The sequence below is a fragment of the Arvicola amphibius genome, chromosome 5 (genome assembly GCF_903992535.2).
Source record: "Arvicola amphibius chromosome 5, mArvAmp1.2, whole genome shotgun sequence".
NCBI classification, from domain to species: Eukaryota; Metazoa; Chordata; class Mammalia; order Rodentia; family Cricetidae; genus Arvicola; species Arvicola amphibius.
In genome coordinates, this window is record NC_052051.1 from 159,343,341 (window position 1) to 159,415,429 (window position 72,089).

Genomic DNA, 72,089 nt, shown 5'->3' on the forward strand with positions numbered 1-72,089 from the left:
AATAATAAAGGGGCTGGGGAGAACCCTTGTGCTTAAAGTACTTTTCCACAGCTGGGAGAGAAGGAGTTCTGATCCCTACAACACTTGACTTGCCACATAGGTGAAGTAACACATCTGTAATTCCTGTAAGACCACCACCCCAAACAGGGATGCCTCTAGATAGCAATATGGGATGTCCACATATATACAAACATGCATGTGTGCCCACAGACATGTAAAAATATGCAAACAAATATGCAAACCACACATACATAAAAATGGAAAAATACACAACAAAATAATTGTTCTGATAAAACTTTCAGATGATACCAAGAATGTGAAAGTTTCTCTTTAACCTTCATCTATCTATTTTTTCATTACAGATATAGAATCTATTAATGCACTTTTTGCTTTACATAGGTAAAGATTTGGTAAAACAGTTATTTTATATGTTCCATGAAATGCCATATATCTAGGCTGTAAATTTGTCCACTCTGTTGCTCATTCCTTATGCTACTAAATATGGGGAAATTAAAGCAGCAGAGAAAAGAACGTAACATGAGACAAACTGGTGCTTACTAACACAAAAGTCTCTCTGACACACTGCCATGTTAGAGCGGAAGTCTCAGAACAATGTTCAGAGGAGACTATCTATGCTGAATTTATGCAGGCAAGTGAAACAAAATCTACACAACGTTGTGCATGCGTGTGTGACGTGAGCGAGAAAAGAACCATGACAGAATATCGCCAAAGTGGTAAATAAGATTAAGAACAAAGCTCATTTTAGTAGTATTGTTTAAATATTTTACAGTGATATTTCAAAGTTTTGTATGTGGGGGGCTAAGGAAGCCCTGAGTCTGGTGAAGTTCACAGTGAATGTGTGTTGTTGACATGAGCTGTCCAGGTGAAGGACCCATGAGATGGCAAAGCACTCCCCTCTAGCTGTGTGTGGGTGTTGATAGGCCATGCTGAATATCCTACCATAGCTTTCAAACACCACCTACCATCCTACCAAGTATGTACAGCCTGAAGATTGCTCTCCTATAGAGACTGTGCCACGAAGATTAACTAAGCCTATGTCCTTGATCAAGTAGAACCCTGTAAACCTTCCTCTCTGCTTGTCTGTGTGTATCAACTCCACCTCCTTGTCAGCTGTATGCATTAACCCTTTGTCTCCTCAACCGTGTATAACAAATGTTCTGAGTTCCCAGGGTGCTATGGTTTCTCTGTCTGATCCTAGTGTTTGTATATTTGTGTCCCGTCCCACCCCCTGTCTGTCTTTTCTTCATTCTTTCACATCCCCCGTCAACTCTGTCACTGGATCCATGTTAGACACAACATTGTGTATGTATAATAATATGCCAAATAAAATGTTGGATAAGCTACATTCAATAGAATGAGATGCTTCATGTTTAGAAGTACTTGTGGTATAAGTGTTCAAAGTGAATGTTTGAGTAATTCATGTGTAAGTGTTAGTCGAGCATCAGAAGGGCAAATGATGAACAGTCCTGCCCTGTGTCTCATGCTTCCCAGACCTCACCACCCCAGCACCATTCACCTGAGACAAATTCTTCCCGACTTTTACTATTTAGTATTTTCTTTTTTTAACTCTTTTGATAAACTAATACTTTTAATTCATGGTGTTCGTTTCTTTTACCTTAATAACCCTTTTTGTTCCCCCTCTCATTCCAGTTAACCCTTTCTTTGACCCCAGCACATCCACTTCCTAATTTCATGCCTTTTGAGATTTTCCTTTTTTTCTCTCTCTCTTTTTTTTTTTTGTTTTTTGTTTTTTTTTGTTTTTCGAGACAGGGTTTCTCTGTAGCTTTGGAGCCTGTTCTGGAACTAGCTCTTGTAGACCAGGCTGGTCTCGAACTCACAGAGATCTGCCTGCTTCTGCCTCCTGAGTGCTAGGATTAAAGATGTGAGTCACCGCCACCCAACTCCACTTTTTAAATTATTATTATTGTTTCTTCGTAATCCACTAAAATTAATAAGGAACATATTTCTGAACTTTGCTCAAATATTTGATATTTTATTACGAAATGAAAGAAGATATTTATTGTATTGGCTTGATTGCCTTTCTCTTAAAAGAAATAGAGTTAAAACTCAGTAAATATTTTAATATTCTCATAAGCAGTTTTGACATCATGTCTAAATCATTCCCAGAAGATCCAAGCTGTGCACGTCACCAGCCAACCTTCTGTTTCTAATGTGAAAACATGGGCTCCCTCCCCTACTTAGGCTGTCCCACATCTCACCTACATTACTTTTCTGCAGATATTTCATATTTTCTACAGGAAACTAACAGACATTTTGTGCCACCACAACTGCGTCCTCCAAGCTTTGTTTAGATGTAAATTTTTTAAAGTTTAAATAGACCCTTATTATAATGACTATAGAATTATTCACTTTAGTACATTAGTGTCCTTTAGTGTATTAAAGGGCTCTAAAGTGTATCATTTCATTTTCCTTTTCCCTTTCCAATTGTCATGAGTGTGAGACATCAAAAGACCAAGTTTCCAGTTAAAATGATGAATTAAGTCTTTCAGATTCTGCACCACTAACTTCTGAAAAATACTGTGCTTTGCACTTGAGTTTGGCTTTTGGTTTGCTATTTGTTTGTCTCTAAAGGTGTACGTTTTGTTTTTAGTTTACTTCCTCTTCATTTCATCTGTAGTCCTGTCTCCTCCCTCACTTATGTATCTATTTGCAGACAGACATCTGAATTCTGACACTAAAATGGGTAACCACTCTCGACCGATTCACCGGGATTCCATCTCTTCTAGATACTGGAAACTGGTTTCTAATTTTGCTGGAAGGAAAAACCTAAAAGAACATAACATTTTTTGTGTGTGTTTGCAGGTTTCTGAAACCTTCTCTCTGGTTTTACATTTGACTGAAGCTTGGTACATTGGAAGTCTGCAGCCTAAATAAATTCTCCTTAGAATTTTGCAGACATCCCTGTATGGTCTTCTAGTATTGAACTTAGGTAATTAAAACATCTGTTGGAACTGGCAAAATGGCTTAGTGGGTAAAACATTCATGTGCAAACACAGTGGTGGGAGGTCTGATCCCCAGAACACATGAAGCTATGCTGACTTCAGTTTGTAATCTCATGGTTCCTGAGGTGAGATAAGAATTAGAGGCTAAAGAATGTCCACAAGCTCGTTGGTCAGCACAAACTAGCTTGATTTTTAGAGCATCAAGAAATGAGAATATTTAAAAGAGGAAGTCAAACTAATATGGTGAGGGTGTGCACTGACCAAAATAGATAGTCCTCATTCTCTCTCTCTCTCTCTCTCTCTCTCTCTCTCTCTCTCTCTCTCTCTCACACACACACACACACACACACACACACCCCTCACACACACACACCTCTCTCTCTCTTTCACACACACACACACATACACACACACACAGAGGAAGGAGGTTAAGGAATCTGCTATTCTTTTCTCTTTGCAGATAACATGGTTATTTTGTGTTTGATTTGTTTCTTTGTGTTCTTCCTAAGATTTTCTAAGTTTCTCTTATTCTTGACATTCTAAATATTCTGAAAAACACCTATTACATAACACTAGGCTAAGGAATTCCTCAATGTTATGATTTGAATGTCCCCCCCGCCACAGTGTACATATGTGGGAAATTTAATTGTAAATGTAACAGTTGAGCTGTGATTGGGTCATGAGGAATTTTCTTGCTAGTGTAGATCACTGTCATTTTCTCCCTCTCCCTCTCTCTCCTCTCCCTCTCAACTAACCCCCATATTATACTCAATTCTTTTTTTCTCTTTTTTTTGATTTTTTTTATTTAAAAAGTTTCCATCTCGTCCCCTCTTCCTCCCCCTTCCATCCCCTCCCCTCCCCTCCCCCCATACCCTCCCTCCCTCCCTTTTCAGGCCAAGGAGCCATCAGGGTTCCCTACTCTATGTTAAGACCAAGGTCCTCCCAACTCCCCCTATACTCAATTCTGTCATAGAACAATGCAGTAAGAACATCAAATAAACTATAATTAATCACCCAGCCTCCAGCTTTCTGTGACAGTAACTTGAAGCTTACTAAGTGCCAAGCTCTTTTTCATGATCTTTCCTTCTTTAGGGATCTTTGAAGATGCAGACTTTGGTCTTTTACCAGAACTAGGGCATTACTATCATATTTAGTTTCTGTGAAGATGATATCTTGTTCATTTTCTCTTCTCTAATTTGGAGTTCTTAGTCATCAGAAGCTGCCTCACTGATTCATCAGTGTGGCTGAGTAAATGTGATCTGGAGGCTCCTAGAGGCTCTCTGACCCCTGCATTCTGTAGCACAAAAAATAAAAACCCAGAGACAGATATTGAAGTTCAATCTGAAGATAAGAAAAGCAAAGCCACCAAGCCACTAGAGAGCCTTACCTCAATGAAATCTTCAGACTGAAAGAGTGAGTTCCTGTCTCATCCTGCCTTATATTCCTCTAGTGGTAGGATTAAAGGTGTGTACCACCACTGCCTGGCCTGTATGGCTGACTAGTGTGGCTGTTTTGCATTCTGATCCTCAGGTAAGCTTTATTTATTAAAATACAAATGAAATATCACCACAGCATTCAATAACTAAGCAGAGAGCAAGTATAAAGCATCACTTCAACAGGGGCAATGAACAACCCCAGCCAAGGACTCCTCAGTAACCTCTCTCACCAAGCCTACTTACATAATCGGGAAGATTACACTGCTAATAAGGCCATACCGGAGCTCCCTGGACACACTCACTGGTACATTATTTTAACAGTACAAGCCTTCCTATTTGTAGCATGGCTATCACTACAAGATCAGCTATGCCAAGGATGGGACAATACGACATGGGAAATGGATACAGGTAATTATCTTGGGGTAAACTCTTCCACCTTAAAAACTATGAACTGTTTTACGTATTCGTTGTATAATGGTTTAGTATTTTCATTCTTACCACACTGTTTAACATTCAAAAGAGTTACACACATCTTTTTCTTTTATTTTCATGGACCCCTTTTGTGATTAGGAGATATTCATTGTTTCAAACTGTTTTGGTCCTTGAACCTTGATTGTAATATCATCTTAAACCTCTGTAAGTATGACAGGATTGTTCCCTCTGCTCTGCTTCACTTAGGTCTCTGCGTTATGTTCTGCTTAACACCAGCTTTGTGCAGCTTATCTTCACATATGTCAGCCATTCACAAGCTCTGGCATGTCTTCTCTACTGATTCATAAGAAGTTCTCTTTTTTATCTTTCCTCAGAGCAGATTCTTCAGGAAGCTCTGAGAGTCCATACTTATAGGTTGCTGTCTGGCTACAGATATGGCATGCTTTTGCTTGGGAATAAACAAGTTGAAGACAACGTATGAGAACAGTCCTACAGGTAATACAACCAACATGCAAACTCATAGCACAAAGGCACGCATGATAGCCATGCTGACCACAAAAAGGGGGTTGGTGGTGAGCAGGGCTGAAGCATGCTTCCATTAAAGCCAAACTTTCCTGCCAGGATGCTTCCTCATCAAGTTTCCATGTCCCCATAGCATGGTCAGAGCCATCATATAAAGTGTCCTCTAAGTTATAGACAGATACTTTATAGACAAGTTGTCGTTATGCAGGCTTGCTATCACCTTACTGGAATCAGTGACAGAGATGGGTTAATTCTTATATCAGTGGAATTTCCACAAAATTGACATCTATGATTCCAACCACATTTTGACAACCACATTTCAAAGAAGGGTATTTATGTATTGTGAAGCGACCACTTCCTCAGATCTTCTCCCCCCTAAATTATAGAAGAAAACTGTTAGACATTGCGCTCAGTGGGAGGCCTCCCGTGTCAGGTACTCACTCACGTAGAGCCCAAACAACTCCTCACAATCATGCTTTAGCATGACAAACCAGATAAAGTACTAAGTTGAAAACTAAGACAGTGATATGTGTGTACAGCCATCTAGAGTGTGGGCTTTCAGTTGGTTTAGTCATGAGCAATTAAATGAAAAAGAATTGACTTTTTAAAAGCATAATGTGCTTTCTCTGTGACTTATATTCAGAGTTTTAAAAGAACCAGTCAGCGATCAATACATTTCAAAGGAATAAGTTCAGTCATTTGTTTTAAGAGGCAAAGTCCTGAACACAGCCGTTAGTAAAAGGATACTCTTTTTCCCTCCTGTGTCTGGACTCACAGATTGGCTACCTACATGTGCACACATTCAGAGAGCTTTCTTAGCATTCTGCACTACCGAAGATAAAGACATTAAGTCACCTTCACATCAGGAAAAGATGTTCTGTGTTTGAAAGGTGTGCATCCAGTTTATAGCGGAAGAGAAATACATTAAGGCATCAAGGAAATGTAAAAGCGTTGTCCGTAAGTGTGAGGGTTAGTGACTTAAAAAAATAGCAGCCAATTTGAGAAAGAGCGAGAAGAGGAAGAAAAGGCAATTGCTGGGCTCAGAATACCAAGCAAAACTGCAGACTGTGAGAAGCATTGAAAAATCAATGCAGAAAAATAAACAAAATATAGGTATTAAGAAAAATCAATCACTTTGAAAAGCTTCTAAATAAATAATAACAATAAAAGTACTATTTCTTTTTTGTAAAAACAATACAGGTCTCTCCTTCTGTGTAATTTTGTTTCCTATGGGGAAGTAAAGCCTGTGTGGAAAGTGGACCACTGCTGCTACCCACACACAGTTCTTTTGAAACATTAAAGACCAACAATTCCCAGAAGAGGCCCTCATTTATTCTGACCTGTTGTTGATCAATATAAGAATCTTGTTCTGACATTACCCAAAATAAGCTTTGAAATTTCACATTAAAATTAGTGGTACAGTTTAGATCATTTAAATAATATTGATAACATAATATGAAATTATCATTGGAACCTTGGGAGACATGGGATCATTACTTTGAATTGGATGCTATTCAGGATTCCTGGGGCCATCTGAATTCCTACCTTAGAAGACATGGAACATAACTCTGATTGACAGTTTGAAGCTTATTTTTGTGACATTGTTTCATTGGCTGTGCTGTGAAAATCCAAAATCAAATAATCTCCCTCTCTTAAGGTCATGAATTTTAACTACATATGCTACATAACAGAGTATAGTCAATTCATAGATCCAAGAGTATGGTTTGGAAATCTAGGAGGCAATTATGTCTACTACAGAAATAGGTATGAATGATAAAAATGGTAAATAGGATACATCATAGGGGGAAAAGTGCCTTAGTTTTCTGGCTTCCGTAATAAAAGTGTTCTAAACTGGGTGAATTATACAACGGTATTATGTCATGTTTTTACAGCTCACCTGTCTGAAATCAGGCTTGAGAGTACAGTTAATGATAGGACACTTGCTAGCAAGCACAGACCCTGGAGTGGATCTCCAAACACACACTGTTGCACAATCCCTTTCTTTTCTTATTGCTAAGAAATCTGCATTATTGTGCTAGGGTCAGTTCTTGCTGAGAGCTAAGAGATGCAGATCTGTCCCAGTCTTTTCACTTGGCTTAGAAGAGATGCTGACATTCCCGCAGGACATTTTGGGTGTTTGCCTGTCTTTAAATAGTCCTTTCAGATAAACATACCCATCATTTGGACTTTTCTTACCCCAATAAAACCATCTTTCCACAACTAACTCTGTATTTGTGATAATGTTGTTTACTAATGAAGTCACATGATGCAGTAATTATGAGGAAAAGGACTGGAGCTAAGGGAGAAACATAGTATTTGGTTGGGAAGATAATGTGTGAGACTTCTTTTCCTGGGGAGATGAAAGCAACTTTCTATTTGACCCAGATAGGGAAGTAGATCTGTCAAAGGACTGATTCTATCAAAGTCCAAAGCAGGGAATCAATAGTTTATTGGGATTATTTACAGGCATGTGGCTGAGGGACTGTTTACAGAGCATGCATGCCTAAGAGGCAGCTAACTGCTTTACATCAAGTTAAACACAACCTGGGTAGAATCACAAAAGCTAAGTCTCCAGAGCTTCTTACAGGACTTGCAGACAACCTGACGTGTGTGCATTTGGGGTGTGTCTTGTGAAGTCAGCTTCTTTAATCAGAGAGTTCCCTTTCCCTAATAAGTATTTACTGCTCTTGTGACCTTCAGGAGGAGATTTGTGAATCTCCTAAATTTCTGCTCTCCTCGCCTTCTTAAGTTTGCTTTCTCTCCAGGTTTTATGAGCTTCCCACCTCCCTCCCAGAGGGAATACTTCAATTCAGAGAAAATTGTTGCATGACAGAAGAAACACAATGTATCAGCTGATGACTTTTTCAAATATAAAACTTAAACATAAAATAAGTGTGATATGAGTCTCTTCGGTTATATATTCTCAATTTCTCTTGGTTATAAGGGGGAAAACTGTTTTCCTCTGTAAAAAAATAATACACATTTCTACTTCTGTGTAATTTGATTTCCTGTTGGGAAGTAAAGAACATAGAAATAAAGAAGCAACACAGATTATAGGGGAATATCTATACAGGTATATCATTGATATATTTATTTTTTGTGTGTGCTGTAGATCAAGCACAGGGCTGCATGAAAGCTAAGCAAGAGTTGCACCACTGAGATAAACTGTTAGTCCTTGTTTTTATGAGGCAGGTCTTACTATTAAAAAAAAAAAACACACCACATTACCATCAAATTCATGATTCTCCCACCACAACTTGCAAAATATTGTAATTACAGGCACGAATTACTACTATGCATAGCCCCCATAATATTTCTATAGCCATACAAAGTAGCCATCCAGCTGATAAAATTAGGAAGTGAAATTCCATAGTAACATTCCTCAAATATCAAAGATCTACTTTCAGAATTCATCAAAATAATAGTTTTCCTAATATTGGAAAACTGTGATGTGGTGGATATAAATAAACACATGATTGTATGGAAGTATCCACTGATTTGGTGCTAATAGCAGAATTCTTAAGCTTAGTGACACTCCGGTCTTCTCCTGGGTAGAGCAAAGATTGAGAAATTCTTTAAGCACAAGCCCAGTGTAACCCTTTCAGAGAAAGTGCCTCAGAGTGAAACAGTCTCCTGTTTGGGAGATTTAAGATGCCCAGAACAAGCCCGATCCTTCAGCTCAGGGTGTCATTCTGTCTTTCGTAGAAAATGATGAGGAAGTGTTTTCTATAAGAAGCAGAGACAGCACTCTTCTGTTATGTGCAGACAGAGCACCACTAGGAAAAGCTTTTCACAGCATTCAGGCTTCACCACCTGGTGGCACAGATCCCCTTCGACACCACAGGCAAGGCAACTAACAAGAGAAACTGTTTATTGAGCTTACAGCTTTCAGAGCAGGTGAGTCCTTGACCGTCATGTCAGGGAGTATGGCAGCAAGCAGGCAGGCATGGATCTAAAGCAGTTACTGAGAACTTACATCCTGATCTACATTCAGAAGACAAAGAGCGGGCTAATTAGAAGGGCATGGGCTTTTGAAACCACGAAGTCCACTCTCCAACACAGCATCCCCAGCAAGTCTATACTTTCTATTCCTTCCTAAACAGTCCCACCAACTGGGACCCATGTGTTCAAATATATAAGCCTATGGGAAGTCATTCTCATTCAGGACACCACAGTCCCTATACTTGCAATAAATAGTGGCTCCTGTCACATTCCTTCATTCTCAAAGTATTATGGAACACTAAGAACACACGAGGAACCAAATGAAAGCTATAATCCACGGATAATGTACCTTGGTCTTAGCTGTGCTGTTCTTCAGCCCTGGGACACTGTAGGAGTAGACTGTAGAAGCAGGCATAGGAATCCTGCTCCTCTTTGCAGCTCCATTTTAAATTCCAGGTCCAATTCAGAAAAAAAAAAAAATCTTTTTTTTTTTTTTTTTTGTCAACGGCTTGCGTCTTTTTATACTTCTACTGAACATAGTGTGGAAGGGCAAAATCTGTGGCTGAGATAATCAGGATGAAAGACTCTGTGGCAAGTGCTAAGTGAGCAGAAGCACCACGGTGTTACCTACGACTTCCAATTTTCCAGGGAGGGTTTTTCTAGCTGGTTAGGCAAGAAAGTACAGGCAAAGGATGGGAAGTCATGTTCAGACAAGTTTAAAATCGTCTCAGGATGTACTTAAAAATTTGCAGCATAGCTCAAACATTTCAGCACCTAATATGTTTTTCTTCTTGGAAATTGCAGTATTTTGTAGGCCACAGAAGGTAGGCAGGTTAACATGTAAATAGGCGTGCTCCATTAGATATTTTATAAAGTAAGAAGTCACATATTAAATCTTCATTTAGGGCTTGGGATAGAGCTCAGTTGGTAGGGTGATTTCTAGCATTTACAAAGTCATGTGTTCCATGCCCAACACTGCCCAAACTGCATCTAGTTGTGCATGTTTGCAACCCTAGTAAAGCTGTAGGATGTTGAAGCAGGATGATCAGAAGTTCAACACTGTTCTTAGCTATGTAATGAATTTGAGGCTAGCATGGGATACCTGAGACCCTATATCAAAAACAGTAAATGAAATAAATAAGTAAATTCTATTTAAATTGGCATTTTAAAATTCTATATATTGACAGGGATCTAAGTATTCTCTCTGTATGTATGTACAATGTAATGGCAGATAAAGATCACCATGTTTCTAAAAGTTTGCCATTTCTTCATAGTGAAAACATTCAAGCTTTATCTATTATTATTTTTTGTCATGGTCTGTTTGTGTTTTGCATTTTCTTAAGACAAGATAAAATTGTCATAATAGGGCCCAGTGGTGGTGGCACATACCTTTAATCCCAGAACTTGGGAGACAGAGGCAGGCAGATCTCTGTGAATTTGAAGCCAGACTGGTCTATAAGAAGTAGTTCCAGGACAGGCTCCAAAGCTACAGAGAAACCCTGTCTTGAAAACTCCACCAAAAATAAATTGTCATAATAGTTATTATTTAAAAGTAAAAGTTGTCATTTATATTTGAATAATATGTATAAATGTTGTTACAACTTTCTATACCTCTTACATTTTCCCCAATCTTCTCTTTTCTATTTTATTTTCTTTCACTTATTTAAAGTTAATTCTTCATTTTCTCCCCATTGATTTACTGTTTTTACATTTATCACCAAAATAATATTTAACTTCATAAAACAACTTCACTTTTAGTGGTAATTTTCTGTTTCTTTCCTTTTTTATATGTCAGTAGGATTTTATGCATGTAAGAGTATTTTCTATGTTTTTCATGGTTTAGAAATATTGCTGGTACTATAGCTCATTTTTTGTTCTCTAAGTGATTCTAGGGATTGAGTCCCAACCCCATGCTGCCCCCGAGAAGATTTACAAATAAAAATGGAAATTATAGAGAAACAAAAGATGCAAAAATATGAGATAAGAATACAAGAAACATTAAAGAAGGGGAAGGCAATATGATTCCTGCAAAAGATAAAGAGTCTTCAGCAACAGACTTCACAGATATACTTACAATCACACTGAAATCTCCAGTGACCCCAAAGTTGACCCCAGAGGCAAATGGGGAAATTAATCCAGGATATATAGTGGGATAAACTAGCAACACAGAAGAAAGTAACCAAACTGAGTGGACCAATCCGAACAAGGGTGGGAAAAGTCAACAAAATGGAACAGCCTTGTGCCTAAAGAGACACAATCAAAGAGGAATTTGCCCACACTGTATTATAGTCAGGATGACGTAAACGTCTCTTAAACTGTGAAAGGATGATGCTCTTGTCTATGTGAGTGTGTACGTTTGTGTTTGTGTATGTGGTGTTTATAAGAAGTGCATGGGTGATCTTGGGCGGGCTTTGAAGTATATCCATGTTTACTTTTAAATTTTAGTGTTCTCGGCTTCTTAAATAGAAAACTCACTTGATGCAATATGATAAACTTTAAGTTTCTTAGTGTACCTGTTTTTGTAAGTTAAATATTTCAAAGAAAATGGCTCAAGACTAAATGTAAACATAAATCTTACTGTGACATTCCACAATTTTGTTGAATAGTGATATCTTATTTGAAACCAAATATGAGAGAGAAAAACATTGATAAGTGGTAATTTTCAAACTTGACAAATTAATGATATTTTCATATATATTTTTCAAATAATTTTTTTTATTCTAGACCATGCAAAGACAAACATAAAAAGTAAAATCAACAACTTTACTTTCAGAGGAAATGTGAGCTTACAACAAAACTTAAAATAAAATACTACTCTTCTGCCTTCGTGTCAGCTATTTCTGTCCACTGAAGGACACAGATGGTTCCCTCACCTTACTTTGAAACAGAGTTCAAGTGATTCTTCGGTTGTCACTGTTCAATGTGCCCTGTGTCCGATCCCTCTGGCAGACTGATCAACATGAAAGTTGATCTAATCATGTTTTTCATGGGAATCTAGAATAAAATCTGTTAGGAACAATGCAATATGGCTTCTACTAATGAAAACTCGTCTAGAAGAAAGCAATGGGTGTGTGACATGGTTTCACTCTGAATATTGAGAGCTTATTCATGGAATAGAATTGATGGGGGACTAGAGAGATTGGCCACTTGGGTAAATATGCCTACTGTCTGATATGACAACCTGAGTTTCATCCCTAGGCCCCATGATAGAAGAATTAATTTCTTCAGAATTTTTGTTGAATATATGTATATGGTACATGCCAACTTTCTCTCTCTCTCTCTCTCTCTCTCTCTCTCTCTCTCTCTCTCTCACACACACACACACACACACACACACACACACACACACATCTAACACAGACACACACAATAAATGTTAGATAAAGAGAGAGTATCTGTCTTGATATACCCCAGCCCTCAGGGTTAGCATGACATGCTGTTATGGAAGGTTCCATTTCCAAATCTTTTAAACTCCTAGAATGATGTAAAAAGTAATATTGACAATGTTCCACACTGTTAGTAAATGTGGTATTGGCAGTACATTACTAGAACACCTCAGTTACAAATGTGAGCCTCTTCGTGTTGTTCTAGCCCTAAAATAAGTTCTAACATATTTGCATATTGTCAGAAATTCATTAACCTTTTCTGATTTCCGATAGAGCTGCATGAAGTATGCCTACCTATTAGGAACCATAGGAAGAAATATAAATTGGATCACTTGGATATTTAGGTCTCTAGTTTCTTGTCATATTGAAAAATAAGTTGCACTGTAGGAATTCCAATATCCATGTCTCACCACTTGATGCAGAAGGCATTTTGATCCATAATTAAATCTGTGCTCTTTCTTGCTAAGAGAATTGAAATATCCTACGGTGTTTTATAAGAAGTTTTGACATTATCTTTCCATTTAGAATCATGTTATGACAGTTTACAATTTTCCTTCTAAAAGGGCACAAAAAAAAAAAAACACATCACACACTAATTGAGGAGCTGCCAGTTCAGGCATTAATCAGATCTCTTTTGGCCAAACATAGCTTATGGTTATACTAGATGCATATGTGAAATAAGTCAGTTACTTCCAGCAATAATATAATAATAAAGTAGCCATTGTGCTGTCATACATGTTTCTAACAATGAAAGCTGTTTTTTTTTTCTCTCTCCTCCTTCTGTAACAAAATAACCTGAACTCTCAGATCAACTGTCTGACTGTCTACTTAGATACATTGACATCTAAAACAACAGAATGTTTGAGTGTAAGGGGAAAAATGTAACGTCCGGTAATTTCTACTAGCTTTAAACCCAACTCAGCATCACAACTGACCAGAGAGGAAACAGAAATCCTGCCCCATGTATGTGGATCCTGTTTTTACAGATGCAATCATTTCCACCTATTGCTACAAACGAACTAAGTCAAATCACTTTCTCTTCTTGTTTTTCTTTTTTTAAACTTCTCAATAAATACTCTACTTGAAGTTACCATGTGTTAACCATTGCAAGAAGTGAGTTGGGGTTAAAATTTAAGCAAATCAACTTTGGTGATTAGCTTTCTGGGGTATATATAGTTCACTGAGGGGGTATCAAATAGTTTTTCTAGATAAGAATTATAAATTAGTGCATGCCTTATAAGGAAAAGAACAAAGAGGCTTTTTCTAGAGATGTGAGCTTTTGAGAACCTAAGGTTTTATGTGTGAGATTTTGCTCCCTAGGCAAACGATCACAGAGAAAAATGAGGTCGCATTCTGGGTAGACACTGAGGTGTGTATATATACATGCATACATCTCAATATTCGAAGAGCAGGAGGGGAGGGAGAATGGAAAGGGGGAAACACTGTAAAACGTTATAAAGAGGAAACCACTGATTTCAGGAATGCTTCATGGAGGTGGATCTTGGAAGAAGGAATGCTTCTTCTTGTTTCATAAGTCAGCTGTGTCAACATGAGCTAACATAAGGACAAGAAAAGAGAGAATGATGACAGCTATCATACCACGGTCAGTGTGCAAACTTCGACATGACTCAGTTCCTCCTACTTCTGAGTTCCACTAGTTGGCTACACTGCTGTGCTGATTTTTGGAACCACGATCTGTATACTCTGCCCTTCACCATCAGCTTCTGCTCCATCCTTGAATGTCCTCACCGTATCAGCATCTTCTTTACTCGGGCATGCCAATCATTTTTTCACTGAGTAGCTGCATATTTAAACCTCTCAAGAAAAATAACAAAACAAAGTGGAGACAAAAATTAACAGGAGGTATCCAGAAAGCCTTTCCAGTCCTTCTGAACAAGATCTAGTAAAAAACAATACTCCCTGGAACAGAACCCAGCCCCACCCAACTAGTGAAAGGGAGATTTGGAGGGGCTGGTGCACTACCCACTTACACAAGGCAGCATACGTAATAATACAGCAGAACTGAGAAAACCTTCAAGAATCTTACCTTCACTATCAACATTATTAAACAAAGAGTGAAGGAAAATAATAGCTAAAAATGAGCCTGAAGACACAGTAACAGTTAATTCCTGCAGATATAAATAGACTTTGTTCCGAAGGTCTGGAAGTAAAGAAAATGTTTCATTTTTGGTTTTATTTGCTTCTGGAGAATTCTGAGTTAGTGCTGTCTCCTGCATAGATGTCAGGGAGGTAGATGCTTCTCTCTCTTTAGTAGCAAACAGAAGCCCCAGGAGTTTCACTGCAGGGTTTCTTGCTCAGCATTGTGACTGTCCTCCAATTGGTCTCCTTTCTATTAGAGTACTTGGATTATGCTTCTTGTGATTGATTTATCTGGGGAAAAGTTTATATGATAGGACTTTAACATGGGGTTTCTGTGGAGGTTCTATATTTAGTCTATTTATCCTGTGCCTGTAAAGGATAGGAGTAACATCCTTATATACATAAGCATTCAATGGCCAGCTCATATGGTCATAGCCTATATTTCCTGTTACAGGGTCCTAATAGTTAACAATAAAGAATAACATATTAGGTGCAGAAATTGGAGTTATTCAGAGAGCTTTGAAAGTTTCCATTTGATTTGATATTCTTGGGTCTTAACTTTCCTGAGGACTGGCTGTGGTAGAAGATGATAAGCGGTGCTTCACGGAGTTTCTTAATTACCGCCGCAGGGACTGTCTTCCTCAAACTGTGGTGACTGAAGTCAGATACAGTCTAAGGGTTGCTTCGTGACTGTTAGAACAGCTGCTTTATCTGAAACAGACTTAGACCCAACACATGGATTAGTCAGGGGTGTGTATCAGTGGTAGGCAACGGTTTTGCGTGAACGAACCCTTAGGTTCAACTCGCTGTAAAACACACACACATACTGTAAACACACAAGGAATAACACTATTTTCAGATATTGCAATTACTCTAAATTACTTAAAATTGGGCTCATGCCCATGTGCTTTATTTGCTGTTCTCACGGTTTTGGATTTGATCACATTCAATTGTTGAGTAATTTGATTTGGCTGTTGTGCTTCATCAATCTACCTTTGGAAATCTCCTGAGCCTTTTCCCTTCCATGTATAGTAATAACTTCTCTATTGAGAGAACCTACCTTAGTATAACAATAAAGACCAAACTACATGCAAGAACTACAAAGGTCAATTGGGTGAGATGGAGTTTTATGTTTTCCATGTATTCTTTTAGAAACTGGAGATTTATAGGAATTATTCAATGGGAATGATCCAAGACCCACAGCCAATACCCAGGAATTAATTGTCTGTACTGGACTTTGGATATCTTGGAAAATAAGGATGTGTTTTAATATATTTTAACATTTCTGTAATTTTGAGAGTATTACATATTGTATTTTGAGAATATTCTTATCTTCCTCAATCTCATCAATAGGCCATCCTATTCCATACCCATTTAACTTTGTATTTTTATTAATTGATCAAGTACCATTAGTACTGACTATATAGTCTTAGATGGGAAGCCATCCACTGGATTGTGTTAAACCTGCAAGGAATCACATCCTTAAAGGGAGTTACAACTTTTTATCTTGGCAGTAGTCAATTACCAATAGCCCCTTAGCTAGGGTTAGCACTTCATACTGTGATCCTGTTTGGCTTGAACTTGTACATTTCTTGCATATGCTGTTATCATCACTGTGTATTCATATGGACAACTTTCCTAATGTGTCTGAAAAACACTGCTTCCTTGTAGTTACCCACCAACTCCGGCTCCTACACTGTTTCTATCTGCTCTCTGCAATACCTACAGAGCCCTTTGGGAGATGGGGTATAATATAGATATTCTGTTTAGGGCTGAGTACTACATAATCACTCAGCCTTACTCATTATTTTCTGTACCTTGGCCTGTTGTGAATTTCTGTATTAATCGCAAACTACTGCAAAAAGAAACTTCTATAATTATGGTTGTATCATTACCATCAATAAGGAAATGCCATAATCTAAGGGTATAATGAGTAGTCGGTGGGAATTAGTTTACTATTATGTCCCGTTAGCATATTAGTAGGAGTAGGATCTCCCCTAGGGTCTATTACATATCTAGTCAGGTTCTTCATTTACACAACTACGTTAGGCCCTAAATCCCATCAGAAAGTAGTTGTTTGCTGCCATAATATTTGGACCAACGTTGAAACAGTGGATCTGTCTTGCTAGGGAGGTCATTATCATAGTTCGCTGAGAACACAAGTAGATAAGATTGATGGTTGCTTTTCTTCTCCAGTAGTGTGCACAGAACTTCCTATCACTGTGACAGCTAGCAAGTAGGGATGATGTTACTAAGTAAAAACCAGCAGATTTTTCCATAGTCTATGATTTCAACTATGTGGTATTTTCAGCAAGATGGTCTTACTTTCGAATTCAGAAGAATAACCAAGAACTGTGACAATAGTGGGTAATACCTGGTAGTCTGTGGGACCTTTATCAGACAAACCCTCTAATAGAGGAACACATTCCTAATATTGGTTTCTTTATCTGTCTGTGTTATCTAGTAGTATTGCTGCCCCGTTGTCATGTAACTCCAGCAAATCCAACAATAATCTCCTTTTATGTGTTTATATTTTAAGAAGATTCTGTAGTAGCAGCTCTTCATACAACCTTTTTAGAACCTTTAGCATGAGTTACCCCTCCCTATGTTTCTCTGCCCCCACCCCCATCCATTTAATCTTTCCTGTTCCATTATTCTCCTTTATGAGATTATAACTCTTTGAAAATTAGAAGTTTTGCTTCATGAAGTTGCTTTATATGGTTTCCCTGTTTAATTAGAATGTATCAGTTCTAATAAAGAAATAATGTCCCTTCAAAGCTCATCAAAATTCCTGCACCTCCACAAAAGTATCTCAGTGTAGATACTGCTCTCTTTAGCTAATCAGCCAGTGTTTGTAATGGTTACAATAGTAGCAACCTGCACATAATTAGCAGTTTGAAATGATTTGGACTTGAGTATTAGTAGAACCTAACTGTAGATCCACCTTTACAGCCTCCTTGTCCAGTTCTTAGATAGAAAATACTCATTAACAAATCACAATTTTGTCTGTCTACAGAGGTCAGCTAAAAATGAGGACAGCTCCCAAATCAGATACAACAGCCAAGGGGCTCTCATATGGGAAAAGAAGAACAGTAACAAAATTCAAAAATTTCAGCAATAAATAGGAATATGTGCAGTAAGATGAAGGATTTCTTTCTTTTACAGCTTTATTGTGGAAAAAATAAAATACAAAAATATGTTTAGTGTAGAAAATTTGAGGATACTGGGCACGTGAGTTTACACGCATGGTGTCATCACCGCAATGAAAGCAATACTTGCCTGTGCATGAGAAGGTACTTCAAAGGAAATAAGACTACAAACAGCAAAAGGCAAGAGTCTTTCAATCCAAACAAAGGACTGAATAATTTCAGGGATCGTGAGGTTAAGTAGAAATCCCAGGACTAAGTCCACAGAGCTTCATTTGACCTTGAACTTCTGTCACTGTGTGCAAAGATAATGAGAGTCTTTTTGTCAGGAAGTCAATGGGAATATATAACAGGCGCTGAATTTCTGCTGTCTGTGTCTTGGGAAAGTTAGGACCCACAACACTTATCTCAATACACGAATACAAATATTTATGATCATTGGCAAGTTCTTCAGGTTGTAAAAGATGTTCTCCAGAGAGCCTGTCTAATGTAAGGCTTCAGTAGTGTCAGTTTTCATTAGCTGGTAGAATGGAAAATTGGTCCAGAAAAAAAGAATCCAATGTCTGTGATATCCTGTGGGAACAAGAGGCCTTTTAAGTTGTCGCTTGGTAATTGGACAGGAAAGTCATGAATAGCATACATTCTTTGTGAAGAAAGGGGTTCTTAATTTTTGTTTCATGCCATGGCCAAGAAAACACGTTCGGGTCTGATAAAATTGGAATTTATCTTCAGAACTTTGTGGTCCCTGTGCACTAACACTGCCAGCAAGAGGAAGAAATCAATTCTGCAAGACTCTCAATCTGAAGAACAAACAGAACAGAACGGCATCCACAGAAGGAACATGAGTGAAGTACTTAGGAAACTGGATGTGGCTGATGGCTCTGATATAGCTGAGCAGTTTGAAGAGTTAAAGGATACTTCTGTAAATCCTTTGTCATAACTGTCTGCATGTATTGTTGATTTTCCCAAGAGTATGCCCGGAGATCTGCAGAGTATGGGAGTAAGGATGTATTAGATAATATTGGGCATGGATCTATCTCTGAAAATAGGCAATGATCTTGGAGAGTGAAAATAAAATATCAATACTGGTATACCAAGAAAGAAAGAAAGGTCTTGTTAATGGGCTTTAAGTCTGTATAAAGTAGTTACCACACCAATTTGTCTTCATGACAGACAGAATAGGGAAACAACAATGGCTGGTACAGAGATAATAGGCACTGTCTGGATATTTGGGTATAATGGCTCATCCTGCTATGACCTCTCCTCTTCAGTAAGTACTGGAAAGTTGCAGCAAGAACATTGCCAGTTTTATTCATAGAGATGAAGATTTGTCTTTTATGTATTGTACATCTGAGTCCTCTTTGGTCAAGAGGCTCTCAAGGCTGATTTTAAAGTCAGGAATGTCTATAAAAAGAGATAGCATGAAGAAGAAATAAAATTGGGATGTTATTAGGTTGTAAGCTAGGAATTCTTCTACTCTGAGCGTTTCAGAAATATTTCTTCTGAACCACATTAAATAACAGCACTCATTAACCAAATAAATCTTTTCACCACATGCTTACCACCTAGAGAAATTTAGTCCATCCTGGACCCCACGCTCCATTGTTATGGATACCACTTTTGATAGGTATAGTTTGCAGAGGACAAACACTGCTGAACTTTATCATCAAGGTGATAGCCCTAATGCCACAGACTCTCAAAGAAACTAGTACACGTGGTTAAGGCAGACACTAAAGGAGTCAGTAGGGGCAACTCCCAAGGTAGAAACTTGTTGCTTCATAGAGAAAATGCCTCATCATTATCTCCAACTAAGATTCAACATGGAGGGTTAGACATTTATGCAAACTCAGTGTTTTAGTGTTTGTACAGACAATATATTCAAAGACATTCATCCAGTTAGCTCTTCTTCCTGTTACAGGGTTTCTTATTTTCCTAAACCTAGTCTTGATCTTAGCCTTACACAACTGATCTAAGTGATCCTTCAGATGTCTGAAAATCTGATACATTGACAACAAAGTCTTGAATCTACTGTTGTACTGACTGCCTTTCAACTGAAGGAGGAAAGGAGGCTCTGTAAACCACAGCAGAGGCTCTTTGCTTTTTGCAATCAGTTATTACCTACTTATCAGTGAGTCACAGTTCTTCAATATACTTCAACATAATATATAATTACCATGAGTCAGAGTCTGCTGATTCTGCCTGTGTTTGTGAGTATGAGCCATGCCTCTACACCTTCCACATGACAGTGTTATTTTGTCGGTAAGATGGGACTATGCTATGAAAAGGTGTCAATTACCTCATGCAATGCTAAGCTCTCCATCAGCTCATTATAGAGTGACTTGGTGCCAAAACTCCAAGTTTCTTCTGGGTTTCTAGCTGACTCTTGGTACGATTTATATCCATTGGCTCTGTTCGAAATCTTAAAGGTGTTGGTCTTGGATGTTCTAGAGTTGTACTGAAGAAAAGAGCATGAGACAGCAAGAAGAGCTTTTAGGCCATGGATTCAAATCTGATAGAAGGACAAAGAAAAGAGGGATAATGGTGTGTTAAGAATGATGGACTGCAGAAATGTCCAAAACAGTGCTGTAAATGTAAAGAGGCCTTCATAGAATCAGAATAGTTTTCTGTGAGAAGATAGTTCTTACATTTTCCACCAAAGTTGGATGTTGGCTTATAATATCCTAGGCAGGGGCACATGGCTTTGGCATGGCATCAAAACGAGTGTAAGCCTGAAAAGAAATCATCTGAGGTTAGTATTATTATGCCCCACTTGTGTGTTTTCATGGATGCCTTAGGGCCTACTCTATACAAGACAGACAGACAGACAGATAGATATGATTCATGAAATATGCCTAACAAATGTAAAAATATAAAATTCATTGGGAGGTTTTAGTCTTACTGTAACTTGATATACCATGTTTTTGATACTCATGGGCGACCTCTCCTTTCCTAAACAGAAACAGAGGAGGAGTAGATTTGGGGTGCAAACAAATGGGTGAGTTGGGAGGGACTGAGTCAACCTTGGATGCAATTGTAAAGTATTACAAATCAAAACTTAAGACTTCACATCAAATTTACCTCAGGGAAAGTAAAACTGTAAATATTCCTGGAATTATTCAGCAGATACTCAATGAAACTGACTACAATTAAACTCTACTTCTAATAGAGTCACGCTGAAAATGAAAGATTGTAGTTATAGCACTAGTTTTACATATGTGCAAGCTAGCTATTTTGACATTAAATGAAAAGAACATTATATTGGCTAAAGTTCACATTTCGGAGACTGCCAGTGCACTTACTAAATGTTCACTCAAGAATTCCTTTCTGATGTCTTTTTTTTTTAACCCACATTTCCAACCCCTGGGAAAACCAAGATAGCTTCATCTAGATCTAATATAATAGGAGGCAAGACACAATGAGCCAAACAAGACTTTAGGAAGACAGAAGTCTTAGATTTGAATTCAACCCATGGCTTTTACCTTACAGTATTTGATGTTCCCTGGGAAACCTCAGGTTCTTACAGTATATAAACAACTGTGGTAGTTGATCCCATCAGACACAAATGTTTTCAATCTGGGTGACAGCTGCCACTGCTTGATTGAATTCCCTTAAGATAGACCATAAATAGAATGTAATCTCAGTGGCTATGGGGAGAAGATCTCAAAGGTCATTCTAAAAGGAAATGGTAAATATCTCGTGGTATAGATATGCTAATTAGGTTGACTTGACCACTACTATGATATACATGTATACTGGAACATTACCTCATACTCTACACATATCCACGCTTAATATATGCCAGTCAAGTCTAAAATAAAAAATTTTGAAAAAGAAGTTAGATGACAGTTCAGAAATGTGACAAAAGTAACAAAACTTAAATATAGGAAATTACTAATTAGCAAAATAATAGACCAATTAACATGAAGTGAGCAATTTCAAGGAGTTTTAAATATGTTTTAACTGAAATATAATTATATCACTCAACCCCTCCCTCCCCACCTTGGTCCTTTCCTTCTACACTCCTTCAAACCCCTTCTCAGCCCCTACTTCCAAGTTGATAGCCTTTTCCTTTTATTACTTTTGTTACATAAATGTGTGTATATACAGTCATGTATATACACACACAAGCATTTTCACTCTTACAATAAGGTATTGTAATTTTCAACATAGGTAGTTTTAAAATTTGGTGAGTGTACTGGCTGGTTTTGTGTCTCAACTTGATGCAAGCTAGAGTCATCAGAGGAAGGAGCCTCAGTTGAGATGACTCCATGAGATCCAGCTGTAAAGTGGGTGCTTCTGATAAGGAAATATGGGCAAATAATTTTTAAAAATCTTTGAAACAATACTGAGACGGGTACTATTACTATGCTTTGTTTTCTATGGTTTCATTGAAAACATGTCTGTGCTATGATTTCAGTTTTGCGATTTTGACTTTATATAATAACAAGAGATTTGTAAGGCTTTGCTGGATGAGCTGTCTACAAATACTAATAAAATTTGGTGTCTGTCAACAATATACATGCATGAACATTAGTGCCTAACTGTTCTGTGAGAACTGAAAAAACTACTATATTTCATTCCATATGGTCAAGGTCAAATGGATAAAGAAAGCCAAACCAAATGAAAAAAATAATGTTTCCAAAATCCATATGCACCAAGAACCTCTAAAAGTCCCTGAGATACAAAGAGTACTTTCTAGTTGGTCCTTTGTATTTTCTCTGTTCCTGGCTGTTCAGACGCATACCCAAGCAATTCAATATCATCACAGGCTACTCACCTCCTCATTTCAACCTTTCAAATAGTTTGTACCAGGAAATCACAAGGGCCCTGATCATCACTCTCAACAGAGGGAATCATTCTGCTACCACATCAAAAGCATTTGAATAGTTCTGCTAGTTACGGAGAAGGTGAAAGCTAAAATGTTGAAACTGGTGCATTATTATTTTCGAGTGAAATGGCAGGCTCGTCAGCTCACTCGGCATAGAACGGTACATGCCCAGAAAACCAAAATCCCAGCCTCACACAGCACTTTGTATCTCTTACACTTGATTAATGTTTATTTCCACGTGCTAATCTCCATGTGCCCCCATTCTTCATTAAGAAAAAATAGAGGAGTCTTCTGGAGCTAGTTTTAACACCTGTGAACTCCCACAGGCTGCAGCTAGAGATGGCAATCTTTTTGATTAAGTGACTGCCTTAAACATCAGAGGTTTGAAGTTCAACTTCTGCACTGAGACTTGATTTCCATGAGAAACTCTGTTTTAGTTTTAGTGATTATATGCAATGGACAGAATCGCAGTGGCTAACAGGTGTACGAATTTAATTTTCTGACAATGGAAGTATAAAATGGTTCTCACCTTTGACATCAGTGGAACTTTAAAATCTTCCCAGTACCACACATGCAGAATAGCAAGCCCTCTCTCAGTTAAATAAAGAGGGATCGTGTATCATGTGCCAGAAGGTCCTCCATATCTTGTATACCGTTGTTACATGGAACGTTTAGCATTTCCTTCACTGAGTGTATCTCCCAGGTGAGCATGGTTTGTCTTTCTTCCCCTCAATGCTTGACTTCTAACCCCAAGGATCTAGAGTAAATGCTCAAGCACTGTAGGCCGTGAGTGTCTCTTCCTGAAGGTATGACTGGCTTTATGTACGTGCAAACACATTGATTTCTCTGCAGCTGTTAAAGTCTCAGACCCACTACGTTTGCTTTTTCAGTAATGCCCCCTTTAAAGAATCCATACAACTGTAATACACAGTAATAGTCTTATTCATTCTCTTAAAACTTTTAATTTAAAAAATAAAACAAATGACATTATTTCCTTTCATTTTGTTGCAGCCCTAACTACTCTTTTTCTCTTGTTATCTATGCTTTTGTTATCATGAACCAGGTTCCCATTCCCTTTTAGCTTAATATATTTATCATTCTTTCTTCCTTATTAACACTTATAATTCACTTTGGATCCTTTACATATCATATAAGCATTTTAAATATTTTCTACCTTGTATGAATACTAGTTTTCTATTTCCAATTGGTCATATTTAGTATATAGATAATTAATTGAATTTTACATACTGGTCATACATTCTACAGCCATATTGAACTTCTTGTTACTCAAAAAGCTTTAAGTAGATTTTTTAAGATTACCTATTAACAAAAGTATGGCTAATTTGAATAGAGATACATAGCAGTTCTTTTTTAAAAAAATATTGCCTTAGGTTATTTTTTAATGTTTATAATTGAAATAGAAAACATCCCTTCTCCCCACTCCCATTCTGTGCTCCATGCAGTCCTCCTAGATACCTTTCCTTGAGCCTTTTCCATGCCTGCCCCACTCAAGTTGATAGCTATAGTTTATTGAGTCTGTATTGTTGTTCTTTGTGTATATATGGATTATCTTATATACAACCTCTACTTTAGTGGAATATAGAAATGCCACTATCAGTGACTTTTCTGTGTTTTGTCTGACATGTGGATAAACTTAGTTCAGAATAAATAGGTGGCCTACAGAGCTTTAAAAAATATGAGTACCTTTTATAAGTTAATGAGGCTTCATTCAAAAAAACAATGAAATGATTCCTATGATGTTCTTCTATACTTATAGATGGGTGCCTTAAACAGTCATCAGAGAGGCTACCTTCAGCATCAGCTGAGAGCCCCACAGCCAGACATCTTGCAGGGAGAGAATCTAAATTGCAGGTCTCCATAGTGATATTTTCCAAGACTACAATATTTTCAAAGAGAGTGTTCATTGATTTAAAATTTTGTCACAAAGAAAAACTCAGCTGATGATTAGGTATCTATCAAAAGGTCTACAAAAATGCTTCTTACCTTATTAGTTTATTCTTCTTCAAATAATCAACCCAGAGATTCCTTTGTGATGAATTACAACTTGGAACCAAATTAAACACCTTGTAATGTAAGAATAAAGAAATTATTCTTGGATATTGTGTTGCGTTAGTGCCCAGGACTCTCCTACCTTCCTTTGTGAATGACCTCCCCAATCCCAAAAAAAGGAAATTCTAAATATTGTCAAGGCTAAAAAGGAACTCAAAAGCTGCAGTCATGTAAGTAGTTTATTACCAATCCAAGCTGATATTAACATAAACTTGAAAAAAATTCTGAGGATATATTAAAGGATATCAGGATAGTGCATGGGTGGGAATCCATAGGAATCATTCAAGGACATCTGTCTGTTGCTTAGTTCTGACAAGACATTTCTGTTTCTAATGCAAGTAGGCCCTAATTTTAATGTCATGTTTCACAGAGATCTGATCAGAAGACTCTCGAATGCAGCTCCGCCCCCATCCAAGTCACTCCTGATGCCCAAGCTTCTCCTGATTCCTACCTTAATTTCTACCTTAATTCACATTACATATTTATCTGATTTCTGTTTATTGTATTGTTCTGAAAAACCTGATCCTTTCTCTTCATCTCTATTTCTGAGGACATGGATCACAGGTAGTGTATAAGTATTCATTCAATGATAAAGATGCTTCTTAGCTTAAGATCCTGATACACTAATGAAAAACATCCTGGTATAAAATGCATGATACACCTAACCTACTAATTACTATAACTCCACAATCCGTTACACTAGGAAGCCCCAGACAGTTACTCTGATGCTTTTGAGATTGACAGAACTGCAACCCATCAGCATTGGGACAGGCAACTGTATAGTCTTCCGAGATAGAAGATTGAAATTCAAAATCCAACGAACAGTTTCTACTGTGTGTATATTCATTGTGTACCATCATTAAGTTGAAAAACTCACATGATCATGACATAGGGACTGTTTTATAGGACATGAAAGAAAATATGAAACTTTATTTCCAGCTATATGATTAGGAAATCAGAAGATAGAGAAATAATCAGGTCTAGCCTAATAGTTCTACAACAAAAAATATTATTGTGAGGATTACACCTAGAAACCCAAATGAATAAACAAAATCATATCTTGAAGTTCTTAAAACATACACAAATACACAATTTCATATTTTTCAACCAAGGAGAAATGGAAAACCAATTTTGAAAACTACCATTTTATATAACATAACTATTGCAGAAACTATATTTCAGATATGCTAGGCACAAAAATTTAGCACCTAAGAACTTGAGTTTTTACCTAAATATATGCATCTCAGTCTGTTTTATCACACTGATTATTGTACTAATCTTAAGCTTCCAAAGGAAAAAGCTGTGAGTCTGGGAATAAGACCTACCTTGGCCAAGGAACAATCTTTAAAATTCCACCTGTTCTTTGAGAAGAAAGGGATATAATCCAATCTCTATAGCAAACTTTCTACAGTTCTCTAGCTTAGAATCTTGAATACCAATAATTACTAATCACGACCACAGTATATAAGGCCTCTTAGTGCATAGCCATGTCAGACCCCTGAGAAAGAGATCTTCAAGCAAGATAGTTCCATCACCCTTCCTAATTTCTTGCTTTCTTGTGGACTATTGGTATAGACATGGGTTGAAGCCTTTGCCTCTTCTGCTTACTATGTTCTGCAAAAAATAGAGTATTCCAAACTGCATTTTCCTTTTACACTTTTCCTACCTTTCTCCATTCCTTTCCTCTTTCCCCCTTCACTCCATTTTTTTGGGACAGGCCTCAAACTCATAGTCTGAGCACCTTAGCTTAGAATTCATGGGTTGTAAATACATGTCATCATATTCAACTCCTTTTACATTGCTTAATGTTACATAAAATCTCAGTATTACTGACTCCATAATCATTAGTTTCAGTTACAAATTTGATGTATCATAAAATATTTTCATAGAGTATTTAAAATATCTTTAGAAGTTGCTTCTTAATACAATTATATGAAAGATTTTCTTTCCTCTAATTGATCCCTGCAACCAAACTCTCAGTGTAAGAAGGACAGTATCCACACACTCCCTTGAGGTTATTGCCATCCTAATTACTCTTCATCAGTTGGTCAGGCTATCCTTTGCTAAGAGTAATATCTTGCCTGGATTGCTCTTCCATCATTCTCATGCTTTCTTCTCTACTATTTTTCCATTTTTATAGCCTAATTTTATTATCTGCTATTAAATATAAACCACCTGCCAATACACGGTGAATCATCACTTTGATAAGAGTCTCCCACAGATGAGAACAATTGTAGACTCCACTTCCAGTAGTCTCATGCTCCATGGGGATCCTGACATTTGACATTTAAACCCTGCAGTAGAAAATACACCCTTTCAGAACCAAGTGTGAGAATTAACAGAATGGGGCACTTGAATCCTTAGCCCCCACACACTTAGAAAAATTTCCCCACTTCTCAAAGGAAACTCTTGAGTAAATTAGTCACAGGTTAATTCTTTTTTAATAAAAGATCGAATGACAATGAGATTAATATAATTTATATAATACAAGTGGAGGAAATTTCATCTTGAAATAACCTGTTTCCGTTGTTTAATTAAAAATATACATTTCTACAAGGTTTTAATAAATGATATGGCTGTATAGGAACAGCAGATTTTTTTTAGTGAAAAGGTTCTAATTATAATGCAGAATTACATGGAATTTCTACAACCAAAATGAACTAATTCTTCTCTTTTCAATGCTATAGAGACAAGAATGGCTGTTTGCTTTATAATATCCATGCATGTTCATTGTTAGTGGTAAACATCCAGACTGGCCTGCTGTATGAACATAAATCCTTGTTTCTAAGTCTCTTGTTTTGCGTAGAGACAAGCATCATTAATGAAACAAAGTGTCCCACCTGTTCACAGGGTGCAGGTGAAGAAAAGGTGAGCATGTAGCAATGATTCCTGACAAGTAGACAAATAATTGACTGCCGACTACTAACAAAGTACAATTGTCCAGAGCAGTGTAATGATTATCAGTCATTCTAGTCAGAGGGTTTTTTTTTAATTGACCCCTGAGCAAGTATACAAAAGCATGGAAGAAAAAGAACTTGACAAGAATTTCTCCCACCTGCCCATCACTGCATTGCCTATTGTCACACCTTGTTGGTACTCAGGGGAAGAGCTCACAGCAGCTCTGTGAGGTTTCTAAATAATACATCAAACCTGGGATCATCATTTACCTTCATCATTATTTTTCTATGTCACCAAGTTGAAGCCCTATTTTCGTGCTCATTTTGAATTTCTGTGGTTATTCTGGGTTGCAGGGTTGGGGGAGGAAATAAAGAGTGTTATGAAAGAGAGAGAATGTCATGCAGAAGGAATCGTTTGGGATCAATAGGCAAACAAAGAAGTGCTGTGGAAATTGCAGAAAGAAAGATGCTCATTACTTCTGACACAGAAATGTAGGTCTTTCTTCTCTGCTCCCAAGTCCGTAGGGACCCAGGGACAATCAGTGGAGTGTGGCATTCTGTTCTGTCATAGCTGTACAGAAAAGACTATGATATGGAAACTACATAGGGAATGGCACCTGAGAGATGGAAATAAACATCCTACAGAATTAACCACTGCAAAACCAAATCCCATCAGAGGTAGATTTGAATGTGATATGCATTTAAACCATGCATCACTCAGTATTTTCTGGTAGCTTTTTTGGTTAACTACTCTATAAATTATTTACAGAGCAAATAATTTATTTCACGATCTTCAGAACAAAGGTCCTGATAAATTTTTGAAATCATAATGTTCTTCTTACACAGAATATTCTCTCAAGAACAGTGACATTGTCGGGAAATTGAGAGAGTAATAACATTTATTCATTTTAATATATTGAATATTTTCAAGTAATTGTGTTCCCATCAGGAATTCCAAATTATAATCAAAACAATGATTTGTTTTACAAAAATAAAAAGTTTTACTTTGGCAATACTATTTTCTACTAAATGAATTTAAATAACGTGTTTATCAATATTATTCTTCATAAGCCTTGCAGGGAAAAATACTGTTACTGTCTGATAGCCAGTTTTGTCATATCTAAATCAGAGCATCATCTTAGAAAACTTTTGAAAAGAATTAGAAGACTTTTTATAGTTTAAGTAAAGATCCACTTGGGGAATCTTATCCTCACATCCTCACAGATGCTTGATGACCCAGCTACCTAGTGTCCTCTGGAGCAAAAGTAAATGACTATCCAAACCTCCCAATTCTTTTACTACAGTCAACCAAAGAATTGATTTTAAAGATTTATTTATTCATGTTGTGTGTGTGTGTTAGTGTTTGGCCTGCACGTAGGCCAGAAGAGAGTAAACCACCGTGTGGGTGCTGGGATTTGAACCTGAGTCCTCTGGATGAGTAACCAGTGCTCTTAACTATGGAGCCATATCTCTAGCCATACCCCACCTCCCAGCAAAAGAGTTTTGATCCTTCTTTTATTTATAACTTAACTGATACACTAAACAAGGTTTTCAGAGGGCCCACCACCAAACTCCCAAATAAATCACACATGGAAGCTTATTCTTAATTATAAATGCTCTGCCTTAGTTTGACCTGTTTCTTGCCAGCTTTTCTTGAATTACCCCATCTATCTTCGGCCTCTAAGCATTTATCTTTCTCTATTCCTGTATACCTTTAATTTCTTCTTACTCTGTGTATGGCTGTGTAGATGGGCAGCTGGATGGTTGGCCCCTGAAGTCCTCCTCCTTCTTCTCTTGTTCCCAGATACTCTTTCTCCCAGATTTCTCCTCATACTTATCTTCTCTGCCTGTCCCACCTCTTTCTCTATTTCTCTAAATATTTCTCTATTTCTATTGGCCATTCAGCTTTTGGTGTTTCAGATAAGCACAGTAACACAACTTCACAGAGTTAAACAAATGCAGCATAAACAGAAGTCACACACCTTAAAATGATATTCCCTAGCAGACCACAGCATGCACATGGAGGTAGGCAGCGGTCTCAAGTGTCAGTCTAGGACTTCTGTCTTGTGTGAAATGAGGCTTTTGTTATTTTTCCACTGGGTCCATCAGGACAGTTGGTCAATGAGCTTCTGGGAGCTGTCCCATCTCTTCATAGGGATGCTGACATTATAAATACTCATGTTATGTCACATTTTCATATGGGTTCTGTGGATTCAAACTCAAGTCCTCACACGGCTAAGGCAAGCACCTTTACGCGCAAAGCTACCTCCCAAGCCCCCATAGCATTTTTATGAGTATTCCACTTACAATTATGAAAGCATTTTCAATTATTCAACCTTCAGTTAATATTTAGAATAAAATTAAAATTTTTTAAAATGTGCAAACTGTAGGCCCTTTACTATTTATTTTTCTTGTTCTTGTGATCAAATATCTGACCAGAAGCAGATAAGGGAGAAAGGGTTTAATTGGGGCTTGTGTTTTTTCAGGTAAACCTTCTCATGGTGAAGAAAGTGTGGTTGTGGGATCTCAGGTGCAAAAGGATGAGGCTGCTTGCCATATCTGAGAGAATCAAGAAGCAGAGAAAGGAAAACCCTGCAGTTTGGTTTTCTCTCTTTCTCCTTTGTAATCAGTCTGATATATCAGCCTAAAGATGGTTCCTCCCATATTTAGGTCAATACCTACAATCAATTCATCATGACTAGAAAAATATTAACTGATGAATCCAAGAAGTCCTGCACTAATGACCTAGTCTTTTCTTGATCCAATTGGGTTGACAATCAAAATTAGTAATCACAAGTCTAGTCATTGTCAACTGAGCAGCAAAACACAGTACTTTAAACCATAGAATCTCACCCCTGTTCCCTGAAATTTCATCTCATAAAGGAAAAGTAACTTATCTCATCTCTGATGTGAGATTCCCCTCTATATGCTATGACTATCATTGGTTAATAAAGAAGCTGCTTTGGGTCAATTGCAACGCAGAATAGGGCAAGGCAGGAATTCCAATTAGATAAAGGAGGAGAGAGTAGGAAGAGTCAAAGAGAAACCATGTAGCCACTGCAAGAGACAGACCCTGGACAGAACCTTACCGGTAGGCCACAACCACATGGCTATACACAGATTTATAGAAATGGGTTGATTTAAGACATAAGTGCTAGCCAAAAAGAAGTGTGAGCTAATAGGCCAAACAGTGTTGTATTAGTACAGTTTCTGTGTGGTTATTTTGGGTCTGGGCAGCCAGTAAATGAACAAGCAGACTCTGTCAACACATCTCTAAGTCCTCACAGTCCAAAAGATTCCAAAACTATTAAAATCCCCAAACTTAAAGTCTCTGTTTAATTGTAAGCCTTTGCAAAAAAAAAATTATGTACTTATAATACACAGTCACACAGGGTAAGCATTCCCATTTCAAAAGTGGGGATCAGAAGGATGGCAGGATAGTACAAGAACTCAAAAATAACAAAACTCAGTAGAGCAAGCACAACAACTTAGCTGCACAGCTGGCATGTCTGCCTCATGTTAGGATCATCTGTGCTTCAGCAGGCCCAAGTTATCCTTCATCTCCACAATTCTGTGACATATCACATGTCCCCTCCCCTTTAAGACCACTCCAGTAGCACATGCTGCTGTCCTCGTAAAACCTCTCACATTTCTAGAATTTCCTAAATTCTCAGCTCCCAGGGTAGTTTAGGCTTCACTGTCAAAGCTTCACACAATTTTCTCTGGAGCTCTGTAGGTGGACTCCCCCGCAGTCCATATTCCCTGGTGTTGGTGTTCACGAAGCTTGGTCTAGGCTTGCATGGCCTTCATTCGTGCATGTTGCATGCCTGCAGAACAGCATCAAGTGGATGATGTCCAGTCATGCTGACAGCTCAATATGGATCCCGTCTCCCCTTGCAAAACAGCTGCCGGGACCTCTGGGCAATGTAGTGGTTAAATTTGAGTAAACAAAACCTTAGATATCCCTGTTAGGACAGGATGGTGTGAAGACTGTCTTTGCTTAGTCACTGTTTTTACTGGGTATTACTGTTGTGAAAAATACCTGAGAGAAGTAGATGGGAAAGCTTGCTGTAGACCAAGGTCTGTGCACACATCTGTCATGGCAGCTGAGCTATGGCTGTGGTGGCAGGGGTATGAACCTGCTAATAACACTGAATCTGCAGTCCACAAGCAGAGAAGGACATCAACATTGGTATTCAACTCTTGTTCTTCTTTTTGTTCCGTCCAGAATCCTATCCTATGAAATGATGGCATCACAGACAGGCTCTTAGAGTTGTTTAATAGGTGAGACTAAATTCAGTCAAAGTTAACCACCACACTTTCCTTTGATATGAAGATTTTCTTTAGTGTATTTTCAGCTTCACATTTTGATGAGTGAGCTCTTGCCCTGAAGGTACTGTTCCTGTTGTCTCAGTGCAAAGCTAGACATTTATCTTTAATGTCACTAAAATCTTTAACAATTATAGCTACTTGTTCCAAAACTGCCCTATTCTCAATATTAATTAGGTTTAATCTCTTCCCAAAACTGAACATTTGTCTGCAACTTTAAATGAGTTCATAAACATTTCCTCAACAACTGCACATATTTTATTTATTTCGACTCTAGTTTCTACACTCTTTGATAATGTAAACCTGGGCAAATGCAGTAAATGATAATGACACCACAGTCTAGGTATTATTCATTTTAATATTCCCTCCATCAAACAACTTAGTATATTAATTTTGAATTAATCATCATGAAAATATTCAGAATATGGTGAAAGCACAACCAAATTTTTTTCCAAAACATGAGACAAATTGCAAAGTTCCTCATAAGGTCCAATTCCCAACAGAGTCCTCATTCAGCTAGAAAATCTCATCAATATTGTCTTAACTGTCTACATTTCTGTTATCATTCTGGTCTTTAACATTCATGTCAATATTGTTCATTAATCTTTGCTTACAACATTCTAGGATTTAATTTTTCTAAGCCACAATTCCACGCTCTTCCACATTCCTCCTGCAAACTAGTTCCAAAGGTCTATAAACAACACGATTTGACATTTTACTACAGAAACCCCAATCCTTGTACCAATATCCTGTTTTAGTTACTTTTAACATGAATGTGACCAAACTTGACAAGAAGTAAATTAAGGGAGGGCAGATTTAGTTTTGTTCACTGGTTTGAGGGTATTTTCCATCTTAACAGGGAAGTGGTTTACAGGTGTGGACCAGGAGTATAACTGCTTGCTTATATGTGGGCAGATCAAGAAACAGAGAATGGATCAGAAGCAGGGCCAAGCTATAAGCCTCAAAGTTCAATTCCCAGTCACCCAATTCCTCCAGCTATGCTTCATGATTAAAATGTTCAACAACCACTGAAAATAGCATCTTGAAACACATCAGCCTGTCGGAAAATTCTACAATGATGTCAACAGAAACAAAGAGGTTCATGTATTCTTGTTAGGGCTTCACTCCCTATGTGACTGTGGATTTTCACATCTGTATTGCTTGATATGTTAATGTAAGGCAGACATAACAACTCATTTCATTATGTTTTACAATGAAAATTTTAAACACAGTCAGAGTTGAGTACTCTAAATTCTAGTGTTCCTAGGAATAGTGATTGCTGTCCTTTCAAATACACGAGGCACCTCAAATGAACATGGGACTATCAGTAGTGTTAGACCAACTCTTGATGTGGCATAACAGTTATTAAAAAGAGAAGAAAGCAGGGACGGAATCCTGCCAAGCCTCCAGGACCCTGGTTTTTTGAAATTGCCTTTTAATCTTCTTAATAAATCCCAGACTCCAATAACATTTTTGTGAAAAAAGAATGAAATAAAATGCTAAATCTAGCCTCTACTCTCAGGGACAGAACATGTATATACCATGTATATCCCCCTTCAAGTTTTCAGTCATATCAGAAAACTAGAAAAATAGTGTCATCGAAAAATGACAAGAAAACCTTAAATGCTGCTGTCCGTATAAATTCTACCATATTACGGTGTTTGGATAAATCCACTGTTTTATTAAGATGTCAACAGAAAAGAAGTTAACATCCACTGAGAAGATCATTTACTGTTCTCATATTTCTATAAAAAGGCACACACGTCATGTCATCAGGGTTAATCATCAGGGTCAGACATGATCATGATGCAGACAAAGTGGGTGTGGAGGACGACCATTATTTTTGTTTAAATAGAAAAAAACAGGCAAAACAAGCTAAGTATACTTAGGAATTTTACTTTAAATGTCAATGGATTTTGGACCAAAGAGGCTTCTCCAAGTTTAATAGCAAGACAGAAGTAAATAGGAAGGCAGAGAGTAGCTCAATGTTTGGGGTCCCAGTAGAGAAGTGTTTGTGCTGTGGATTAACCAGAAATCTATGATGTGAAATTGACAGGTCTCTAGCCATGGCATCAACAGTAGGTTCAGACATCACTTTACAAACTAAATTATAGCTAGGCGGTGGTAGTGTATGCCTTTAATTCCAGCACTGGGCAGGCAGAGGCAGGTGGATCTCTGTGAGTTCAAGGCCAGCCTGCTCTAAAAGAGCTCCTTCCAGGGCAGGCTCTGTTATTGGATGCTGCTCATTCATTTCCCAACTGCCCTGACTCAGAATAATCATACAGAAACAATGTCATTTAAATCATTGCTTGGTCAATCATTTAAGTGTATTGCTAGCTAGCCCTTATATCTTAAATTAACCCATTTCCATTATTTCATATTTTACCATGAGGGTCACATCTTTCTCCTGGGGCAGTTCCATGGCTTCTCCATAACTCTGTCTACTCTCTTTCTATATCTTTTCCAGCCTGGCTATATTCTGTGAAAGCAGCTTCTTTATTCATTAAACAATAAAAGTAAAACACATACAGAAGGACTTCCCACACCAAGGCTCCAAACTACTGTGAAACCCAGTCTTGATTAAAAAAAAAAAAAAACAAAACAAAAAACCCCAAATAACATTATAAAATTTAATGAGTTCATTAACAGTTGTTATAGTTTATTTTACTCTCTTAAGGGGTCATGGATGCTGAATAAAAAAACCAAGAAGCTGTTATCATTTATCCTAGAGATGTCCATCTTTAAGCAATTCACACCAAGTAACATCCTACACCTTCCCACAAAGGACTTATTTGGTAAGGTAATCAATGCTACTGATTTTTGTTTGGCTTTCTCCTCAGATTTAACGTTTGACATATATAACTAAAAGCATCAAAACTTATAAAATTAATGTTTCTATAATGTAAGAAAATATCAGTAATCATTTGAAGAATGGTGCATAAAGAAGTAATTACCATTTATATTACCTCCCCAGAATAAATGGTCTCCTGGGTGCTCTACAGACAGAATAAAATCATCTATTCTCTGTTTTGCAGATGAGGAAACCAATAATCAGAAATGTTACTAACATGGTCATCATCCCTCAGTTATGAGTCACTGCTGGTCTGCTGATATCTAATTTTTAAATTTCCTCTTTAACAAATGACCACAGAAAGTGTCTCTATTCATGGAATATTTTTCTTTCCTATAATCATTACTGTAGAAAATTTCCTTCTTAATAAGTATCTGTAAACAGTTTTTGCAATTTATACATATAAATAGGTTTAATGCTAAAGAAGTAATAATAATACTATCTTTCTTTGTAATAGTAAGTCACTTTAGTTAAATATTTCTCCAACTTCCTATCTCAGATATTTAGGTCAGAGCATCAAAATGTGTTCTAGAGCAATTGGGAATTTGTCTTGGAGAAGACAGATGTTTGGACACTTAAGGAGTCTATTTCTATTAATACAAATAGACAATGACAGGTGGTTGTTTGACTCGAGTATCTGTATCGCCACAAAATCCGTCCTCACAAGGACGTCAACTCACAGATGTTGCATCACTGGATATACTGTTCATTTTGCAAGGATCTACATCACTGAAATGTCTCCTCTCCTCCAGCAGTTACCACTTAGAGAATCTCAAGTGTTTCACGAGTCTTGGAAATTTCTTGGAAGTTGCATGAAACTCTGAGGCCCTTTCTCCCTACAAGAGGAAATGCATCAAAGCAGCTCTGTAACCACGGATAACTGGTGAGTCACCATTTCTGATACTCTTAGAGGGACTAAGGTGCAGAACATAACCTCCTCAGCCTCGATACATGTGTACATAATTAATCATAGGCCTCTCTGAACCCAGAACCCCTATTTGTTCTGCTAGGGTGATAGAATTCCAGAAAAAAAAATGACTAATTTTTACATCAGCAGCACGAAGTTGTTTCCAAACACTTCAGCTAAATATAGCATACATTTTAATAATAAAAGAACAATTTTAGAATCAGATCTTCTAATATAAGGATTCAAATAAGATATTCCCCAAAAACCTTGGAGACAAAAAGAAAAAACTTGCCCAAATCACCCAGCTCCCCAGGGGCATCCATAGCCTGCCTAGAGAGCAGGGCTGGGGTATCATTGCCATGCAGGTTGGCATTGCAGCTTCTTTGAGGAGTGTATGAAACCTAATTCAGATTTCTGCTTCCTCCTCTCTCTGTTTATTATCCACTCTGCTGCTCTCATTTTCTATCCTGAGCACCCTCAAGACACAAGACCTTGGAGGAATTAGGTGGTTTGTATGTGTCCTGTAGTTAATGCAGCTATTCTGTACTTTGCCTCTCCCTGCTGTGTGATAATAATTGTGATAAAGATATGGACCCAGGCATTACGGCAAAGCTTTTGTGGCACATTATTGACCCTTGGGGACCATTCTCCCCCCTCTCTCACTGTCTCTATCTCCACCTGTCCCCCTTTCCCTCCCCTCTTTCCCTCTTTATTTTTATTCTACTCTCCCTCTGTATCTTGCTTTCTTTTTATTTTTCTGCCTTCTTCACAGAATGGCATAGAATGAATCCTTTACCTTGGACTCTTGATCTTTTACTTCCCAGCCTCCAGAACTATATATCAATTGGCTTTGTCAATTACAAAATGCCTACTCTCCAGCATTTTCTTATAGAAGCACAAATGATTAGCACCTGTGATCAGCAGTGTGGCTATAATAGAATCACTATGCTGTGTGTTTTTTATTGGTTACAGATGTGAGTGTTTATATATTTTATCTTTCGTACTTTCCTCAAAAACTCATCCAGACACATGAATAAATCTTAAGCTATCATTTTATCAATATTTTAGAGCCAATAATTAAAAATACTTAATTTTCATGAATGATTATTTCAAAAGTAAAGTGCCTGAAATCCCAATTGATGTGGTAAAACCACTGAAAAAATAGAAGCTGAAAACATATAGTATAGGAAGACATTTTAATTATTAACTGAAATTGTTGTTCGACAGTTGTTATATTTTAAATACAGGGCCAAGTGCCTTGTTGCTACATACCTTACTAAGTAATTATAAAGCTAACTGTGTCTATTTGTCAAAACATACCTGGTCATCCTACAAAAGGAAAAAATAGGTTCTTCCAGTATACTATAAATATAGAAGCCAAGTGAACTATTTATAGGAGACGAAATTTTAAGAGCAGCTAGCATTTTTTGAGAGATGCAGTGTTGGGCATAGATGGAAAATAGTCTCTCATTTGTTTACTGATGTTATTGGAAACAGTAGAGTCACAACTTCAGAGTTTCTCTTATGGAGAATTTTCTGATTTGTGTGTGTATGTGTGTGTGTGTGAGTGTGTGTGTGTGTGTACATGCTTACTATACTTTCTAACTTAACCCCTTCCAGAACACACATTTGATTATGCTATCATTTGACTGACTAGTTAAGGTACAAGCCAGAAACAACTTAATGCCTTCACAGTTCACCTACCTGCTTATCATCTGTATCTGCCAGAGCTCTTGCCACAGCGAGGTATTTTTTAAGACAACACCTTCTTTGTAGTCTCTACCTACTTTTAATATTTCCCTTATCCCTTGGAACTTGTAAGATCCTGTGATACTTGATGTATTCTTCCATTAATTTTCTTGTGACAAAATACCCAATGAGAAACAAGTTGAGGGAGGTAAGGTTTGTTTGTGGCTCATGACTTGATGGCACAGTCTGTTGTGGAGTGGAAGGCATGGCAAACAGGAGTGGCTTTCACCTGTGGCAGCAGGAGCATAGGCTTCTTGCTTACATCTGGGTTGATTAGACAAAAGAGAAATGTCAGGAAGTGGGGTCAGAGTGCAAAGTCAGGCTCATTTCCCAGTAACCTACTTCATCCAAGGAGATTCATCTTCTACTGCTTCTAAAACCTCTCAAAATAATACCACGACCTGAGCACAAGCTACATCACACCCATACTCCCAAAACTCAGGAGTAATTGCAGAAAATGGGGCACATAGAATATAAGATACAGAGATTAAGGATGGCTATTGGGAAGCAGATTCCTCAGAATACAACAACATGATCAATGAAAGGCTGTAGCATTTAGATTGGCACAGATGTTCTGGCCAGCCTGGAGACTTGGGTAAAAGCTTTTAACTTTCTGCTTTTCTTTTTGAAGACTTGAACAAAAAGCCTGATTGTCAGTTTGACTCTAGAAACCCTACTTTAAGCCAAGATACTCACTGTCCCCTTGGAATAAGAACTGACAAAATTATAATCAGGCTTATTTACAAAGGAGGAAATAGCCAGTATGAATCTCTATACATAACATGTTTATACTACCATTATTCATCTCTATGTTTTACCATGAGGCATAGAACCTTACTGAGGTGGTTGGAAAGAAAAATGGCACCCAAAGGAAGTGGCACTATATTCAGAGGTGCGGCTTTGTTGGCATGGATGTGGTCTTGTTGGAGGAAATGTTTCACTCTTATAGATGCTCAGGATATGTCACTACATCCTGCTACCTGCACGTCAAGATTCATGACACTCAGTTCCTACCATGTCTTCCTGCATGGCACCATGTCCCACCATGACAATAATGGACTAAACCTCTGAAACCACAAGCTACTCAATTAAATGTGTTCTTTTGTAAGAGTTGCCATGCTCATGGATTATCTTCATAGCCATAGAATCCCTAAGACACTATCTGTAAGACTTTTACTTATTAAAAAAAGAAGAGTCTGCAGAAGGCTATGGACTTTATACCAAGTCTACCTTGAAGACTCCACAACAGTCACACATTCATTAATTCATATATTTATTCACACACAAAGGGGTTTATGAGATCCTACTATGTGGTTTCATCATTCAAAGCTGTGAAAACCAAATCCTGACCATCAGTGGTACTGTGTGTGTGTGGAGGGGGGAAACATTTTACTTACAGATGAATTAGACACGAAGATAAGGAATGCACATGGGAATTTCTTGAAAGAGTTAAGTCAGACAATGATATAATTTGCCCTTAAAAGGAGTACTTTTTTTATGAACCAAGATTAGGTTGTGATGTCTGAGAGGATAAAATGTTGAACCCAAGAGGAGCACCCGAAGAGTCAGGCTGATTGGATGCTGACATGTGAGAAAGAGTACTGATAAGTGGCATAGAATTCAGACTTTATTACATTGTACAACCAGCAGTATATGTTGACGAACCATGCATGAATATGAGGAGGAAATAAATGTCAAAGCATTACAGACAGAAGATGACATACTCAATGACACCTCTGCAGTACCAAAAAGAAAGCAAGGAAGCCAGATATGAAGAACTGAGATGGAGAAATCGGAAGAAGAAGAACAGTGTTCAAACTGCTGCCAGAGATTCAGAAGAAAAATAGAGAGAAAATCAGGAACTTTAACAAGGTTCTTAGGTGCTAAATACTTTCAGTCATATCTCAGTGCTAAAGTCATTCTTCAAGTTTTCTGAGCTTAAAATTTAAGCAAATGTTTTCAAAATAACTATAGTCTTCATTTCCCAGAATAGAATGTCGGCTGAACACATATGCTTTAAATCTATGAAGATGCTACTCAATTCAGACACAACTTTGAGTCTTCTTCAACTTAGAGTCTGTGTCACCCTGGATAAAAAAAATATTAATCTGTAGCCCAGACACTTACAGTACCACCACTAGAAGTAATAGCATCCTCTGAAAGCTATTTGTCATCTACCTTTCAAATAAGTTCAAGGTACAAAGCAAGGCAGAAGGATGGGTCTTTAAACTTTTGTGCTGACTGCGGTTCAGAGTGCTGGACCAGTGACCCATGGATGGAAAACCGTTGATTTTTATCCTGCATGGCCCTGGCTACAGTGGGTCACAATCCCTTAAGATCCTGCTTTTGCTGGATCCCCTGGTGTTAACCAAGTAGACAAAATGAGACTCGCTAATGTTTTCACAATAAATGAATATTAATGGTACTACCCCTTTATTAATCTGCAAAGCATAGGAATGTCAAAATGGTCACTTAGTTTGTTAGCAATATTTTCGAGCCACTCCAAATCAGGCCTTTCATATGTTCTGGTCGGCTACTTTCTTTTGGAAAGTCACACCACATGAATATATCTTTATACCAGAAACTGTGGAAATTTTAGCACACAACATTAAAGAGCTGCTTTGAGCATGTCTCTTGACCCCCCAGAGAGATGCTAATAAATTCACTTGTAAAGCATAGTCTGTTCTATCCTACTTCTAAAAGCCTCCTCTGTGCAGTCATCCCCAGGAGAAAAATGTACCAACCTATATAAAATTCTAAAATACTGCCACGCTCACCTGTTACTCTGTTTTAACTTTTGTTGGAGCATTCATCTTTCTTCGAACAACAGGAACATGCATTTGGGAATGCCCTTGCTGGTGCAACTAGCGTTGAGGTAAGTGCTTGTCTTTAGTACTTCATGAGACGGGGTAAATGTCCCACTCAACTTTACTGTCTGCCCTAGGACTATAAAAGACTGACATTGTCTTGACTGCAAACATCGACAATAATGGCGTTTAATGGATGAGTGGTCACATACCCTGAACCATTACAGCAGCAGCAGCAGAAATTTCCTGGTCACCAGCGGGTTTTATCGTCTTACTCACATAACGTTTTTGATAGGTGTAGTCATTGCAGAAGAGAATATAGGCGTGTCAGTGTATGCAGTACATCCCAAGTTGAATCCTTGGTAGAGAAAAATGACAGAAAAATGTAAGGTCATTGTATGTGCTACTAAAGAGGCAGCAGAAGTCCCTCATGCCCAGAGATGCAGTTGGACAGCTGAGATGTTCTCCTCTCTATCCCATTTGAAGCAGAAGGGGCGTAGGGATGTGAGGACTACAGAAATGTGATGATTACTGTTTATTCATCATCGACAATTTAACACAAATCTCCAGAAAATCTAAACTGGCTATTTTAGTTATGGTTACTATTACGGTGATAAAACACCATGGCTAAAAACAACTTGGGGAGGTTAGAATTGATTTGGCTTACTTATCCTGAATTGAAGTTCACTGAGGGAAGCCAAGGCAGGAACTTGGAGGCGGCAGCTGATTCAAAGATGGTGAAGGGGTTCTGCTTATTGGTTTGCTCCTCGAAGCTTGTTCAATCTACTGTCTTATAGAACCCAGGACCACGAGTCCAAGAGGGACACCATCCACGATGGGCTGGGCTCTTCCCCATCAATAATAAACTATTCAAATGGTCTACAGGCTTTCTTACAGCCCAATCTCATGGAAGCATTTTCTTAATTGATGTTCCCCTCCTCTCAGATAACACTAGAAACCAAAGACTATACAATTTAGTGAACTTATATTCAGTTAGAATTGGATTTTTAAGTGGAAGCTGTGAATGCTGTGAATGTGATAAATCTATATCATTTAGTTCTCTTCTATATGTGAATATTTCCCAAAATATACACCACACACACACACACACACACACACACACACACACACACACACACACACAATTCAGATGATTCTTTTGAGTTCTGGATATAAAATAATACACAGAAAAGCTTTACTTAAGCGTCATACTGCTTCTAGATTCTAGACATAAGCAATAATTTCTCCTCTAAAACTTTTTCCTTCCCTTGAGTGACTTTATTTTAGGAAATAAAACCTTGCCTGTTCACTTTCAGAGGCAGATACCTGGAAGCCATATCTTTATTCCTCCTTGTTAAACATATGTTCTGCTTTCTAAATAGCACGTGAATTTGCAGGGTTCTCCCATTAAGACTATTTTCACCATGTTGCATGGGGCATCATCTCTGTCATATACAGTGATTGCTGCCAGGCTTCCTAATTTCCTACCCTGCTTGCTGCTAATGCCTGCTGTAACCTATCATATCATGCTGTTCACTCCTTGAAACTCTTCAGTGGATGTTCATTGCTGCTAAGGTAAAACCGCTATTAAGTCTTGACTTTACTATGTGACTCATGTCTACCGATTCATCTCCAGATTTATTTTTAGGTCCATTAACACATTCTTTTCTGAAAACGTACTAAAATTACTTCACTCACTCCATCTCTCTGTCAGAGTTCTTGACCAATAATCTTTCCGCCAAGAGACCTCCGTTTTCCTAACACCTTACTTTGAGAATTGTCTCTCTTTTTTCATGTCTTAATGTAAGCATTAGTTTCTCAGGGAGAAATTCTTGAGTCCACTGTTGACCATTGCTTCTCTGTTACATACCCAAGCGACACCCCAAACCTCCCAATTATATTGCATGTCTATATATATATATATATATATATATATATATATATATATATACTTGCTTAGTACCTGGGCCCTCCCTACAATATAACTATCCTGGGAAATAGGACGGCATCTACTGAATTTTTTCTGGGATCTGTCTTTATACTTTACTCAGATAACTATAATAACAAATGTAACAAATTAGATATCCTAAGGTTTCCTTTTTGTTGTTCTTTAAATGAAACACAGATGCAACCCAGATAATCAATAATCAATGAAGTACAGTAAAGGACATTGGGAGCTTAAGCCTAGATGGCAGATTTTCTGAGGTGCTGAGAAAGGGACCTCTAGGGAACCCTGAATCCTTGTCCTCTGAAGAAAGTGAGAGAGTTATTTGCTCTATTAACATCTGCTTTCCAATATTGACTACTTCAATATTTAACTTGCCAACATGAATCACTTCCAAAGTTCTTGGCTGTCAGAGAGCTGAGCTTTTAAACAAATATGTTGTGCTTAAGTTGTTTCCAGGTGATTATGTGGAAATCACGGGTTTTGAGAAGACCCAAAAGTGAAGAATGAGAGAATTAGAATAAGGACATAGAGACATGCTGAACAGAGAGACAGGCAAGTATAAGGGAATGATGGTAACATGCGTTGGTCTGGTACAAGTTTTCTTTTCTTTTCTCCTGAGGGAGTTCAATGGCAGCCTGATAGTGTTTGGGGAGCTCGAATTAGGCTACTGAGAATGGCGATGCTATTTATTCCACTTTTCTAACCATGTCTGAGCCGTTCCCCAGTAAAAAAGCTTTAATACACTGGAATAGATACAACTGAAATTAGTTTTATGATTTTTCCCCTTCTTTATTCCCTCCCTTACATTAAACTCTCATTCCCTACACTAAAACATTCAATGAGCTGACTTGCTATTGAATCACACTCATTTTTCCTAGTTTCTCTGTGGTTCTTACTTATCACCTGCCGCTTTATGTACATCAGCCTCTCTCTCCACTCTCCAACCCTTTTTAACTAATGATTTTACAAAATCATTTATGATGCCTAAGGAAAATCTACGTATAAACTGAAAGCTCTTCTCCATCCCGCTGTTCCCCCCAAACTATTTTCTCTCTGCTCATCTTTTCCCAAATAACCACTCAAAGGCTTAATATCAGTTACCATTGTCTGGCCAATGGCTTAGGCTGTTTCTGGCTAGCCCTCTCTATAAATTAACCCATTTCTATTAGCTTATATTTTACCCTGAGGCTCATAGCTTGTTACCTCACACCTTGCTTCTTAGGCAGTTACATGGTGTCTTTCAACTCCACCCACTCTCTCGCTGTATGTTTGTTTGCACTTCCTGCCTAACTTTACTCTGCTAAGGCATTGGCAAAAAACAGCTTTATCCATCAATCATGTTTACCCATGTCCTCATTTACTCATTGACCTGTTAACAAACTTTCTGCTGCATTGTGCCTGTGGCTTTCAATGTGGTCCTAGAGGGGTCACTGTCACAGTGTACCAGAAGGTATGAAACACAGATAAGCACTAATAAAAGATCTAACCATACTCAGAGGGGAAAAAATCAGCCCAGCATTTAGAAAGTAGAGACAGGAAGTGGTAAATTCAGGACAGCCTCAGCTATGTAGCAAGAACCTAAATCCAAAGCATTAAAAAAAAGCCCAGAAGAATAAAAGAAGAGGAAAGGGAAGAACAGAAGGGAGGAAGGGTGGTGAAGAGGGAGGAAGGGAAGAAATAAAGGAGAGAGAGAGAGAGAGAGAGAGAGAGAGAGAGAGAGAGAGAGACCAAGAATCTCATTTACTGACAATTCCACAGGTTACAAATAATTTACATGTCATTTTTATGTCAAGGGAAACTTGAAATTTAGAAATTTAGAAATGTGGCCAGAAAGAAAAGGTACAGATGCATTTCCAGAGAGGTGGCTGTGCCACCGAAAGACGACAAAGCTGTTTTTCATGTGCTTGAGACAGTCTTTTGACTACATAGGTTTTACAATTGACATTCAGCACGTGTCCATTGCTGACTTACATACACAGCTCTTTACAAATACCAGAAATATAAGAAGTATTGCCTGAGCCTGGACTGCCTTCAGCTCCTCACAGGGTTCAGTAGTTGGGGATGTGTAAATGCAGATATTCTGAGATGTAGTAACGCGTAAGGACCATATGCTTCAGGCAGTCGTTGTGAGGAAACAGCTGCCATGATGTTGGAAGTGCTGTTTGTTCTTGGTGAGACAGAAGGCACATCTACTCCAAGTGATGAGAGTTCAGGAAGGAGGTGGAAGAAATACATGGTCTTTCGTTTAAATCATTCACGTCGTTTCTCTTGCCTATAGAGGAAAAATAAGTATTTCCTCCAAGAAACATCTAATTCTGAAAAAAAAGAAAACCCGTTGTATCCTTGCAAATCAGCATACCCACTGCTTGAACTATTGTATTAATTGAGACAGCTCAATTGAAGAAATAGTTCAAATGATTCTGACCAGTAATATACTTTGAGGTATGTCCATTCAGATATAGAATGCTTAAACATATAAAGCTGGATTAAGAAATATGAAGAAAAACACTACTATCACACATAAAACAGTATGGACCCAGTAAGAAGCAATCTTCAAAAGTTTAAAGGAAAAATGGGATCTAACTGAAACCTGCTGTATGATAATGTAAGTCTATTCTAGTGTACATGGTGACTTTTTTTTAGGATAAATCTGAAAATTGATAGCCAGTTCCCAAAGAGATATGTACTCAAAAACAAGATGCTCTCAAAGATGTTAGAAAAGTCAGTTCAAAAACCAGTTGTATGATATGTATATTTGTTTTAAAATTAGAAAATGAGATGATGGTCATAGATAAGAAAATAACTGAAATAATTTCCTCTTCATATCTAATCAATTTGTATTGTAGACTCGCTCACCAAGAGAGTTGGTCCAAAGCCCTGATGTAAATCATTACCTGTTCTCCCCCAAACTGTTAAATATCATCATTTTTGGGTTTGTTCTTTTATTCCTACCTCCATATTAACTTTTGTATCACAATTAGAATTATATTTAAAATGTTGGTAATGTTGATAGAAAACAGGTGTAGTATAGAAGACAAACACATTCAAAAACAAATATTAATTGTCATTCATCCTTTTGCTTTTGAGGTTGAATGAGTCTGCTTGTACTGGTGGTTGAATTGCCTCTAAAAATTGAGACATTGTGGAAGGGGAATTGTCAGTCTTCACTATTAACTATCTATAGCTGACTTCTCACTGTGAAGGGTTATGCTGCAATGGCCCATGGGATGTGTACAGCTGTCTTTGTTTACAGAGCCTATCTGTTAATGAACACATTGCACAAGCACTAGGTAAACCAAGTATGGAAGCCTATGACAGCGATTGAATGAACATCTCAAATAGGTTATTTATACTGGTGGGAACTCACAGGATATGTATGAGACCATAGGGTTTTGTATTTATGTCCATAATTCTTCTCTATTTCTGTTACCCAAGATGTGTCGTCTTTGATATGACTGTATTTCTTTTTCTAGGGTATAAATCAACAAGAAAAATAATTTCTATCCACAAACATATACATTCCAAGTGGCTTGATTGTATAACACTCACCTTTTTAGGAATGAGAAGTAACCAGAAGCTACTCAAATGATGCACATGTCATTGTCAGTACTCATGAGTCTATATGCCCAGTGCCACAAACCTTCTATTTTATTGTTATAAACACCAGAAACACATCTATATGTACCCAACACAAAACCTTCTTTTTTTTTTAATTTATTTATTTTTTTTAATTTATATATTATTTTTTTTCTCTCATGGTTTATTTTTTTTATATTTAAAAATTTCCATCTCCTTCCCTCCTCCTCCCCCCTCCCTCCCCTCCTTCTCCCCCTTCTCTTCCCTCCTTCTCCCCCTTCCCTCCCCTCCCCTCCACCCATACCTCCCCTCCCTCCCTCTCAAGGCCAAGGAGCCATCAGGGTTCCCCACTCTATGCTAAGACCAAGGTCCTCCCAACTCCCCCCAGGTCCAGGAAGGTGATCGACCAAGCTGAGAAGGCTCCCACAGAGCCCGTCCATGAAGAACAATCAGAGCCCAGAGCCATTGTCCTTTGCTTCTCAGTCAGCCCCCGCTGTTGGCCACACTCAGAGAGACGGGTTTGGTCGCATGATCCATCAGTCCCATTCCAACTGGAGTTGGTGATCTCCCATTAGTTCTGTCCCACCGTTTCCATGAGTCATGGAAACACAAAACCTTCTAACCAGATATTTTGCTAACAAAGCCCTTCTGAGCTCTCAGACTGCTCAATGATTGGCACTATCTGTATTACTCAATATATGGGGTTGAGGATTCTCATTTGTATATCTGACAAGTCCAGAACCCAAAGCACCTTTTAAATATTATTGTCTATTCAACATATTTGTCTTTTTGCTTCTTGTTTGTTATTTGTAGGCAGTCCATACTGTGTACTCAAGCTGGCTTCAAACTCATGATCCTCTAGCCATAGCCTTCCAAGTGCTGGGATTATAGGCATGTACAGCTAATCACAGTCATGCTTTATTATCAATGGTGTGATTTGAAAAATATAATAAATTCTCTATACCTCTTAAGGGATTTTTGAGGTGTCTCCAATAAGAGGATGCCTAAAAATTTTACTTACATAGAAGATCATGAATTTCTCTTTGATTTATCTTACACTTTTTGCAATGATTTTTCTTTCTCATGTGTTCCAACATGCTTAAAAGTTCTTGCTCACCAGTCTAGTCTCATCCAATGCATCAATACATCCTTTGTCATGAAAGAATTTTCCAGCTGTCTTGAAATTATAGAAAATGTTGTCAGAGTGAAAATAGACTAGAGCAAGAAATAAATTGTTTCACATAGTTGTGAACTTCCTCTCAATTTCTTTCTGATTATGTTTTCTCAATCAACGGTCACATAGTACACAAATTGGCTTCGTTATTACAGGAAGGGCTTCATTTTGGTCAAGTCTTCTGCAGTCATTGTCATCGTCATCGGCTCATCCAGGTTTTCATATGAACCAAATTGATAAATTAGCAATTACTATTTAGACACGACATGCTTTACACATTTTAGGAAACCGCCATTTCTACCCTATATCACCTGCTAGAGATTCAGTGTTGCTCTGATTTACTGGCTTGACATGTAGATCCAAGTGTGAAACTTCAATTTCACCTGCCACACTATAGTAGCTCTTTCTCTATGTATGAAAGGAAAGTATGAGTTTTATCCACAGTCATTATGAATTGGATAGATAGCTATAGATGATAGATAAATGCATATAAACATAGATGATAGATGTTAGATAAGTGGAGAGATAGATATACAGACAGGTGAGAGAGGGAAGGAGAGAGATAGAGGATAGGATAGACAGATGAAAGATATATCCAAATAATAGAAATATGGTCACCCCATCTCCTTTGACCAGTCAAGACTTCAAGTGGAGGAATTGAAAGACCAATCCAACCACATTACCTTCGACCTACATGCTTGCTTGTCTATAGTATTGCTGAGGTAAGGGTGGCCTAGAAACTAAGGGAATGACCAACCAATGACTGCTCTAGCCTAAAACCCATGCTACTGATGGCAGCACCAGGACTCCCAGGCTGGATGACCCAGAGACATAGGATACAACCAAATACAACTGGAGAAAAAATTGTAATGTAACAATGCCTAACAATATTCTGCTATACTCATACACTGGTGCCCAGTCCAATTTTTATCAGAGAGGCTTCATCCAGAAACTGATGAAAACAGATACAGAAACACAGTCAGACATTAGGTGAAGCTTGATGAATCTTGAAGAAGAGAAGGAGAAAGGACTGAGGAGCAAGATGGGTCAAGGACACCACAAGAAAGCCCACAGGATTAACTAACCTTGGCTCATAGGGCCTTGTGGAGACTGAACTGACAACCAGGGAGCCTGCATGGGCTTATCTAGGCACTCTGCATATATGTTTCAGTTGTGTAGCTTGGTCTTCTTGTGGTCCTCCTAACAGTGGTAATAGAGCCTGCCTCTGACATTTCTTGACTCATACCGGTTTTCCTTGTCCTTTAATCCATTGGAGGTACTTAGTCTTATTGCAACTTCATATGACAGGTCTTGTTGATATACATGAGAACCCTACCATTTTCTGAACAGAAATGGAGAAGGAATGGAATTAGACCTGAGTGGGGGCAGAGCAGAAGGGAGCAGAGCAGAGGTAGAGAATGGACTGGAAGGAGAAAAGGGTGGGAAAACTGTTGCCAGGGTGTAAAAGAAAGGAGGGAGGGGGAAAGATAAAAAAGAAAGAAGAAAGGAAGGAGAGAGAGGGGAGGGGAGAGAGGATGAGAGAGAGAAAGAAAGAGAGAGGTCTACCACATGAGTTTGTATTGTTTAGTATTAGGCTAACCAGATATAATCTAAGAATTTCTTTAATAGCAAGCAAAAGTTCTTGTACTCAAGTAGAGAATTGTTGGTATATCAAACCATATGAATTCAAATTTAGTATGGATTACCCAAAAAGGTGTGAGTAAAGCCAGGTGGGAAATCTGAACAGAGATATAGAGACCAGGTAGGCAGATTCAGGGAGACACCATAAAGCTGCCAAACGAGAATGATGCCAGAACCTTACCAGTAGGACACAGCCTTGTTGTAATACACAGATTAATAGAAATAGGTCAATTTAAGATGTAAGAGCTAGCTAGGAATACACCTAAGTTATTGACAAAACAGTGTTTGTAAGTAATATAGTTTCTGTGTGATTATTCAAAACTGGGTGGCCAGAAAACAAACAAGCAGTCTCCAGTTACAATGACATAATTGATGTTATTTTCTTACCCGGTCTTATCTCCATTGTTATTGGACAGCATCACGTCTTTCTGAAAGACTCTCTCTTGCTATTATCCACATTCATTATGGATGATTGTGGTGATACCTAATTCTAAAAATACCTCTTCCACTCTAAGAGGACGAAACTTTTGCTGGACCTGCTAACCAAAGCATGTAATTCACCTTGAGGCTACTTAAGACTGCTGTCCTTTAGCAGGGTGGTGGTGGTGCACACCTTTAATCCCAGTACTCAGGAGGCAGAGCCAGGTGGATCTCTGTGAGTCTGAGACCAGCCTGGTCTACAAAAGCTAGTTCCAGGACAGGGAAAAAAAAGACTGCTAGCTTAGTGTACTTAAACTGTTTGTTTTTACCTTCTTTTAAGAGAACAATATAAGAGCCAACCTTTCTTGCCTTCAATTCTCCAGGAAATCACCTTTTACAACCTTGGCTAATGCATAGATGTACTCTTAATTTATGTATACTTTCATGCCCCTGACCCAGAATAATTCATGTGTATTGTTTGTTAAAAGAAACAAATGCAGAACTTGAAAGCAACTTCCTAAAATCTACCATAAAAGTTGAAAGTTTATAGTTATTGGTTGATAAACAATGGTATATGTTACCTGGGTCAGTTGGGATCAGTTGAACCCAGCAACTTAATACCTTGTAAAACCCTGATAAAGATTTCTGTAAAGTACCCTATTTCTTTCCCCATGTGGTACTTTCTGTGCAGTTCAATAAATATAGAGCAAAGCCTTTTGTCAGCGAGAGGAATACACACATGGAGGGAAGAGACTGGTTGTATGAAGCAAAGAACTCAAATCTGGGTTCAGTCGACACTGAAAATCCAAAGAAGTTGTGTTTTGAGGTCAATAAAGGCTGACAGATAGATAGAGTAGCATTTGAGAACATGTACTCTCCAGAATTCTATCAATGCAGGAAGTCAAAAGCCAACATTCATTTTTTATAATTTACCTTCACCTGACTGTCACACATTGGAGCTGTTTTCTTCCATATCTATTAGGATGACATCATCAGTGTAATAACTAAAAATGATGTTCTACAGAATGTCAGTAGGATCAGGGTCCAATAAACAGTAAAGAGAAGAAAATCAAGGCAGTTAATATGAGCCTGGGAAAATCAGAAAAGTATGCTACAATGTTCTGGTGATTTTAATTTTGTTCCATGGCTAGTTTGGAAACAATAGTTTTATAATAAATGTTCACTGGTACTATAAAACATATAACCTCAGCATTTCTATTTAAATACAACCTGTAGCAAAGCACCTACAAGCTTCCAGTCCTTTAGATTATCTATGCCATAAATGGGAATATTACTCCTGTTTCCTTTGAAGAAATTATCTCTTGGGCTTTAACAAACTTTAGTCAACTCTCATTTCTTATTGTGATCAATAAACCCATCTAACATGTCTATTTCTACTTCATTTTGGAATCAGCTTCTAGAAGCATCCTAAGATATAATAATTATGTGAGGCATATTGAGTTGCTAACACCTTAGTGATATAGTAGGGATTAAAGAGATGTTACCAATGTCCCTGTCATGATATTCAATAGTGGGTGTCTCCTTACCTTAATCAATAATGAGAGAACCACCTTTGCCTACTAGATGTTCATGAGATTTTAGAGGGTAGGAGGATTCAAAAGTATAAAGGATATATCCAAAAATCCCCTTTTTAGATCTCAGCACACAAAATTTATATCATCAAAGCTGTGGACTTTTCATAAGAGACCTCCTAGATGCCATATTCCATCTCCTAGATCTTTGAAATTTCATTTTATATTTTTAATCCAGTCTTTTCTACAACTTACTTAGTTTTAAATGTGTATCCTGAATGATAGTTGTTAATCTAGACCTGTTGTTTTCTTCTTTTAAGGTTTATAAGAAGATACACAAATTAAATATAACCACAATCCATATAATTACTGTTATCCCCATACTGTGTTAAAGTAAAAAAGTTACCACATACTTTAGTGGTTTTCTTCACCATTTACCTCAAAACAATATACCAATGAGGGAGAGTGAGTTGTTACAATGCTATGACATCCCAGGGTCATCAATACCCCATGAACCTGCAATGGTCTCTATTGTCATGTGACTGGTGCATGGTCTAATTAGAAATGTCAGAGTTGTTTCTATGTATAATTAATTTAAATTCTTTAAATGGAAAATCTGGAGATTAGGGCTGTTCTGAGGTAATTTGCTTAGGATCCAATCCAGGAAGCCTAAAATAAGCAATAGAGAAAATATATAATAGAAAGACAAAAATATACTAACAGGATCCCCTGAGGAGCACAAGGAGACGGTGCTTGAGTGACCTTATAAAAGACTGCCTACTAGGAGGCCACTTGTTTCTTTCCAGCTGCTCAGACCCAAAATAATTACACAGAAATCATATTATTCATAATACTGTCTGCCAATAGCTTAGGCATATTTCTGGCTAACTTGTATCTTAAATTAACCCATCTCCATTCATCTGTGTATCACCACAAGGCTGTGGCTTACCTGGTAAAGTTCCAGCGTCTGCCTCTGGTAGAGCTACATGGCTTCTCACTGACTCTGCTTTCTTTCTCCTAGCATTCAGTTTAGTTCCCCCTCCCCACGTAGCTCTACTCTGCCCCATCAGGCCAAGCCAGTTTCTTTATTAACCAATAGTGTTCACAGCATACAGAGGGGACTCTCACATCAAGACTGTTTACAGGACTCTCACAATTTCCCCACTACAAGATGAAAATCTCCACTAACTTCTTAGCCAAAAACTGATGTTTAGACCATAAAATTTCCCAACTTCATGGCTAAAGCAACAATTGAACAAGGCATGGTAAATCCCAAAACTTCATAGGCAGGATAGCTGAGCAAAGAAAGGACATGAGTCTATAAATAATAATGAGCGTGAGGGCTTAACACAAGTAGGAAACAGGGACTGCCTTCCTGGTGATGACTCTACATGCTTTGGGATCATTTGGTGACTTCCTGCTGGAAAGCCCAACACAGTTTTCATGAGTTATTTACCTCTAGCTACATAGGACCTCTTTGTCTCTGCTCTTATGTCCAGCTGATATTCTTTCTCTTTCTTAAACCTGCTATATCACATTGCCAACTTGACAGACAATATTCTAGCACAGGCACAAAATGATTTATCTGTACTTTTCTACAGTCTATATCACCTTTACAGTTTTTAGGAGTCATTTATTCACTCTGGCATGTCCATTGAGGTCATCCTTGTTCAGCTTACATTTGGACAGTCGTGGTGAGACTGTGTTAGTGTAGCTTCTGACATCACTAGGAAATGCCATATCACAGCAAATTCCAAGGGAAGAACACACCAGTTAGTTCTCCAGTGCCAACTGGTCAACCCTAACACATGCATACAAGTAACAGTATACATACTGATGTATGTATAGAAATTACACATACATATATGTACATATGCATATATGCATATGATGATAATTAATGAAAGAAGAGTCTATTATTTGAAAGAGCATGGAAAGGGGAATGAGAAATAATGTAATTGTATTATAAACTCACAATTTTTAAAACGTCTAAAAACCAAGTCGTTTTTCCAGGGATTGCTTCCCTGAAATGTCAGGTAAGGTGAGCTCCTACTGCATTTTCCTTCTAGAGCATCTGGCCCTTCAGCTGTCTTAGCAGTTGTCATCCTTATCATTCTGCACTCAGGCTTAAAATTGGATTTATCTCCAGAATCTCAATGCTCAGGACAAATATCCTTGTGAGTAAGGAAAGACTACCAGAAGCCAGATGTGGGTAAATGGAAGGAATCCAGGTCCTGTTTTAGAGACATAATATACATGCCAATAAGTATTTGCCAGTAACTGCAACTGACCATTACAATTAATCTTTGAGAGAGGCAATGCTAACAATTCATTATCATAAACAAGCATGTTTTATCTTCCCACTTGCTCTGAAATTAGCTCAATGTGTGTTCTCCAAGAGCTTGTCTAAAATGGCCTGTTTTCTTTAGGAGATTTGCTAAGTGTGCTTGGCTCAAAGGGCATCCATCAATTGTGATGAAAGATAAAAACAGAAAGCCTGTTCTAAACTGTGTTTAAAGCCATAAAAAAGGGGTTTAAATGGATGCCTGGTTAGAAGGTTGCTCCTGAAAATGTGCACCTTACTAACTGCACTCTGAAAAGCAGTTCTGTTGGTACAAGTATGTAGAATAAAATATATAATTATATAAAAAGAACTAGGGAACACTCAGGTGGCTAAGTGAGAAGTGCCTATCACGCACACCTGATGTCTTGAATTTAATCACTAGAACTCACAGTGGAAGCAAAGAACAGATTCCTAAAAATTGTTCTCTGACCACCACACATGAACATTAGCAACCCCTGTACATGCTTTCACATATACACACATAGTCATGCATACAAACACATACACACACATATACACAAATTAAATTAATTTTTTTATGACAAAACAGTATTTATTTCAGATGTAGCCATTTAAGATGGATCCTGCCACTTTTTTCCATATCTCAATAAACAGAATACCTTATTACACAAACTCATTTCCCAAATTTTTTTATCTGTTGTTTGTTTTTTTTATTTTTTTGAAACAGGACTTCTTTATGTAGCCCTGGCTGTCCTGGATCTTGCTCTGTACACCAATCTGGCCTCAAACTCGTAGATCTGCCTGCCTTTGCCCCCCCCCCCCAAGTATTGGGATGAAAGGTGTGCACCACAACTACCCAGCTATGTAAAAGTTTTAAAATAACAGAATTAGTATGTGATGACAGTTTTCATAGCCACTCAACCAAAGTAGCAAACACACTAAAAGAAATTTGTGTATTTAAATGTCAGGTTTGCTGATTTTCCATGTGATCTCATACTTGTTAATACTTGGCTCAGACTGGCTATCATAGTCTGTCGAGGTTCTTCCTAAATATCCCCATTGTCTTCCTGATTCTGAGTCTCTCACCTCACAGTGCCTTTTTCTTGTAAAATTAATCACTGACCATTGGATTGAACATTAGCAGTCACCAGTTACATTTTTATTATGGTGCCATTTCAATGTCTGTCTTGGTTATTATATCTTATCAAGGTACATTGACAGAAGGAATGAATATATACTTTGGCAGAAGAGAACAGAATTAACAGCAAGGACTTATTTGCTCAGTTTTCTCTCTCAACTTGTATTCTGCACTGGGTAGTGGAAAAGAGCTTGGAAACACCTTCACATTCAAGTAGCAGCTATTCCGTTCATACCCGGTCATCTTCACTTCAAAGTAGAGCCATTCCGTTCATAACCAGTCACCTTCACTGATGTGGGAAGTCTTTCTGTCTTATGTTGCTTCTATTTCATTAATGAATAAAGCTGTTTCAGCCAGTGGTTTTGCAGAATAAAGCAAGGCTGAGATTCCAAGCATATAGAGGAGAAGAGAGTAGGTGGAGTCAAAGAGATGCCATGTAGCCACCAGAGGGGAAAGATGCCAGCTGCCTGCTGGAATCTTGCTAGTAGGCCATATGCCTCATGGTAAAAAATAGAAGAAATGGGTTAAAATATAAAATAGCAGAAATGGGTTAATTTAAGATGTAAGAGTTAGCCAGAAATATGCTTAAGCTATTGGCCAAACAGTATTGCAAACAATATAGTTTTGTGTCATTATTTCGGGAGTCTGAGCAGCCAAGAAATGAACAAGTGGCCTCCACTCATCATTGCACTACGTGTTCATGCTAAGTTACAGCAGCAGTATTTTGATGCCAACATCTGTCTGAGAGTGTCTTTGGATGTGTGCCTGTGGAGTAGAAAAACTTAGTCTTATAAGCATAAATATTTTAGAAAAATTTGTTATATTTTGTAGAAAGCAAAGTACACAGAAAGCAAGCCCACTGGTAATATAGAAGAAAGTGAAATAGCTATTGATCTTTTCCCTGGGAAGAAATAATTCTACAGAGAAAATTGAGGCAAGTAGTTTAGAATGGACCTAGGGTTATTTCTTAGGCTACAATACCAGCCATTTTTATTACATACTTCTCTGTTTCCAACTGTGGATGTGTTTTAGTTCATTCAACTTGCTATGACAACATACTATTTGAGTACAAAAGGACAGAAAACTACTTCTCATATTGCTAAAGTCTGGCGTGTCCAAAATCAGAGTAGTAAAGAATTCAGTGCCTAAAGAGAAAGAGGGCCACAGTCTTTTAGAAGGTGTCATTTTACTGTGTCTTCATATGGTGGAGTGGGACAAGACAGTCCTATGGGGCCCTATCACAATGGTTCTGCTTTCTTAATCTAATCAACTTTTTGTTTGTTTGGTTTTGAGATTATCTTTTAATTATAATATTTCTCTCTTCTTTGTATCCCCTCCAAGCCCCATCTCCCCTTTTCTTCTTTTTCAAATTCATGACCTCTTCATTCATCATTAAATGCATACATTAATTTGCATATGCTGTATGATCCCATATATAAACTATTCAGTCCATACAATGCTACATGTATGTATGTATGCATGCATGCATGCATGTATGTATGTATGCATGCATGCATGCATGCTTTCAGGGCTGACTATTTGGTACTGGACAGACAAATGGTGTGCTTTTCCTAGAGAAGGCCACCTCTCCCAATCCAAGATTTACTTAGCTGCCTGTCGTTATTTGTATAGGGCTGATGCCTCATGGTCATTTAGAAATGCAATTTGGTGTGTTCATTATGTTCTCCTTATTCAGGTCAGATTTTGATAGTCCTGTTGATGAGACTTTGTGGGTTTAGCTTCTGGCGTTACTATGAGACACAATCCGTCAGCCAGGTCTGTCTAAGAAACTCTCAAAACACAGGTAAGTCCCTACTGCTAAAGACACAATGTACTTCAGATACTGAGCCCAGACAACCCTAAATTAAAATGGATCTAATCACCTTTTAAAGGCCTCGTTTCTTTAACTAATGACACTCATGATAAATGCCAGTTTACAGATCGAGAAAGGTCGAAGACGCAAACATCCAGACCATGGCAAGATGTTACATGATAGAGAGCAGGAATCATTTCCAAAGTCCTACCCACATCAGATCATGAGTGCTTCTCACTTTTCTGGAGTATACCATACATGTAGCCTGCATGCAGTCTGGAGTGGTGCTTCTTTGAGTACAAGAAACAGAGTCTATCGCAGCCTTACAATTGCTCAGCTCACAGCCTTTAAAGAGATAGCAACTCTAGGTTAAATGGCACATGTCAATACATCTGTCCTTGAAGAACCTCCTTTTGAAACTTTAATAATTTTTATATAATGGCATTTTGGTCAGGTATCTTATAATCAGATTACCCATGACTTTGAATAGAACCCGATGTCATGTGAGCATATAACAGACAAGAGTAGAATTAACAGCAAGACCAAGACATTTGGGTGAAGACAGAGGCAAGATGTGGGTGATGTAACACAAACTAAACATGAACAACAGCAAGAAGAAACTGAAAGAGGAGACAGGATTCTCTTTAGAGCCTGTATCAGAGTCATGAGTGATGATGTATTCATCTGGGATTTCTTGCCTACAAATATTTGAGAGAACACATTTTGATGTTTACAATTCAGAAAAGTGTATGGTATCTTTCATAAAGAAGCTTTAAAACTAAAACAAACAATTGAACAGAATTTATCTTTAGTGGAGAGAGAAAGGGAGAGGAGGGTAAATACAGAGGAAGAAAGGGAAGGGCAAAATAACAGTATGGATCTGTATAATCTCATCTCTTGGGGTGTAAACAAAGTATAGCTTTCAACTAAAGCAAGATTAAGTGCAAAAGAACAACTATCAGTTTTATCACACAGTGTGTATAACTATAACAAAGTGTTTAGACAAACATTACTTCAATGCCGAGAATGTTTATTCTAAGATTTGCCACTTAACACTTTGTTGTTATAGTGCAAATAAATTTGATCTATTTCCCCTTCAGGTTTTCTGTCAGCTGAAATTTATTTAATAGTTCAAAGAGCATTTATTGAACATCTCACTGTAGACAGACTATTTCTTTGTAGCACATTGTATGATGTGTTGGAGATAGAGAAATAATCAAAGAGAGCATTGGTTTAAGATTTTAATGGGAGAAGCCGTCAAGAAAACCAATAGTGTTATAAATTTTAATGGGTGAAAACTTAGAGTTATGAAGTGTTCTCAGGAAAATATGAAAACCAAGGGATATGAAATTGTCTTGGTTGATTCAACATATAAATGATCTCAAGGATGACTGATGTGGGATTCCCCTCTGTATGCTGTGAATATGTTTTATTGCCATTGCTTAATGAAGGCTGCCCTCTGCCAATGGCTTAACAGAGTAAAGCCAGGCAGGAATTCGAACAGAGACAGAGAGAGAGAGGAGGAGGCTGAAGGACAGATGCCCCAAAACCTTACCAGTAAACCATGAGCCTTATGGCGATGCATAGATTAATAGAAATCAGTTAATTCAAGATATAAGAGTTAACTAGAAATATGCATGAGCTAATTGGCTAAGCAGTGTTGTAATTAATATAGTTTCTGTGTAATTATTTCAGGTTTGGGCCACCAGGAAATGAATGAGGAGTCCCATTCCTCGACCATTATTCAGACAAAAGGGGGAGGTGCTGGGGGAATTGGGCACGACCTTGGATACTCTCTCTCTCTTTCTGGTGCTGGATTTGGTTCCTGTTCCCCGCTCATGCAGAGGACTGTAGATTTGTGAGTCTACCCCTAAATTAAAAAAAAAAAAAACCTTTATGATACCTCTTTCTGAGCTAGTGTGGGATCACTTATCACGTTCATCTACAGATGATCAGCTGTAATCAGAAATAATGAAGGAAAAAACATGAGTAATAGATGTAATGAATAGTTACATGGAATGATTACTAACTGAGACATAGTATGTGCAATCTAATACAGTGGGGAATGGACTGAGAGAGTGGACAAAGTTTATAATCAAAGAATTCCTCACACACACACACACACACACACGCACACAAATGTATTCAGGCATATAAACACAAATGCAGTGATAGTTGCACAGGCACACACCATCTATATCTCCAAGCCTAAGCTTATTTACTGGCAATAAAAAGGAAAATGTTCTGGCTGCTTTATTTCAGCCTATATGATCAGCTGCTTTCATATAAGTAGCAGTGTATCATAACCATATAAAATTAGCATATAAATTTCTTATTAAGAATTGAATAAGACGTAAAATCAAGATTAAAAGGAGCTAACACCCAGAAGTTAGTCATTTAAAATGTCTGAGGAAGTAAATAAACAAATAAATGATGCCTCGGGAGCCTCTAGAAGGACTTCCTTGGAAACGCAGAACTGCCTCCAGCCTGTAATAGATAAGCGCAGAAAACCTGTCCTCCTGCAAAGTGCACTCCATCTAGGAAAGAAGACAAGCTAGAAATCGCTTCAGAGAATTTAGCTGCAGTATGCTTCTTATGCGAATCTTGGCCTTTCTCCAACAACTCACAAACCTTTCTTTTGTGACTGTATCATGCACTTTATTGTTAAATGTGGACCTCTTTTACAAAGCTGCAATAGAAACTTAAATTTGAATTACATTCCTAATATAAATTTAGATATATCTATATGTGTATAGTGTGAATGATACATAATTGTTGACATGTTATATGCAATATACACAAATATACATGCTAATTTATACTCACAAGTAGTAATTTATGATATATTATCAGTATTCATTCATTATGTGATATAAAATACAGTGCATATGCTATGGACTATCATATGATATATCTTTATGTATACTTTCATATTTTATATATTCATACACATTATAATAAGTGAGAAGTAAAATGCTGAAAATAAGAAACTAATGACCTTAAAATTAGCACAATTTTAATGGGTATTTTTACTCACTGATATTTACATCCAGTGACAATATTTTCCAGCAAAACTTCAAAATCTAGTGCAAAAATTAAAACTAATGAAGAAAATCAAAAGAGATAGTTCTGAATAAGAAGTGTGGAGTTCATGGCAACAAATTTTTCCAAGCTTCCTTAGCGGCCCTAATCTTTGTAACTTCTGTTATTCACAGTCACACAATTCAAACCCTTACATATTTGCTTCATAGACTTTGTACGTAATTGTTTTGTGACGTATCAAAGTCAAGAACCTCTGCAGATAGAAAAATGATAGTCTAGGCTTTGCATAATAAAACCCATATCTTAGGACAGTGAGACAAACTGGCACCCATTCATGTTGTAATAAACAATCTCACTGTCTAAACCAGGCAATTCGACAAGGCATGTTTGACTTCATTGAAGGCTGAGGCGTAGGAAATGATATTATCATGCTTTGCAGCTAGTTCAATTAAGTAGGTCTTATGGAAAATAAGTCAATGAGGCATTGTATTATTCAACTCCCTTCTTTGGGGCAAAGTCTCCTTTTATTATCTACAATGCAGCACACTGTCAGAAGCAGACACTTTATCTTGGTAATATACCTAATTGTGTCATGAATTATCATCACCTTGTTTGAATTTGGTATTAAGAATTTTAGAGAAAAATTCTGTCTTTCACATGAAAATGAGACAAACTGTGAAACACCTTAATTTTTTTCAAGACTTCCAACCATCTCCTTATTAAACCATTAAGCCAACTGAGTGAATAAATGGATGGAGTGTGTGTGTGTGTGTGTGTGTGTGTGTGTGTGTGTGTGTGTGTGTGTTAAAGTAGATTTTTTTTTCTTTGATCTCAAAGTTACTACATTTGATTTTTTTTCTAGGAAAATGTTAGTGCTGAATTGAAATTGTAAAAATAGTGTGAGTCATGACCAGATTTAGGTAAACTAAAGAACCTATGATTACATTTTCACACATTCTTCCGAGGAGACATCTGTCATCTAATTCAAGGGAAGATCATGCAGTCTTATAAATACTACGACAAGATGATAATGCTAACCAAAACTTTAACAAGCTTGAAAATTGGTATAATCAATGCTCACATTAAGGTTTTTATCTGTTCAAGAGCCATTCACAATCTTATATGCACACATTTATTAATTTATTCAATGAAGATCTATTCAGTTAATTATGTTAGAGGCACACTGCTGAGCATTAAGAAAACAGCATTAAACAGGATGCACGTGTTCTGTATCCTCCTGGAGCCTAAATTCACAAACCTGCTGGTGTTCAAAGAGTTTTCTCAGCAGTAGAACTAATTTGCTGAATTCACTAATTTACGGAGTTGCCACAAATATACATAAATTTATTTCACATTCAGCAAACTGAATGCCTTATCAAAGCTGTTAAGTCTTTGTCTTAAAGTTTGGTATCAGTCCTATTAAAACAATTTTAAAATGAATTGTTTTTAATTCATTTTGTCAGTTTGTTGAGTTTTGCCATTTGACAGCCTAGTCATTCAGTGAACTGGATTTGAAACACCAAGTGTCATTGCTTTTACGGAATGCTGTTTCTACCTACACCTGCTGAGGTTCAAGCCCCTGAACCTGACAGTGCATCTGAAGAAATCTCACCTCAAAGCTGCAAGCAGCTCTTACAAGAAGAGCTTGGAACACTCTGTAGATGATACTGAGTTTAACTTAGCACTCATTTCACACATAGCTGTGTACTTAGATCTTTTGACTCAAAATCTAGTTCTTCTGACAAGTACCTCTGCCCTGCTTTTCATGCTCACCTACCCAGGACTGCATTTTATTCTTGTATTCAACTGATTTTGTATGGATTCATCTCGCTGCTAATTTCTAAGAGAAGGTAACAGGAAGGAAGCAGATATCCTTCTAAAGAACCTCATGTTCAACCCGTGTGATAGAGAACATCTAAGCTGAAATCTGACATTACTGGATGCCAAGCTCCTGAGGATTCCCAGCACAAGCCACATGTGAAAGCTCTGTCGGTACCTTGTAACCTCAGCACATTCTGACAAATCAGGTGGAGTTTACAAAACAATAGTGTCTACTGACTCTGCACAAAGTTGTAAGGATAAAGTTGGTGCCAGACAGCATATCAGGCATTGAGGTTTTATTTGCCCAGCAAACATTTTAGAAACATAAATCAAGCTGGCATGGACCTAGAAGCTTCATCTCCACTAACTAGTTTTCATAGTGCTAAAAGGTGCTGTGGTGCTATTGGAGGAGAAAAGCCATCATCAGCCATTTGCAGCTATGGCCACCGAGGCACAACAATGACATTGGGAGACATGCACACTGACGCAATAATAGCACAAACATATGAAAGTCAGAATCTACTTTCTGATTGGATTTAAGTTCCACTCCATGAGATGAAATTCAGAGCCGGCCTTTTCCGGCTCCCTCTCCTCAGCTGCCCAAGGACCTAGCTGGGGGCATCTCCATGGATACCTGGGAACCCATCTAGAGTCAAGTCTCTTGACAACCCTAATATGGCTTCCTTAATTAAGATATATGCTTCCCTGCAAAATGCAACACACACGGGACACAGAACCACACAGACCCGGGATTCGAACTCGGGACCTCGCGCACCACACTGCCGTGCACTTAACAGTCTGAGCTATCGCCCAACTCGCTAAGCTGAGGAGAAGGAGCCGGAAAAGGCCAGATCCTATAACCATACTCATGAATATCTTGCCTATCACCATAGAACCTTCACCTGGCGATGGATGGAGATAGAGACAGAGGCCGACATTGGAGAACCGGACTGAGCTCCCAAGGTCCTGATGAGGAGCAGAAAGAGGGAGAACATGAGAAAGAAAGTCAGTACCATGAGGGGTGCGTTCACCCACTGAGACGGTGGGACAGAACTAACGGGAGATCACCAAGACCACTTGGAATGGGACTGATGGAACATGCAACCAAACCGGACTCTCTGAATGTGGCTGATGGTGTGGCTGACGGTGGAGGCTGACTGAGAAGCCAAGGACAATGGCGATGGGCTTGGACTCTATGGCACGGATGGGCTCTGTGTGAGCCTTGTCAGTTTGGTTGAGCACCTTCCTGGACCTGGGGGGAGTTGGGAGAAACTTGGACTTAACATAGGGTAGAGAACTTTGTTGGCTCTTTGGCCTGGAGAGGGAGGGAGTGGGGGTATGGGTGAAAAGGGGGGAGGGAAGGGGAAAGAGGAGGGGAGGAGATGGAAATTTTAAAAATATTAAATTTTAAAAAAATGAAAAAAATAGAAATTCAGAGCCGGATCCATTACTGTGCTAAAAACCCATGACTAGTCAGGTCATAGGAGCTAGGGAACACCTACTACGAAATGGACATATTAAACAAATCCTAATGACTTATCATGCCAATAGACCAATGTGTTTTCCTGAGATGTATCATCTGAGAAGCTTCTATTTACAGTACACAGTGATTACTACAGCAGTTCACTTCTGGCCACAGTGCACATCATATGAGACTGCAGAATGCTCAGCAATAAAGGGAACATGCATGTATTCTGCACACACCCTGAACCTCAGAGATCATTGTAGAAAGGGGACTGGAAACAACAGAGGAGACAGCAGTGGTAGATGAACACAATGAAACATCACTTTCTGAATAAAGCAAGGCAGCTGCACATATGAACTCACACTAGTTCCAACAGCATTATGAAACTTGTGCAACTTTAAGACAGATCAGCTCCCACTATGGACAGGGAAATTCGACACAAAATTTCACCCTAAGCCATGGAGCTATGAGCAACTGCTAGCTGCTAGGAGAAAAAGAAAGTTTTCTCTAAGGGCAAAGATCTGGTAAGTAAAACACTTTCTTATGGAAAACAATGCATTTCAAGAATACTTGGGTAACACAAATTGATCCAGAAAGATTTTAAAACATATGGACACACTCATAAGTACACACTCACACACACACACACACACACACAAGAAAAGAAAATGAGCTTATCAGTTTGAGGGTTGGAGGAATTAGAGGGATATGAGACAGGCTGGAAGCATGAAAAGGAAGGGGAAAGTGATATAGCTCTATTTAATTAAAGGTCTATAATAGGTCAGGTGGTAGTGGCACACGTCTTTAATCCCAGCACTCGGGAGGCAGAAACAGGCTCTCTGTGAGTTTGAGGCCAACCTGGTCTACATAGAGCTAGTTCCTGGACAGGCTCCAAAGCTCCAGAGAAACTCTGTCTCAAAAAATGGGAAAACGGTCCATAATAAATAAAGGAATAAAAATTAAAATAATGAAATGAAAGGAAAAGTTGCTGCTTTAAATTTTCAAATCTATTAGATAAAGTACCGTATGGCCTCTGGGAATTTTTTGTTTGTTACTGACTCATTTTCTTCAGCCTTATACTGGAGCTGTAATGATGATAACCCCGTGAAGCAGCGATGATGATGAAAGGAGATAATACAGCTTAAGCATTCAGAATCTGCTTCTCAGTTCTAAAACCTCACGTACATCAGGAAAGAGAGAATGAAGAGGTGTTGACAAGAGTCGATGACGAAGCATGGTGAAGCCCATCTGGGAAAGCTGCTATGGTTAGGGTAACTGGGTCAAAGTCCCATGGGGAACAAAGGGAGAGAAGCAGGAATCAGATAACATAGATCTACTAGACCCCGAATTTTGTCATTTAGACTCTGAAGAGTTACTCAAGAATTATTAAGCAGGAAAAGACAGATCGTTAATGATGTGGATGATTGGATTTTTGTGTAGTTACGGGCAGATGGAGAAATGCAGACAAAGCATGCAATCCATGGAAGAAACTTTTTCCTGATTCATGTTCATTGCTCAGAACTTTACCTGTACAGTTTCAGATGTCTATATGACAGCCTGTTAATCCTTGGTGAGCCATTCTCCACAAATACGGGAGGTTACATTTCCAATGTGACATTTCAAAACGCAGTGTAGTGAAACTCAGCTTTGCAGGATACATATAATTACTAATTCCAGAATGATGTGTGGAAATGCACAGGGGTGAAACAGCACACTTTCCAGTAGATGCATGGCAAGTTTGCTTTTTCGCCATATTAAAATGATGTGTTTCCACTTCCTGACAAGCATTATCATCCTCTGTCTAATATAATAACCACAATCAACACATAAGGCAGAGCCAAGTATTATCCTCATCTTACAGAAGAGGAAGCAACTGCCAGTGGTATAGTTATTGCATCAACTTGAGCCGGAAAACCACATAGTCTGACTTTCTTTTCCAAAAATAATTCTATCAAAAGGGATCAGAATATTAATTATACATAACTTTCTTAAACTTAATGGTAAGGGAGATCAAGCATGAAAACTGTCATAGTGATTAAATACCAATCAAAAGGGTGTGAATTAAGCAAGTGCTAATGGGTAAAGGGTCTGTGGTACCTTTCAATAAAGTAAGGAAAGGAAGCAATGGCATACCTACTCTTTTCATTTTTGTGACAAAATACCTGACAACTGCAAGAAAGGATTTCTGGCTCCTAGATTGAGGGTGCAATGCACTATGATAAAGAAGACAGATCAGCAAGAGAGCAAGGCAACTGGTCACATTACACCTGCATTCGAAAAGCATTTATATGAATGTTGGTATGCAAGTTGCTTTCTTCTTTTTTTTCAGTCCAGAATCACTTTTTATGTAATAGTATATCCAGCCCTCAGTTAGCCCATATAGAAATTCCCTCACAGATATGCCCACAGGTTTATCTCCAGGGTTATTCTAGATGCTGCTGTTAATTACCATTATAAACCATCATAAGACCAAGAAGATAACAATACAGAATGACCCCCTAGACCATTTTTGTATGCTGTGTAAAGAGATAAAGAAGAAGTGTTAGAAAAAGAGTAATTTGAACAGATATAATGGCTATGATGCCCTCCACTGTGAAGGTTTTAAGAGTAAGGTTTATCAGCCAAGCAGTTCAGGTGTTTGCCTTTAATCCCAGCAATTAGGATGCAGAGGCCAGTTCTAGGCCAGTCTGGTCTACAAGAGTTAATTCCAAGACAGGCTCCAAGGCTACAGGAAAAAAAAAACTGTCTTTCTTGACAAAAAAGCGGATGAGAGAGAGAGAGAGGAGAGAGAGAGAGAGAGAGAGAGAGAGAGAGAGGGAGGGATGGAGGGAGGGAGGGAGGGAGAGATTATATGGTTATCCTTTTGGAAAAGGGTTATCTTGTGGAGGCCGTTTGAAGTAGTAATGGGTTCAGAAGACTGAGAAAATCTAAACAACATCATCAATCATGGAGCGACGGTTTAGCTGTTCACTATAGAGAAGCTTTTGCTACTGTTGAATGTCACATAGATAATATTTTTTGTATTTATGAAAATAAAGTTTCCCTTTGTTCATTGTTCTAAAGGCTGGAGTATTTTAATTTTTATTACTTTATAAATAATACCATTCAAAATTTTCCCCTTCCTCCTCTCCTCCCTTTTCCCTCCCACTCCTCCACACACCCTCCCTCCTCCAGTCCTGAGAGAAGGCAAGGTACCCTGCCCTGTGGGAAGTTCAAGGCCCTCCCCCCACATCCAGGCTTAGGAAGGTATGCATCCAAATAGAATAGTATCCCAAAATGCCAGTACATGCAGTAGAGACAAATCCCAGTGCCATTATCATTGGCTTCTCAGTCTGCCCCAGTTGTGAGCCACATTCAGAGGATCCAGTTTGATCCCGTGCTCCTCCAGTCCCAGTCCAGCTGGATTTGATGAACTCACATTAGCTCAGGCACACTGTCTCAGTGGGTAGACCAACCCATCGCGGTCCTGACTTCCTTGTTCATATTCTCCCTCCTTCCACTCTTCAACTGGACCTTGGGAGCTCAGGCCAGTGCTCCAATGTGGGTCTCTGTCTCTATCTCCATCCATCACTGGATGAAGGTTCTATGGTGATATTCAAGATAGTCATTAGTCTGACTACAGGACAAGGCCAGTTCTGGCACTAAAGGCTGGAAGTTTAACATTGGGTGATTGCAGTGAGGTCCTTGCTAGTGGAGTCTCTGCACACTCAAGACAGCACATCTGATAATACAATAAGGAAACATAACATCCTAGCTCAGGTCTCTTCCATTCTTAGAAATTTACAGCCCCACCCTGTAGATGAACATGATAAAAGAGTCCCACACTATCTCAGAACTATGTATAATAAAGATTTCTTTATTTAGAGGTAGACTCATAGATCAATAGTCCTCTTCACAAGCAGGGAACAGGAACCGAATCCAGCAGCCAAAAGAGAGAGTAAGTAACTGCACAAGCTTTATGTCTACATTTATAGTAAAAGAGACCACGCCCAAGTGGGTTGGTATCTTAAAAGCTATTGGCTGAAGGAGTTCCCACAGCACCACTCAGGGCTTCTTGTAATGTTAGTCACCTCCCTAAGGTTCCATTTCCAATATAAGATATGATTACATTTTTGTCTACCTTCTTAATACCTCAAAATAGAGATTAAAATCAACACGAGTTTCAGAGGGGACTTTCAAAGCATACAGAGGCACTCAGAAAGATCATTGTGTAATATTAAAAATATTAACCAGAACTTCAATAGATGTGCCACTACTCAGATGTGACACTACACGTATTCCATGAATGAAAGGAACATTTGTGAAGAGGAAATATCTTGCAAGCTGTTATGGTAGGCAGCATGAAATCATTCCCCACTAAACAGAAATAAGAGAAACTACTTTAACTTCCTTAGAATTCAAATCAAAGTGAGAGAGTTGTTGTATTAAAATGAGTGATTAATAATATCAATGAATGAGCAGAATATTTTATCAGGGCCATGAAGTAAGTATGGCATGAACAGAAAAACAAAAAGAGAGAATCAACTTGGAGTTGTCTTTATGATCATACCAACGTCCATCTTGGTAACCAGCATGAACAAAAAGAGAATCGGGGAGAATTTATGATTTGAAAGATGGAGCTCAGTTAATAGGGTGATTGCCTAGCATGAATGAACCTAGTTTGTTCCCACCACCTTTAAAACCAGGCATGCAGAACTATAATCCCAATATTTTGGAGTTGGAGGTAATAGGATCAGATTTTAGGATCATTCTCAGCTACATAGTGAGTTTGAGAAAAGCCTGGTGTGTGCCTGTGAGTGCCTGTGTGTGTGTGTGTGTGTGTGTGTGTGTGTGTGTGTGTGTGTGAGAGAGAGAGAGAGAGAAAGAGAGAGAGAGAGAGAGGTTGACAACTTTGCTCACAATTTCACATTATTGTTTAGTCCTCTGGATTATTAAAATATGCCTTACTAATACATAAATTGGAAATACTATCAATCTTGTCTTGTTCTAAAGATATAGCCTCTGTGTCCCAAATCTCAGGCATTAAATAATTCATTAATAAAACATTTCAAACCCATCGTAATAAAGTCAGTTAAATTAGGAAAATCTCTGTTCAAATGAGAACAGCAGTTACTGTCCGTTTTATTTAAGAACTTAGCAATTTTTTTCCTCCAGAGTTCAAACATTTGGAAAACAAAACCAGCATGCTCTCCATAACAAATAGGATCCTCCTGGTGCCTTGTGTATTAAGAACTTTGATTAGTGCCATGTTTGGGAGTCTTAATTCAAAGCATCTCTAAATGCTTTGAGGCTCACAGATAGATTTCTACGATTATGTGGAGAACTGAAAATAAAAGATAAAGATGTGAAGTAAATAAAAAAGCCTCTGTGTATAAAAAACCTTGTGTAACAAGGGCCTTAGGAACAACTCATTGAAAATACAGGGGATGGCAGATAAATGGCCAGAGCCCAATACAAAGAGGAATAAAAAAAAAAAGTAGATAATAATCTCCATTGCTGTTAACTGCAACACACATTCTAGCTTTTTGGTATTAGAGTCATATGAAATTAATGTAATCAAAAAATTATTAAATCAACTGTATTTTCATTGTGCTTTCTTTATTAATTTGTGTATGCCATCATTGTATTGTATTTTAAAGAATAAGAGGTTGTAACCTCAGTTCTAGGGGATCTAACATCCTCTTCTGATCTCTGAAAGCACTTGGACACATGCACACATACCCAAGTTAAAACACATACACACACAAAGCCACCCATGTAAATAAGAACAGCTCCTTTAAAACAAAGAAAATATCTTTTTTATTTTATTATTTTTTATTTTTGTATTTTTCCATTCAAAAAATTTACACTTCCTCCCCTCCTCCCATTCCCCTCCCACTCCCCTACTCACCCTCCTCCCTCACCCTCCCTCCTTGAGAGAGGGCAGGGAACCCTGCCCTGTGGGAAGTCCAAGCCCCACCCCCTCCAGTCCTAGGAAGCTTTGCATCCAAATAGACAAATAGACTAGGGCCCCAAAAAGCCAATTACTGAAATTTTAATTAACAGATTTTTGATGCAAAAACAGGTTATTCTATCATTTCTTTTACTAATATAATAATTTTTCACTGGATGGTATAATTAGAATAGGAATATTTTTATACTAAAAATTTAAGGTATCATAATTCACATTTGCAGTTTGGGATTTTTGTCTCGTTGTTTTATTCTACAATGTTCTAAAGCTATGTCACCCTAAAGATAATGCTTTTACAAAGTTCTAGAAGTTGACAAGTCCTCTCCTTGAACAAACACGAATTCTTTATACTTTTCTGATATTTGGCTTATTTGCTTAGTGTTTATTGAATTATTTACCACAAAGTTTTTTGATTCTATAACTCACTGGCAACTGACAGGTAAATGTAGGGAACATCTAAATAATGTCTCTGAGTACAAAAAAAAAGACCAACATTGATTCAAGCTTGTTTTTCTAATTCTGGATGTTGGTTTTAAGAATTTTTTTTTAAATAAGAAATATACTTACTGAGACAGACCACTTCCTGTTGCCTGCATGATATAGAACTCTCAGCTACCTCTGCAGCATCATTCCTGTCTGCATGCTCTCATGCCCCACCATGATGATAAAAGATGGGACTTCTGAGACTGTAAACTACCACCTTAATTAAATGTTTTCCTTTTTAAGAGTTGCCATGGCCATGGTGTCTCTTCACAACAATAGAAACCATAACTAACACAGAAGTTGGTACTAGAAGCAGGGTGTTGCTGTGATTGTCCCGGTCATGTTTTTATTTGGAAGAATTTGGACCTTGGGACTTTGAGTTAGGAGAGTAGTGGAATTCTTTAAACCCTGCTTAATGGGCCATCCCAGAAGCAGCATGGGAGACAGTGTTGCTAAGAGTGATTTGAGCTGGGAGGGGTGTTGGCTCAAGAGATTTCAGATGAGAAGAATTTTGGTATGTTGCCTAGAAATCACTCTTATGTTATATTGGTGAAGAATTTGATCTACTTTTTGCCCTTGTCCAAAAAGCTTTCCTGAGGTTAAATGAAGAGTCCTTGACAGAGGACATCTCAGATCAATCACCAGATGGTGTGCTTAGAATAGGAATATTTTTATACTATAAATTTAAGGTATCATAATTTACATTTGCAGTTTGGAATTTTTGTCATTGTTCTATTATACGATGCTCTAATATGCTCTGGTCTATACTAATATAGACTCTGTTGTTTGATTGTGAGTCTTAAATCCAAGGAAGACATATAATAAAAAGTAGCAAGCTGAGCAAGGAAAATTATATGAGAAGAAAATAAGCACTGGAAGTAGCAAGGAGCTAAGTCCTGCATTCAAGGCGATAAACAGATTAAGAAATGGAGTAAAGGGAGTGGTAATCTTAGTACAAAATCCTACTCAGTAAGTTTCCAGTTGTGAAGAGAAATTAAAGAGAAGCTTTGAGCCAGATGTGGTGGTGTAGGCCTTTAATCCTAGCACATGAAAGGCAGAGTCTTGCAGATCCCTGAGTTGGAGGCCAGCCTAGTTTACAAAGGATGTTCAAGAACACCCAAGTTTAGGCAGGGAAGGAAAGCAGAAAACTAATAAAGATGTAATTGAACAAGGGGTCCATGTTCCAGCTGCAACAAACAGCAGAACTTGACAATTTTGGCTCCATGGTTTTAGTCTAAGGATAAAAGAAGAGGGGTTATGGGATTTGCCTCTGTGAACTAAAGAACATGGCTGAGGCAAGGCATGTGCCAGGGACATCCTGGAATGTAGGCCCAGAAAGGTCACTTTGCAAAGCTGTGAAGTTGAAGCATGGATTGCTTTGGAGACCCTAAAATGTTAGAGATGCCAGAGCCATGGGATGCCTGCTGAGGAAAGCTGCTAACAGGAAGTGGAATTAGCCCCACCAGAAGAAGTATGTTGCAGTCAACCAAGATGAAAGGAGTTGGAGATCTGAAGAACATTTTGACATCAGACACTAAGATGCAGAGTTCAGAGTTTGCTCAAATAGTTTCTAGTTTCTAGTCTTGCTTTGGTTCACTATTTCCTCACTATGCTCCCTTCCCTATGTTTGAAATGTGTGCGTGTGTGTGTATATATATGTATGTATTGTATTTTGTTATATATAGCATGCCATAATATAATATATGGTATATTTTATATATATATATATATATGTGTGTGTGTGTGTGTGTGTGTATACCTATACCATGTCATTATATGTTGGAAGTATGTGATTTTCTTTTTTTATTTTGATTTTTACAAATGATTACAGTTAAGTAATTTTCATTAGTCTCAGAAGAAACTTTGAACTTTGAAACAAGTTTGAGACTGTTATAGGCTATGGGAGACTTTTAAAGTTGGACTGAATGCATTTTTGCATTATGATATGGCTATAAGCCTTTGGGCACTAGGGAGTGAAATGTGGTGATTTGAAAGAAAATATCCCGAAAGGAAGTACAACTATTAGGAGGTGTGACCTTGTTGGAGGAAATATACCACTGTGGAGGTGGGCTTTGAGGTCTCATATATGCTCAAGTCATGCCCATTGAGACAGACACTTCCCATTTTCTCCAAGATGTAGAACCAGCACCCCTCCCCCCACCAGACTACTACTCCAGTACCATGTCTGCCTGCATGCCACCATGTCCCACCATGGTGACTTGACCATGGTAACTCTTATAAAGGAAAACATTTAATCGAGATGTGTGGCTTGCAGTTTCAAAGCTTTAGTCCATTATCACCATGGTGGGACATCATCATTAGTGTGAGGTTTTCAAAAAATTGTAGATATCACAGCCACTTGTGTCTAATTTTCACATGAAGACCCACTTGTCAGTAGACACAGGAAAATATGAAAAACAACAAAAGGAACGGGAAGAAGAATCTCAGAAACACTTTTTCCATATCATCACATGAGGCCATTGCTGTGCTATAATGAACAAGTCCCTCAGTAGACACCAAGTAGAGGCCAGTGACATAAACCACCCATGTTCTAGTTCTCCAGAGTTCTAGTCACAAAATCCTGTATTCTCTATAAACTTCCTCATCTTAGATACTTTGTCACAGTGATAGAAAATCCACTAAGACAAATGATGTCTATGAATTTGCTCATTTAGTGTTTCAAAGAAATGCACTAGCCCACTAAAACTAAGAAGGGAATTATATAGTTTCTCATTTATGAAGTCCAGACTATCTTTATGAAATCCTGACTTTAAAAAAAATCAATGAATATAATACTTAAAAGCCATGAATTCACCCACATGAAACTTCATAGAAGCCAGATTGAAAAAAAAAAAGCTTCCAATTGTGAGCGATTCGGGAATAGATAATAATTAATCAATCCATCCAACAGTATGAATGAAAGAGTTGTTCCATGGATGTGTGATGCTTGTTCAGCTCTTCAATCCCTTTTTAAAAACACCACAGAGTCCATCCTTGAATAAAACAAAGCCCCCAGAAATGAGAGGACTACTATCTTAAAATGATTCCAGCCCTGACTTGGACCACTGCTGCGAGGGCTATAGCAGGAGGCTTTGTTCTAGTATGCCACTCATTGTTGCCTATCATTAACTGTACGTTACAGCCTTGCTCTCAAGGAAAAGACACAGTGGGACTTTAGTGTATAAGTAACTAATGTTCAGTCCCTGAAGGTGCTTCCAGATGCTGCTAAAAGCCACCAGCAGCCTTTTAACTGATGACGGTATGGTAGTAGATAGAGAAACATTTAGTAAATACAGGATTGGTATCTTCTAGATCATTTGAAGTCTAAATATGTCCTTTCATAATATTAATATTTCCAAATTTTAGTGCATTTTAAATTTCGCCATCAAATTAAT